Source organism: Gossypium raimondii, chromosome 7 (genome assembly GCF_025698545.1).
Source record: "Gossypium raimondii isolate GPD5lz chromosome 7, ASM2569854v1, whole genome shotgun sequence".
Lineage (NCBI taxonomy): Eukaryota > Viridiplantae > Streptophyta > Magnoliopsida > Malvales > Malvaceae > Gossypium > Gossypium raimondii.
The window spans coordinates 5,163,564-5,235,155 of record NC_068571.1 but is presented as its reverse complement, the minus strand read 5'-3'; the positions used below and the strand labels follow the sequence as shown (position 1 = coordinate 5,235,155).

General features: G+C 32.3%; 6 protein-coding genes and 1 pseudogene across 9 annotated transcripts; 3 read left to right on the top strand and 4 right to left on the bottom strand.

Annotated features, from left to right (window-relative positions):
- Nucleotides 1–12,529: 12,529 nt before the first annotated feature.
- Nucleotides 12,530–18,619, top strand: LOC105804451 (ethylene-responsive transcription factor-like protein At4g13040). Of its 2 annotated transcripts, none has more exons than XM_012637095.2 (7): nt 12,530–12,938; nt 13,985–14,091; nt 14,290–14,420; nt 15,697–15,781; nt 17,222–17,402; nt 17,977–18,098; nt 18,190–18,619. In XM_012637095.2, the coding sequence occupies exons 2-7, from the start codon at nt 14,049–14,051 to the stop codon at nt 18,255–18,257; spliced, it is 630 nt and encodes a 209-aa protein (XP_012492549.1). In that variant the 5' UTR covers nt 12,530–12,938; nt 13,985–14,048; the 3' UTR covers nt 18,258–18,619. The 2 variants fall into 2 exon arrangements, with proteins under 2 accessions (XP_012492549.1, XP_012492539.1); XM_012637085.2 differs by having other exon boundaries at nt 13,978–14,091.
- A 3,979-nt stretch (nt 18,620–22,598) lies between these two features.
- Nucleotides 22,599–24,618, bottom strand: LOC105804468 (NAC domain-containing protein 83). Its single transcript, XM_012637111.2, has 5 exons — nt 24,251–24,618; nt 23,873–24,159; nt 23,576–23,788; nt 23,266–23,499; nt 22,599–23,182 (listed from the first exon to the last, which is right to left on the bottom strand). Exons 1-5 carry the CDS (start codon nt 24,402–24,404, stop codon nt 22,862–22,864), a joined length of 1,209 nt encoding a protein of 402 aa, XP_012492565.1. The 5' UTR covers nt 24,405–24,618; the 3' UTR covers nt 22,599–22,861.
- Nucleotides 24,619–26,088: 1,470 nt separating this feature from the next.
- LOC105804472 (FHA domain-containing protein FHA2) lies at nt 26,089–29,633 on the bottom strand. Its single transcript, XM_012637112.2, has 3 exons — nt 28,863–29,633; nt 27,275–27,441; nt 26,089–26,518 (listed from the first exon to the last, which is right to left on the bottom strand). The coding sequence occupies exons 1-3, from the start codon at nt 29,524–29,526 to the stop codon at nt 26,309–26,311; spliced, it is 1,041 nt and encodes a 346-aa protein (XP_012492566.1). The 5' UTR covers nt 29,527–29,633; the 3' UTR covers nt 26,089–26,308.
- A 7,029-nt stretch (nt 29,634–36,662) lies between these two features.
- Nucleotides 36,663–38,808, top strand: LOC105804478 (dolichol-phosphate mannose synthase subunit 3). Of its 2 annotated transcripts, none has more exons than XM_012637118.2 (4): nt 36,663–36,812; nt 37,774–37,906; nt 37,998–38,105; nt 38,395–38,808. In XM_012637118.2, exons 2-4 carry the CDS (start codon nt 37,805–37,807, stop codon nt 38,452–38,454), a joined length of 270 nt encoding a protein of 89 aa, XP_012492572.1. In that variant the 5' UTR covers nt 36,663–36,812; nt 37,774–37,804; the 3' UTR covers nt 38,455–38,808. The 2 variants fall into 2 exon arrangements, with proteins under 2 accessions (XP_012492572.1, XP_012492585.1); XM_012637131.2 differs by having other exon boundaries at nt 37,771–37,906.
- Nucleotides 38,809–44,514: 5,706 nt separating this feature from the next.
- Nucleotides 44,515–48,418, top strand: LOC105804498 (uncharacterized). The gene is made up of 2 exons (XM_012637141.2): nt 44,515–45,133; nt 46,839–48,418. The coding sequence occupies exons 1-2, from the start codon at nt 44,874–44,876 to the stop codon at nt 48,235–48,237; spliced, it is 1,659 nt and encodes a 552-aa protein (XP_012492595.1). The 5' UTR covers nt 44,515–44,873; the 3' UTR covers nt 48,238–48,418.
- Nucleotides 48,419–48,818: 400 nt separating this feature from the next.
- On the bottom strand, nt 48,819–52,149 carry LOC105804512 (uncharacterized). Of its 2 annotated transcripts, none has more exons than XM_012637168.2 (6): nt 51,976–52,149; nt 51,011–51,304; nt 50,846–50,900; nt 49,804–49,919; nt 49,358–49,590; nt 48,819–49,056 (listed from the first exon to the last, which is right to left on the bottom strand). In XM_012637168.2, the coding sequence occupies exons 2-5, from the start codon at nt 51,239–51,241 to the stop codon at nt 49,378–49,380; spliced, it is 615 nt and encodes a 204-aa protein (XP_012492622.1). In that variant the 5' UTR covers nt 51,242–51,304; nt 51,976–52,149; the 3' UTR covers nt 48,819–49,056; nt 49,358–49,377. The 2 variants fall into 2 exon arrangements, with proteins under 2 accessions (XP_012492622.1, XP_012492614.1); XM_012637160.2 differs by having other exon boundaries at nt 51,011–51,293.
- Nucleotides 52,150–69,135: 16,986 nt separating this feature from the next.
- LOC105804533 (uncharacterized) lies at nt 69,136–71,371 on the bottom strand (annotated as a pseudogene).
- Nucleotides 71,372–71,592: the final 221 nt, after the last annotated feature.

Sequence of the window (71,592 nt, the reverse complement as noted above, 5' to 3'; positions counted from 1 at the left end):
GCCATTTATGGGTCAAGCCAAGGTGAAGCAAAAATAAGCTCAAAGTTTAAAGAAAATTTAAGTCTAAAAGGTCGATTTGTCTAATTGTCAATTAAGAAATCAAGTACTTAAATATATCATAAGTCTTAATACTATTCAAAATTTGGAATTTAGTTCAGATACTTACATTTCCAATAATTTATCTATCTGCTTTTTGATTAAAAATTTGAGTCCAACTATTAACAATGTTAAATATTTTTGTTAAATTCAAGCTCATAACAACGCCATTTTTAATTACATGACTATCAAGTGAGTGTTTTTTTATTTCAAAATGTCACACAAAAAATTTAATAATATTAACAGTTTGACTGAATTTTGAAATTTGAAAATAGAGACTAAATCTCGAAAATGAAAATATAAGGACTAGATTTTAAATTTTAAAAAGTACAAAGACTTATGACATATTTTAACTTATATTTTTTCTTATATCCAAGATTACATATTTTCCAAAACTAATAAGATAATATGGTAGCACTCTCATTACAAAACCATCTACCCCATAATAAAATTCTTATGATCGTCCCAACTTCAAATTACTTTTACCTCACTCTCATAACGTAAGTATTATTTTTAGAGTTAAAAGAAAAAGAAAAAAAGTGTGAAATATGAATAGTTATGTTTGGTTTGCAAAAAAGAAAAAGAAGAAGGAGATTAATATACATGTTTAATAATATAAAATAATAAACGAATAATTGATATATTGTTACTACTTAATTTTCATGTACCGTTAGTAAATAATAGCACGATATTTCATCATTGTTGAAATAAGAAATAGTAGAAGACATCAAAATAAATACTAAAACTTTATTTAAACATAAACCCGAAACTCAAATCTAAAATTTGAAACCTAAAGCATGATATAAACCTTAAATCTTAAATCATAAACTCTAAATTATAACCCAAGAAAAATATAATAATTATAAGTAATATTAATTTTATTTAAATAAAGTTATTAGTATTTATTTATAAGTCGTCTACTATTTTTAATTTTATCTAATGATGAGATTCACTGACGGTCCATTAAATTCATACACCGACATTACATTAAATATTATTACTAAATTTAATACATATATATTGAATATAGTGTTTCATGTTTATATATTGTTACGGTAAATATATTAAATATATTGTTTCATAGTACAAAAAACTCACACTTGGTACAATTTACATGCGCACTCAAATTTTAAATATTTAAGGGACTAAGAATATTGTTGGATACAAATCTCTCAATCATCATTCTAATGTCACAGACCGCAGTTCAAAGTCTGTAACCATCGCACAAAATGTACTTCATGGAGGTCTATTATTTAGATGGAGATCATTTGACTCACGAGAATTGACCTGATTCAAAGAACTGTTAGAGAAGCATGTCCATTTGAAGCATGGGTGGCCCAATGATGCGGATATGGAAAGTTAGACTACCTTGGTAAATAGAAAAAATGAATCTTAGAAGATTGAGGGGAATCATAGCTGATAAGCTTATATTTAATTCGATATTGTAAATCTTGTAGATCCCTTGATTGTAGGGATAGACTTTATCTCGTTCGTCAATGTAACTTGATTTAAATCGTCGGTTTTGGAGGAGCTCAACTATAAATAGAAAGCCCCCCCTCACTTGTAAACTATATGTTGTATCTTAAATTCTTAAGAGTAATAGAATTCTTTGAGAGCATTTACTCAAACACTTCTCGTGCATTATTTTTTGCGGCTATTTTTTGTTTCCGCTACATAAATTGGTGCATTGGATGAATTCTTTATGAATCCTCAACTGTTTGGTCATGTTTGAAATGAAAGTATCGCCTAATACTGCACGAATTGCGAGATTAAAGTTCTGGCCCCATGACAGTTGGTATTAGAGCTTAGGTTGTGAAGGATGTTGGGAAATGTGTCTATATTGTATTAAACATGTAATTGTTTTCTATGTATTTGAACAATGAATAGATAAGTTTCACATTTCATTGGTATGTCTATTGTATTTTTGTCTTTCATTTTTTGCATGCATAGCAAAATTGTGACAAACAAATATTAGCTCATTAATTGCCTAAGTTCAAACTGATGATAAGTGGCATTGTAAGAATGTTTACATTGCGAGAAAGACAACTTACTTTAGTAGATAATCTAAACGAGTTCATAATCCCGTAAAAGAATTAAAGTGAGCATTTGATTCAAATACTGAGAATGATTATTATGTTGTCTACAATTCCAATTGAAGAGATGACTAGTCTTGGCTATCGGAGTAGTTAACTCCACGGGTAAAGACATAGATGTATTCATTGGCAGAATGATACATTGGACTGGACCCAAGATGAATTGATTCTGAATCCATTTGTGAATTAATTTACTTGTGAAATTCATGGTGTGATTTCTATCGGTTTGGTCTGAGATAGTAACGGCTCAACTGGTCTGGTCCAGCCACCGATTGGATCGTTGGTCCGGTTTCACATACTAGGTCTGATTTGACCAGTTTTTGGGTCTTGATCTAGGTTTTGAGCTTTCAGACTCAATTTACGATCTTAGGTCCAATTTTCAAGTTCAATTATTCATTAGGCTAATTGTCTAACTTAAAAATTAATTTCTAAAAATATCATTTTAATTTTAATTAATTTGATTAATTTAATTTAAACGGCCCGCCCGAAATATGGGAGGGTTTGGGTAAAAATATAGGCCCGAAATATGGGCTTGGGTAAAAATTTAGGCCCGTTTAAATTTGGCCCGGGCCCGGCCCAAAAAAATTAAATATATATATTTTTTATTTTTAAAATATAATAGTTTTTTATTTTAAGTTTATTTACTTTCATTTCCTTGACTAGTGTTACAAAATAATAATAATAATAAAACATCAAGTTTGTTTTACTAATCAAATGTTAGATTTTGTTACAACAATTAATACAATTAATAATTTGATAAATTTACTAATCAAATGTTAGATTTTATTACAACAATTATTACAATTAACAATTAATAATTTGATAATTTTACTAACAATTAATTTTAATAACAATTAGTTTTAATTTTATTAAAAAAATAATTTTAATTTTAATTAAAAATGGGTAGGGCCGGGCTGGGCTCGGGCCCCATATTTTTTCTCCGGGCCGGGCCTGGGTAAAATATTAGGCCCATATTTCGGGCCGGGCCGGGCCCGGGCCTAGTAAACGGGCTGAAATTTTTTTGTGGGCCCGGCCCGAACCCGGTCCGGCCCATGGACAGGTCTAATTTTACATGATCAAAATTAATTTTTTCAAAAACCAATCAGACTTTCCAAATTCATTTTTCAAGAAATTTTTTAATCAAATTTCCTAGTTGAATAATTATTACGGCTGCTCAATTTAATTCCACATCGAATAAATCGACTCAACTAAATTATTTCTAAAGTCATAGAATTTTCTTCTAATTCAAATGCAGTCTGATTGAGCTTTTGTTGAGCTAGCGGAGGGACCAATTGGACATATGCAATTAGGCTTTAGTAATTTCAATTATGTCTAGAAGCATTGTTCTGATACTTCGCAATTACTTAATCATGGATCAGTCCACAAGAAGTACCAAGATTGAAAACTCCTTATTTTATACTCTTTACAAAAGCAATTCATCCATCTGCTTTGTCCAATGACCTCGTGATGTGTGTGTTACCCTCATATGATATCCTTGATTCATTTGAGTTAAATTCTTTAACTCAATATAATCCTATTTTATCTCATTGTCACCATTGTGTCTTCTTAATGATTAATATGATCACTATCAACAAATGACTTTGATAAATTGCTCGTTCAAGAATAAGCAACCCGTGGCCACGTTCCATATGTATTAATCCACACAATGCTAATGAGAAGATACCATTAACTCTTTAGTTAAGCTATGAATTCCATTATTGCTAGTAAAGACATGCCATACATAAGTTATGTATCCAACATACTAGCTATTGGCTCGATCATCTTTAGAGTATAAGCCTCCACTTATACCAAAGTACATGAGTTACATACGCATGGTTAGTGACTAAATCAAGATTTAGGTAAATCACACCATGAATGTCATAAGTGAATTAATTCACAAACGGATTCAGAATTAATTCATCTTGGGCCCAGTCCAATATATCATTCTACCAATGAATACATCTATATCTCTACCCATGGAGTCAACTACTCCGATAGCCAAGACTAACCATCTCATCATGGAATTGTAGACGACATAATAATTCTTCTCAGTATTTGAATCAAATGCTCACTTTGATTCTTTTACGGGACTACGGACTCGTTTAGATTATCTATTGAAGTAAGTTATCTTTCTCGTAATTTAAACTTTCTTACAATGCCACTTATCATCAGTTTGAACTTAGACAATCAATGAGCTAATATTTGCTTGTCACAATTTCGCCATGCATGCAAAATATGAAAGACAGAAATAAAAAAGACATTACATGAAATGTGAAATTTATTTATTCATTATTCAAATATATAGAAAATAATTACATGTTTACTACAATATGAGCATATTTCCTAACACAAATGAGAAATTTAAGGGTTGGTTAGAGGCATCCAAAAATATGATTTTTAGGGTTGGAAAAATAAGTTTCATTGGCTATAAATACAACCTCAAAATCAACACCAAAAAGAGAAGGAAAAAAGGAAAAAAAAAAGAGTACTTACCATTACCACCACGAGTGGAGGAGAGGGGGCGGCAATGAGTGATAAAGATGGCTAATATAAATGGTAATAATGAGGGTTTACGAGTAGAAACAAGGATCGTTTAAGAGGTTAAAATACTCAGGAAGGTGGGTGGAAATCAATTGCAAAGTATTAGGCACAAAAATGGTGAAGATCACCATAGTTTAGACAACACAAGAAAGAAAAAGAAGAAAATTTTTGAGAAAGGAGGAAGAGTGGAATGACTAAGGTTGAGAAAAGATTAATAAAGGCTAAAAAATGAATAAAAATGTATTTTTACCTAGGTTAACTAGGCTTGGGCTGTAAAAATAGGATAGGGGAAAATTTAGCAAAAATTAAGCCAATTTGCATGGGAAGGGAATTGAACTCGGGCTCATAAGCAAATTGCATTGTCTAATTGTTTTTTTTTAACCACTAAGCCAATCATTCAACCTTGAAAAAATTTTACAAACATTAAACCAAAAATTTGGGATGTTACAGCTTGCTAATTTCCGATTAGACTAAGGACATGTTTAGGTTCATCTACTAATATAAGTTGTCTTTTTTGTTTTACGATCCAACCACATAATACCGCTTAGTATTAGTTAAACGTTAGATAACCAATGAGCCAATATTTTTTTTTCATTTTGCTTTGCGTACTAAAACCATTGAGGATAATTTACAAAGAGCATTAATGTAATTTATGGGTAGTTTTATTAAATCAATCTGTTCGGAAAAAAATACAAGTGTATATAGATGAAAATACTACACTTAGGGCATCGGATCCAACACAAATGACCCATGGCCACCTTTGCTTTTCATATCATGTAATGCCGATGAGAGGATACCATTTACCTATTAGTTGAGTTATGAATTCCACTATTGTGAATGATGCTACATACTACAGAAGCGTATACCCGACACACCAACTTTCGGTTCCTTATTTATTGAACTCGAGCTTTTACTTACATCAAAGTATACTTGTTAGGCATGCATAATCTATCACCCACTCAGAATTAAAGTATGTCACACTATGGACATTACAAGTGAATACATCTATAAACGAATCTAGGATCTATTCTACTTAGGTCATGTCCGATGTACTGTCAGTCTAGTCAATTACATCCATGTATCTATCTTCTAAGAGTTATCCGCTCCGATACTCAAGACAAAACATCATAAACAACATATTAGTCTTTCAACCAGTTTACTCATTTTCGATTTGTTTTGATTCATTTACCAATACAAGCTATCTTTCTGTATTACGATGTAACCACGTAATATCATTTAGTATTAGTTAAACGTTAGATAATTAGTGAGTTAATATTTGCTTTCGTTTTGTTTTGTGTACAAAAACGTTGAAGACAATATACAAAGGATATTAATATAATTAATAGACAGTTTTATTAAACCAATTTGTTCAAAAAATACATGTATACTTAGACGAAAATATTACACTAAGGGCACTAAATCCCAACACTCCTTCCATGATTTGAAGTGAAAGTGATTTATCATAGGAATTAAGTTAATTCTAGTAGTGATATTGGTAGGAGTAACAATAGCTATGCGAAGCCAAACAAAACAAACTCGCATACGATTTCAAATAGAAGCAAAAGAATAATAAATTTGAATAATGGTAAATATTATCTTAAAATATTGGACATTTCATTAAATATTTTATTTTTATACAAAATATTAATTTATAATCAAATATAAAAATATGACGAATAATAAATATTCTTTTTACACAATTCATGTAAAACTAAAATATTAAAGCATGTTAGGTGCTAGAAAAATGCTCATCTAGATTTTCTTTCTCTCAAGTATACTTTCTTTCACTCTTTGAATTTCTTTTCTAAATTATACTTTTCAAATTTTGTGTCATATATTTACCATTTAAACCACAAAATAGCTTGAAAAAAAAGTTAAATGGTCCATAGGCCCCGCACAGACCTATCCATGGCCAAGCTTTGGATAGAATAACTGTTTTTTTCCATTGGTTGGATGTAAATTCAAATTAAAAATAAAAATAATTTTTCAATTTTTTAATTTTTTTTGTAAAATTATATAATATTTTGGGGTTAAAATCATAAAAAATAAAATATATATTAAAAATACATAAAATTGAAAATAAAAAAGAAATGAAAATTTTAAAAATAGAAAGAAAAATAAGGTTCTGAAGACGTTGTCATCGTTGATTAATCCAAAAACTAGAGAAAAAAATATGTAATGTATTATGAAATACATTTATTTATTTTTATATATTTTAAACACAAATTATTGATTTTGTAGGGTAAATTATCAAAATAGTCACTTTTTTTTGTTTCAGGTTACATTTTAGTCGCTTATGTTTGAATTGTTACATTTTAGTCACTTTTGTTATCGTGTTGTAACATTTTAGTTACTGAGCTGTTAATTGTTGTTAACGGTGTAACGGTAAGCTGACATGACACATTAAACCATCATTTCAAACAAAAATTTTAGGTTAAATTATACAATTGGTCCCCATATTTTTTTCATATCTAGCAATTTATTTTTTTCTTTTATGTTCTTTTAACTTTTTTTTCTTTATTTTTCATTCTCTTCTGCTTCTCCCTCTGTTTTTCGCCCTTCTCCATCCCTTTTATGTTCTTTTAGTTTTTTTTTATATATATATATGTTCCCTTCTCCCTTCCCCATATTCCAATGGCAATTTCAAGAGCTGACTCAAATGATTTTCATGCAACCAAGCCCTTAATCCATTATATGGTTAAATGCTAGACATTAACAAGTAACATTTAGTTGTCTGTTTGACATAATTTGCAGATGCCTCATGTTTGAAATCTCATTTCTTTGAATTAATTATGTGGAAAATAGAGATGGAGAAGGGAGGAAAACAAAGGGAGAAGCAAAAGAAAATGAAAAATAAAGAGGAAAAAAATAAAGTTAAAAGAATATAAAAGAAAAAATTAAATTGCTCAAAACGAAAAAAATATGGGGACCGAATATATAATTTAACCTAAATTTTTTGTTTGAAACGATGATTTAGCGTGTCACGTCAACTTACCGTTGTACTATTTGTGATAGCCCGAAATAGGGCCTAATAAGAATAGTGGTTTCGTAACCACAAATCCGAAGTAAAATAATTTAATTTTATAAATTTTTATTAATTACTGATTGATTGAAATATTGTGTGAAGATAGGGATAGGAAATTTTAATGATTTAGTGCCTAATTGAATTTTTAGGACTAAATTGAGAAAAATGCAAAGTGTGTCTAATTAGTGATTAAATGACTTAATTGAATTATTGCATGAAATTGGAAGTGTTTATGTGGCAATTAGACCATAAATTAGTGTTATGGACACAAAAGGGTAATTCTAGAAAAATATCTAAGTAATGGGTCAAGGGCATTTTTGTCAAAAGTGAATAAAAGACAAAATAAAGTGAAAATAAGTGTCCATCTTCTTCAAAATCAGACGTTTGCTGCCAAAAAAAATTCATGTCACCATAGCTAGGGTTCTTGATCTTCCTAAGCTCAATTGTAAGTGATTTCTTGCCTCGTTTTTAATTATTTTCGTATTTTTATGCTTATTGATGCTTGAATTTCATGTTTCTACTATTTAATTTAAATGAAATTAAAGTTTAAAAATTGACCCATTCATGATATAATTGTAAATTGATCAGTGGTAGCTTCGGCTACGTTTCAGTGGTAGCTTCGGCTACATAACAGTGGTAGCTTCGGTTACATAACAGTGGTAGCTTCGGCTACATATGAGTGTTGCACTTATGTGCTAAATCTCTACGTATCTGTGTATATTCCGAGTGTTCAACGGGATTAATGATGGGTTAAAGTGAATATGAAATGAAGTGTGTATGCAGGTACAATTGAAAGAATTGAGCATATGTGATAAATGTTAAGTGTGAAAATGTATATGCAAGTGAATTGGTAAGATTGTGCATGTGTAAGTGATTGAAATTGCTAAGAAATGTTTTGATTAGTTATATGTTAAAAGTGTTAATTATTAAATGAGTAATTATTGTTTACATGTAACTTACTAAGCTATTTACAGCTTACACCTTTCTTTCTTTCCATTGTTTTATAGTGTTTTGAGCTTGCTCAAATTGGGGATCGTCGGAGCTCGTATCACACTATCACAGCCATCTCGGTATTATGTGTTTTCAAAATGTTTAAAGTTATGGCATGTATAGAGTCTTAATCATTTTGAGTATCTTCATATGATATGACTAAGATTAGCTATGGAAATGGTTAGTAAAAATTATGTTTTGAGTGTTATGTATGTGTAAATGGTAGCTAATACAAAGAAGCAGTTTCTTTGACGACAGCAGTGACGTGAATGTGAAAAATCACCATAAATAGTATAAATGGAATTAGAGAGTGAATTATATATGGAATTAAATCTTATCAAGCCTATTTTTACATGAAAGAAACGGTGTAGGGAAAGGAATTCTATATTTTGAGATATTTGAATTTTAGTGAGACAGGGTCAGAATGGTTTTTGAAGTCCCCTGTTCTAACTTTAGAAAATCATTATAAATTGTACAGAAATAATTATAGGTCATAATTTATATGTCTAGATTCCTAGTGAGTCTATTTTCAAAAGAAATAAACGGTAACCATATATGAATTCTGTACAATTAGATAATTGATTTTTAGTGCCAAGAGGTCAGTTCTGTCGAGCTGTGAAACAGGGGATACTTTAATGAATAAACTGTACTAATTGGAATTAGTCAAAAATTCTGAAAATTTTATGGTAAGTAGGAATATGAGTCTAGTTTCAGGGAAAATTTACGGATTTAAATTTTGAGTTTCGTAACTCAAGTTATAATTAAATTAGTGACAGTTGCGCAGGTGGACAGTTTTGTTGTGAACAGTGAATTTAATTTTAAAAGCAAATTTTTATGCTCCGAATCGGTAAGTTAAATTGGATGACATCTCGTACTCGATTCCGGCGACGGTCTTGGGTAAGGGGTGTTACACTATTAACGCCAATTAACGGCTCAGTGACTAAAATATTACAACAAGTTAACGTAAGTGACTAAAACGTAACATTTTAAACATAAATAACTAAAATATAACCTGAGATAAACAAAAGTGACATTGTTAGCACTTTACCCTTTTTTTTATTTTGTTTAAGAAATTGGTAATTTTAAAGTTGCAATTAATTTTAGATATATCTCTGGAATAAAAACAATACATTGAATTCACATTAAAATCCAATCTACAAATACCATTATTAAGAATAAAAATATATTGCGCAAAAAATATAAAAATAATATATATAATTGTTAAATGAAAATTTACTGTTTTTTTTGCGTTAAGATAATCGGATGACTCAAAAAGATAAATTTAAATTGTTGAGTGACCATTTAGTAATTTTTCATAGTTGAATAATTAAAAAATTATTAATAATTGAATGATCATTTTATAATTTTTCAAATAATAAAAAACTCGTAACTACTTTTTCAATAACAGAAAAAGGGATTTAACTAATAAAAATAATGGTTTGCAGCTTTAAGAACCAAATTAAACTAAAAAAATCCTTCTAAATATGGGGTTTAACTAATAAAAATAATGATTTGCAACTTTAAAAACCAAATTAAACTAAAAAATCCTTCAAATTTCAATATTTAGACTTTGGGTCCAATAGGGGTGTGCCTGCCCTCAGATAATAAGTAAAAAAGAGGTATAGGTTGAGGTTGGCGGGACATTATCCACACAACACCAGCTGCTTATATGGCGTGGCATTGACAGACCGCCCCACCAATCACCGCATCGTTGGTGGGCTTCGATCACTACCAACCAGCCCACTTTTAATTATTTCTCTATCCCTTTTCTTTCCTTCTAGTTTGTTTTTTTACCCACCCTTAGCTTATAGATTTATAATAGTCACTACTTTTAGTACTTTGAATGTACTTATCATGCTTAACAAATAATTGCGTGACATGTGTAATTTGTTCAAATTTATCCATATAATAATATCTTGTTTTATATAAAAAATATTTAATAAAATTAATAATAATTTGATTAATCTATTGTGTTTTGAAGAATGCTCGTCTTTGAATTTCACATAGACTAATAAAGAAGTTTTGTCGATTGAGTCTTAACTCGATTGACATTGATATTGTTGTCAATGTAGAAGGACGTAGATTCAAGTGCGTTGAACGCATTGCCCTCCTATGTATGGGTTGAGGAGGGATTCAACGTTTGATACCCATGTAGTTGTGTTCTCTCCATTATTTAAAAAAAATCGATTAATATCAATTTTGAACTTGATTTTTAAATAATTTTTATTATTTTAAAAAATAATGATAAAATTAGCTTTTTAGCGTTTATCTATTTTGTTAATTTGATTTTTTTCCTTTTTAAGTTAAATTTGACTTTTATTTTAAAAAAAAATAAATTTGATCATTAATAGAGGTGCCAGCCCCGGAATTGTTGTTTTTATCCTTTAGAAAATTTTAAAATTTTAAATTAATAAATTTAAAATTGCACTTTGGCCCCTAAAATTATAAAAATTAATTTAATCCTTTAAAATTATAAAGATATAGACTATTAAAATTAAAATTTCATTTTGACCCTCTCTAAAAAATTTTTTGGCTTCACCCCTGATCATCATTCTTTCAAAAAAAATTGAATTGTTGTTTTTAATAGCAATATTAACTAAAACATTAAATGTTTAAACATAATAGCTTGTATGGTAATTCACGTGTACTTTGTGTTATTTTTTTTTAATTTTATGAACTTTTTATATTTTCTAACCTTTGACTTTTTTATAATTTGTAAATTATTTATTGATGTGATAGATAAGACAAATAATTTCATGTCAGCATGAAGTGCACGCGGACCGCTATGTCGGTTGTCAAGCTAGTATTGTTGAAAAAAAAATATTTTAGTCAAACTTTCCATTAAACAAAACGATTTAACTCTTTTCAAAAAGTTAATGAGTAAATTTAACTCTAAAAAAATAATGGTCAAATTGACAAAAAATATCAATATTAAGAACTTTAAAAATGTTGATAAAATATTATCACAAATCTTGTGTGGAGTCGGGAACCTTTAAAATTTTTAAAATTTTAAATTAGTAAAGGTAAAATTACACTTTACCCTAAAATGATAAAATTTTAATTTAATCATTTAAAAATTATACTATTACTATCATAAAATTATAATTTAATTTCAACCCCTAAAAGAATTTTCTGATTTTACCCTCTGTGTGGCGTGATTGCATTTTTGAGTTTTTTTTCCAATGAAATAACAAGAAAAATAGAATTATATTTGAATATTATAAAATTAAGTATTATAAATAATAAAATCAATTAATGAGATCAAAATATTCAAACAATGAACGAGCGAATTTCCAAATTTAAAAGATAATTGGTAGTATAAAAAAGTTTAAATAATGAAAAACCCTATAAATTTTATCATTTTATTTAGATAAATATTATACTTCAAAATAAAATTTAACATCATAATTTGAACCCCAAAATATTATCCTTTAATTTATATTTAAAATTTTTAAAAAATTATTTGAATGTAAATAAAAGATAAAACTTTACTTGAAAATTAATTAATGTTTATATTAATATTTTTTATTATGTTGGTATTATAAATTAACTCGAAAAATATAATTTTTAAAAATAAATAATTTAAATTAAATCCAATAATAAAAATTTATATAATTAAAATTTTTATATACATGTTGGGTCTTTTTATATATATAAAATATTAATATAATCTAGTAATAAGGCTAAAGTGTAATAAGGGAAATCTAAGGCAAAGGCTAAAGAAAAGAGGGGCAAAATAGGAAAGATAAAGTTTCACAAAATACAAGTAAACGTTCCCCTTCGCAAGTTCTTGTTCATATTCTACATTCTCTCTTTATTTTCCCACAAAGACTTGGCCTTTGCCTTGGCTGTTGGCTTTGTTTGATTTTGATTTTGATTTTTATCTTTAATTTATCTCAGCAGCCTCACGACCCTTTCATAAATATGGGTTTTCACTGAAAACTCGGAAAGATTTAACAAAAACAAACAAACAAAAGGTGGTAGATGCATGCGCCACTACCACAATACCAACTTCTTCAAATCACTCTTCTACTTCTTTCACCATCTTTCCCTTCATTCCCTTTTAGCAACAATCAATCCTGAATTTTCTTTTACCTGATTTTGGTTTTTAATCCCTTTTTTCTTCTCTCTTTATCTGTTTCTCCTCGGTTTCTACGCTGTCTCAACCACCACCTTTGCTTTCCCTTTCTCAGGTACCAAACGATTGATACGAACAATGACTTTTTCTTTCTTTCTTTCTTTCTTTTTCTTTTTGTTTATTCATGTTCTTCGCTGTAATGGGCTGTTTTTGCTTTTCCTGGTTATGGAGTCGTGACAAGTTTTTTTTTTTTAGGCATAAAGGCTTTGGCTTTGTATGGGTTTCTTTTTTGAACTTTGATTTTTGTGTGTTTTGGGGGTTGGGTTTTTTGTGTTTTTCTTGTTTTTCAACTGCCTTCACTTCCATGAAAGGTGGTAGGTTGGTGGGTTTGACTTGTTTTCCAGGGAGAGATAATTGGGATTTTTATTGGGCAGGCTCATTGGACATCTTTGTTAGCTGCACATGATGAAAGTTTTGGCTTTACTTTATGCAAATTATGATGAATTTATCTCTTTTTTTCTTGATTAAAAAAAGAAAGTAAAACTATGGTTGAGCTTCATGTCATCCTGCCCCCTTATCCGAAGCCTGGTTAACTTTTAGAACTGAATACCATTCCATCTTAATAAGAGTTGACTGGAAACATTTCGTGCGATTTGCATTGGTTTGTTCATATTTTTCTCTGATTCAACCTTGTTGTTTTTTCTTAGATGACTAATCCGTGCATGGGATTTAGATTTAACCCCCTGCTTTTCTATGTAGCATTACTGAAATCAAAATTTAACGTACGTGTAATGACAAACTAGTTGGTTTTCAGCCAAACGATTTCCGTAAGGAGTATGAGGGGTTGATATTAGTATTTTATAACAAAAGAGGATCAACATTTGGGAGTTTCACCAGGCACTTCTATTTTGCTTAGGTTCATTATCAGATTACTTGCTTTGACTCATAGTTCTGATGGCGTTCCTTGCATCTCTTGACCTTTTTTTTCTTATTTTGCTATATAAGTAACTTGAATAGGTGATATCTTAGATCCACTTATCTTACGAAGCTGTTTCCTATAGCCTTTTGTTTTTACCTGCCATCTTGTTTATTTTCTAACAGGTTCTTTCTTCTTTAATGCTCATGATTTTCTAATTGTTTAATCCACTTATAAGGCCACAGGCACAAGGACAGATGCAAAGGACGATCAATTAAGCCATCGCTTACTGAGTAAAAGGTTGCCAACATGGTGAGCTTACGCAGACGCAAGCTCTTGGGACTCTGCTCTGGTAAACTTTAGTTGATATGTACTTTATCGTGTATAACTAATTGCATCCATTGATAGCAATGAGTAGGAAAATTACTATATTGTGTTACATAAAGTGTGTCCTTCAATCTGCCTTTTTGTTTAACCATGATTGAATTGTAATCAAGTTCTAAATTATGATTGAATAATTTCATTCACCAAGTTTAGTGACCTTTTGTAGGGAAGAATTCTGTTTTGACTCCACTTCCTAGATTTTTTGGTAATGGAAATGCCCTTGAAACTTCAAGCCAGAATGCAAAATCAGTTAGTGTGCATCCTATGCCCTTAGATTCCATCAACCGTATGCATGGGGTAAGAGTGCATTATGAATCAATTGATCAAGTTTAGTATTAAATGGTTTCACTGTTTTAATTTCTCTTCTTACTTCTTAGTTGTGTTTGCATGTATTGTTTGTATTCCTGTTTCTTTTACCATATTGTATGAACTTGGCAGCTTGCTGATCCCTCCCTCCCCACTACTTCTGGGGCTAGGGATGCTTCCCTAAATAATGTCTCACTAGTATTCTTGAAAAATGAAAAGAAAAAAAGAGAGGAAAGAGAATATATTGGTATGGATCATGAATCATTGTTCATTTCTCCAATATTTTAAAGCTCTACTAATCTTAAACTGGTGTTGTAACTTAGCCTTGTCCACAATTATATATTTGCTTTTTTTTTTTCCCACTATAATAATTCTAGGAATGATTCATTTCATCAGTCATCATCTAAATTAAGAGAAGAAAAGAAAGACCATCCATCATTGTGGAAGAATTTTTCTTCCCCGTGATGAACCTTCTTTATTTCCATATTTTAGGAAGGCTTGGTAATATGCAATTTAGCTGTGTTCGTAGTTGATGATTACTGACAGAGATTACATTTTACCTTCACCATTGCATTTCTATCTATACTTGCATTGTAGGTGGTCACAACTTTATCTTTTCATGTGATCGGTTGATATCCACGGTAGGGGTAGTAAATTTTAGTTATATGAACATCCAAGCCATTTATTTGGTGGCATGTGTGGTCATGTCTTACAGTAGTGAGCTAAAGGTTTTTCTATGAGAAAACATAGGACATGGTATGTGGCTATGTGCTACTTGTTTTGACTTCTTTAACAGAGCTTTATGAGAACCACTGAATAGAATGAATTATTTCTTTACTCATAATTGATAGGAAATATGCAATTGGTTGTATAGTATCTTTTCCTGTGTGTTTGCAGCTTTTCCGTATATGTGATCCTAAGGATTCCGGGGTTCCTCTGCCATTTTGGAGAAATAAAAAGAATATGATGAATCCATTAACTGATAATGCCTGATCAGTTGAATGCATCTTGGGGAAATATTCTTACTAAATAGTCATTTAATGCCTCATGTTTCCTTGTTGATCTAGACTCACAGGATAAAATACTTGGCTGTCAATTAAAATGATATTTAAGTGCCCCCATATTTATTTAATTGGCATGCATTAAATGCAACTTCATAATAAATATACAAGTGATATAGATTCTTAATTTCATGATAGATAAATACTAAGTGACGTGTACTGTCCAATTCTTACACTTAAAATGCAACTATTTGATGCTCTCTCAGAAAAGCATTCCTATGGTTAGCTGTGGATCCCCAAATGTTTCTGGCTCTGGATCATCAAAAGAGCATCATAATCAACCTTTTCCAGGTTTGTCTCTCAGGAAACACGTTCCACATGTTTAGTTAATATTGTTAAGACTAGAAAATTTTACTTGTTTACGGCTTGGTCTTGGTCTTCCCTTCCTTTCTCCACCCTCTCCTCTCATTCTTTTTCTCAACTCTTTTCTCTTTCATAGAGAATGAACAATAAAATAGTGCCTCTCACTTTCTGTTTAATATACATGTACAAGCACATATAAATTAGATAATAAAATGATGGGATATTGTATTCTACAAGGAACTCAGGCATATGTGGAAGTACTAACATAAAAAGATGCTATTACAACATAAAGAACGGGGAATCAATTGATGTTAAACCAATCACATTTTGCATGATCTTTGTTTGGGACCTTTTCTTTGCCCACTCCGATCCTATGGGAAAAGCTATTTTTGCTGGCTGTGTTGTATTCAAGTTTTGGGTTGTGAAGTGCAACTAATAGTTCTGTTGGAAGTTTCTCTCTGGTGTTTACCTATAAACTGAAGTTTCCTTGTTCTTATTCCACAAGAAAGCATATCTTGGAATTTATTCAATGAGGATTACAGTGAAAAATTCATGTGTTTTAAAATGATATTGGTGGGTTTACAGCCAAGTCCATATGCAGCTGTTTAAAAAGATAGTTTGTCTGGCTAGACGTGCTCTTTGGGATTAATGGAACCAAAGCATTTTGAGATACTAGCTTCTAATCACTTATGTCAGACTTGTTTACTGTTCCTCCATGTCAGATTTAAGTGGCTAGAAAGAAGTACCTTCAGATTTAAATGGCTTGAAATATTTACATCCTTGCTGTATTTGCATTTATGATGGAAGTCTAAATTAACCTTGCAATGGTCCATGTTCCACTGATTAGGCTGAAACTCTCCCAAGATCAAAAGCTTCCTTCTCTCATTCCCCTTTACTCCTGCAAACCGTTCTTGCCTCTCACTTGTTGTGAACCCCAGATTTGACACCAGCATAGAAGCTTCTTTATGCCAAAGAAGAAAAATAAGATTATTTCACAATTCATTCTTCAAAGTTTGGTAGTATGGACAACCATTTCCAGTATTGCAGTATCGGAAATTACTGTATAGTGAATTCGCATTGTGAAATGATGTTATAAAATGCTTTGCCCTGCCAATGTTTAATGTCCGAAATTGGTACTGTTCTGTATTATGTAGTAGAATCCTTGTGACAAGCAAGTTTTGGACTTTTATCTCCCTTTAGGCTCGCTCAGGGTGCTGCTTCTGATAAATTGCATGTTTGTTATAAATAGAGAAGTATTTTGAGGAAGTGTCGGTGTTTTAACTTTTACCCCTTTCATTAGTTAGAATAAAGAAGAAATTACATATCTCAGAACTGAGTCCATTCCATGCTGCTTCCATATTAAACATGTAATTACTTCTTAGCATCTACGTTACGACTAATGTCTGTGGACAATGTTATCGTCTGTAGGGCAACTGATCAAACGGAGGAAGCGGCACCGAAGGAAGCATGTTCAAAACCAAGAACCTTGTCTGATGAGGGGTGTATACTTCAAAAATATGAAATGGCAAGCTGCAATAAAAGTCGACAAGAAACAGATTCACTTAGGCACTGTTGGTTCGCAAGAAGAAGCTGCCCGCTTATATGACAGGTAATAAGTTGACTTTTATCTTGCTTGTAATGACTACTACTAGAATTACTTCAGAAATTCTTCTCACTACCTATACAAATATTGTTTTTCAGTAGCACAAAGTAAGAAGGTTGGATAGTTTGATATGGATGCAAAATAACCTTTAAGCTTTATATATCAATGTCTGATATGAAGAAGCCCTTATATTCATTTGTTTTCACTCTTAACTTGGTGGTATGAGGGATAATTGTACGTTCTCATTGGTATTAATGAATTTCTTTGAAAGTATTCATGTATAGTGATGATAAATACAAAGAAGCGCTATTCATATGCAAGTTCCACAAGAATATGGGATGGTATGTATGAAAAAGCGTTGAAGTCATATGCAATTCCTAGCGTCTTTATAAAGGATTAGTAAAGTGTTCTCATTTGTTTGTTTTTTCTTTTTTATTTCTTCATCGACTATAAGTAAACAATGCCTGGTTTCTACCATTTCGTATTTTGCTAAGACGGTTTCCTAGTGTTGATTTTTAGGTGATATAACTTACTGTCTTACTGAGTAGTTATGTTGATAGATAATATTTTTTATATGTAGAGCTGCTTTCATGTGTGGAAGGGAGCCTAACTTCGAGCTTTCAAAGGAGGAAAAACAAGAGCTTAGGAATTTCAAGTGGGATGAGTTTTTGGCATATACTCGCCATTCAATTACCAATAAAAGTAAACCCTTAGTGTATTGCTTTTCTATTCTTATTATCTCAGCTGCTATAACTTAAATATTCAATGTGTTTATTTTGAATGTTGATTACAGAATCCAAGCGAAGGCTCGGCATCAGACCACAGAAAAGCTCTGAACCAGCAATAGAGAATGGTCAGTGACAGGGCAAAGCAGACAAAGAGTCAATAGCTTCTTAGCTTCAAAATAGGCGGCACTAGACTCTTGAGCCTCGTGAAAAGATGATGGTTCCAGAGGAAGGCTGAATAATCTGGTTTTAGTTATTGAACTCTAGTTGCTGAGTCTCCATTTTTGGGTGTATAAAGGGCCCCTGTTAGGGCAAGAAGCAATGATAAATCCCATTATTATCATTTTCTGGTAAGCAGATATCAATAGTGTTTAAACTTAAACCGAACTAAGTGGTAAATATTAGTTGCATCATCAGCCTGACAACGAATCACCATTGTTATTAAGACAGATGAAAGGCATGCATAAAGATAATTGCAGAACTCTGAACTTGTTTTCATGTCATTTGTTCTGCCCATGTAGAGGAAAAAATGCAGAATTTGCTCAAAATGCCTTTACTAGCATTGATCCTTAGTCACATACAGTTAAGCCAATTGTATATCCTTGGGGATGCCAAAAAAGCCTGAAACCTATGGGTTCCGAGCTGATCCAACCCGATAAGGTCAGTTTTTTCTCTTCAAATCGGGTTTCAGGGCGGGGCGGGTTAGCTTTAGAGAATGGTCAGGTTGGGGTTAGGTTTAGTATGAGCCCGCCCTGCCCCAAGATATTTATGAAATTACCCTTGTATGTTTTATTAAATATTAATTAGGTTAAAAAATCCTTAAACTTTATCACTTCAATATCATTTTGCTAATTTTACTCATTTCACGCTAGTTTCTTTCCTCCTCTCATTTTAATTTATTTTTTCAAGTCTCCCTTCTCATTTCCCTTCCTTTTTTTTTATGATGTAATATATATTTTTTTACTTAGTCATCTCAAGCATGATTTTTTAAAATATTTTTAATTTAAGTAATCACAATTTCAAATAAAAAGTTTGAACTCGGGTTGTGTTGGATTGAAGTCTAGTATACAATTAATTTTTGGGTTTGGGGCAAGTTAAATTTTTTTAAGTCAAAGTTGGGTTGGTGTCGAGGCATGACAGTAGAATATTGGGTCAGAGGCAGAGCGGGCAAAAATCTGACCCGCCCTGTCCCGTTGCCATCACTATATCTGCTATATTTTTGGGGAGAACTAACAGGTCCCTTGGCTTATATGGCCCTGTGTTCCATCTTAGCCGCTATTCGGGGTGAGTATAGGATACAAGTATTTGTTGTACATAGATGTTTTCAATTGTCTATGCATATGTACTTTTGGAGAAAATTTATTTTCCTTTTTCTCCCAAGTTTTCTCCTGCCTTACTATCAGTTGAATTAGTTCTTGTCCAGTTCAAGTAACACCAACTCTATGTATAGCACTGGATTAGAAAGGACTACGATTTTTGGCTGAACAAACCTAACTTGATGAAGACTGGGTTTTCATCTATAAGCATCAGTCTTTACCATATCAACTTGATGAACACTGTCTCCAACAGATCTTGCTTGCAATAGTCTGGTTTTTTATTGCATGTGTTTTACATTTTAAGGCTTTGGTAATTGGCATCAACATCACCGTATTTCTTGTGAACTGATTACTTGAACTGGGAACTGTAAATAATGCCTTTGATAATCTGGCAGGGAGTGGCACTGCAATCTGCATTGCCACTCCAGGTGTTGTTTAAGCACTTAAAAGTGCATAACTTGCTTGATTGTCTCCTTTATTATCCCTCATGCTAATTTGGTGCTTATCACCATTCACTCATTTGCTGTTACTGGGACTACAGTTGATTTTGCTGCACTTAAAGTGAGACCAAAATTTGGTGCTTTATCACTATTCACTCATAGTTGCTCTTGGAATCAAGAGGATTGAATATTGCTATACTTATATCTTGCAAATCCACTTTCCGTGCCTATAATCTGGTAGGTCAACACCTTTGACTAAGGAGCATCATCTTGCGGCTTGAAGCACTAGCGGGCCCATTCATTGAGACCACATACCTAACTTAAATAAGAAATCTATTACTTACACGTAGTATATATTCATTCCTTAGACATGACAGCCCAGACATTAAAACATGTCTAAGATAACCTGATGATAAGATATTAGTAGACTAAATAATTCGGAGGGAGTCTAGAAGTAATATGAGGACCACACGTGGCATCTTGGGAGCTATCAAAGAGAATCCATTTAAAAGCCTTTGGACCTTGAGAAAAGGGGGCAAGACACCTCTCCTAACTAAACTTTCAACTCACTCCTATTCTTATCTTCTCTCTAATATTCTATTGATACTCACGTTCTAGTCGTTCTAATTTATCTATGGTTTTCCGCTCTCTTGGTGACCAATCACAAACTGTCACAAATTAATTCTTATATCAACAATTAGTATCATGAGTATGGGCTCATTCTCGACCTTCAGATTTAGTCGAAAGATGACTTCTCCCAACATCAACTTTCCCAATAACAAACTTCCTAAACAACCTCAACAACCAAAATTTTTCAAGCTTCCCTAGCAACCAAAACTTTCCCAACTTTCAAAACCAAGCCGACCAGAAAGGTCAAGTCCCCTAGGGAAACAACAATCTTAGCCATCAATACCATTATCCCTATAGTATGTTCAATCAACAACAGTATTACCCTCAGTACAACCATTCCCTGGGATATTATGGTCTTGCCCTAAGTACTCTCTAGCTTCGGGACACTGAGTCCCAAACTAGAACTCTATCCCACCACAATTCTAAGAACTATACATCCATTTTTGTTCGGGGAAAAGGGCGTACAACACCAAGAATCTAGCCGACTCTTCATTTGTCCCATCAAAATCCTCTTCACCGTATCATCTTTGTCAAGATAGTTTGGCCACATGCTATTGTGTGTAGGCTCCAAGTCTCCTCTCCAAGTTCTTATCTGTATAATCATCGGGACTCTTTCACCACAAGCAATGCATATAAGCATTCCTTAAGCTAATCACCTTCTCCATCTCCAAATGGCTACCTTAGCGCAGCTTGTAAAATTGCCTCATCACAAATTCATCAGTCAAAGGCAGTATGTGACTGTAGGTATCATTGTCGGGGAGTTTCTATCTCATAGGAAAAGGGAACTCTTTGGAAAATTGGTGGCGAATTAAAATAAACTTCTTCTTGTCTAAGCAAAGATTGGATGTATGGGTATTTAGGATCTGATTGATCACCATCCCATCCTTACCCTACTTTGTGAAATGTAACATCTCTTGCATACTTCGATCTTTCCTTTGATTTGTCAATGTAAATTTAAAAATGTTTAGAAAAGTGGACAAGCATAAAGACGTCTTATGAGAATGTGGTAAACGCTATCAAATAAGTCACCACTCAGACTAGTAAAAGAGTGACATGTAGCCTACCACTTAGTACAATCTCCTCTCATATCAATTATGTCAACTGTAGTGCACATCTCACCTTAAATCACTCTTATCAAAATAGCATTTATTTCAAATATTTTTAAAACTTTAAAGCTCCTAAAATGTCCTTCAAATATTTCTATCTCCAAATATCCACAATCCTTATGAGCATGTGGCCTCTCAATAGAAAATACACCTCACACCAAGAAGTACCAAGTCACCATACAATACCCAAAGAAATACTCAACATCCAAATAGCAGGTTGTAAAAGTTTAATGTCTCAGGGAATGCGAATTTATAACCTCCCTGTCGGCTATAGACAATTGTTATACGTATACCTCATGAGCTCACTTCGAGTCCCTATGATCTAGTGGGTCAACGTCTTTAACCAAAGAGGACCATCTTGCAAGTCTAAAACCTCACAAGCCTATCCATTAGGACTACATACCTGAATGACATGGACAAGACACTTGTCATTCATATATCACGTATATTCATTCTGCAAACCTAACAACCTAAACATTAACATGCTCAAGACAACCTATAATAATGAGACAATAAACCAACTAATTTGCAAGGAATCAGGAACCAATATGAGGGTAACAAGTGACACCTCAGGAATTATAAGAGAAAACACCCTTTAACGCCTTGGACCCTAGGAAAAGAGGTCAAGACCCCTCTAATAACTAAACCTTCAACTATCCATCCTCTCATCCTCTCTTATCTTCTTTTGATACCCATATTTAGGTCGTTTTAACTTACCTACAACTTTTCACACTCCGAATGATCTGTCTCAAACCACTACAACCTAATCCTTGTATATATATATATATGTTGTGTGTGATTCATTTCGCTTAATTCTTGTATCAACAAATATATATATGTATGTATTTACATATATGGCTCATTTAGCTTAATCTTTAGTGCTTGTGTAATTATCAAACATGGTAAAGCTTTTGGATAATGTTAATTCAGCTTCTGGGCAGCTAATATTTCATCCGCTAAGTCTAAAGAACAGACAGCAGCAACATAGTTTGAATTCAAGCTGTAATATTTCAGACAACTTTCTCTGTTAAGTTAAGCTGTAATTTGGAATGGCATCATTCAAGTAGATGATGGTCAACCCTTAATACACTCTCTTACATTAGGTTACATATAACATCAATTGTAATTCTTATTTTACAGTCCAAAAACCTTTCAAACATCAAAAGAGCAAAAAAAAAAAAAAAGGGAACATTCTTTACTTTCTGCTATGTATGCTAATAACATTTGAGCATCTCTTGCTCTTTGCTACTACTGGTAGGTGATACTTCCTCCAGCTCGAGCCTCTGTGGTCTCTACATGATCATCATGTGAAAGACGCAGCCTTTTACTAGGTTTCTCCATCAAATCAGATGATCCCACTGCACCTAAGACTTCATTATCAGCAGCAGACGGATGCGGTCTGTTTTCTTCTAGGAGGTAGGCTTCATCATTGTCAACAATAATTGAATTCAAGAACTCAACATCTTCTGTGTTGTTGATAGATTGATCTTGAATCCAATTAGAGTTATTAGTTGCCTCTGGTACTTCTAATAACTCATCATACCATAACCCGTCATTGTAGAAAAATTCCTGAAACATATACAAAAACAGCTTTACTTTTTATCTTCATCATAATCTGCAGGAATAAATAACTAAGAGAAACAGATTTTTACCGCCGGAATTAAAACCTCATAATCAAAATACTCGAAACTAGAAGGTATTCCGAATCCCTCAGCTGCAACAACTACATTATGTTGATCGCTTCTTTCGACGGTGATGGTTTCATCACCATCAGTAAGAACCGAACTACAGGACTTATCATCCTTTTCAATGATGCTATTAAGTTTTTGAACCCCACTGTTGCCTTCGGGTTCATTGCATTCTTTTGACCTCTCATGTAAATTTTCCTGAATCAAAGAAATGAGCATTCAGTCATCATCTTAACAGATAAATGATTAAGAAATTCTGCATTAAGCATCTTACCTTCGGAATCGCATCATCCAGATCATGAGACGATAAATTAGAGACTACACCATCATTGGCTATATTATGTTGATTGCTTCTATCTCCGGCATAACTCTTAATGCCGGATTGATTATGTACAACATCATCACAGTCCTTATGCTGACTTGATTGCCCAGCATCAGTGCAGGAAATATCAACCCTTTTCTTCAATTTACAAAGGTTGAATGTTTTCTACAACAAATCAAAGCAAATAAACAAAAACATCGAACATAATAAAAGCTAAAATATATTCATTGAAATGACATATTGACTTACCTGATCAATGTCAATTGAGTTAGGGGCAGCCACGAGTTCATACTCATGCATAACCCAGCAAGTCTTGATTTTGTATTTATCATTACATTGGCCTTTATAGAAAACCAAAGTCTTCTTGGTGCCAATCACCTCCCCTGTTTGAGGGTCTATTATTTTCCGAGCATTGCCCGTAGGTTTCCAATAACCTTCCCGGGTGGTCCGGCTAATTCGTTTACTATTCCGGTACTTATATGTCGGTGCATATATGAAGTACCATAATCGATCCCCGGTTTGCAATTGGGAACTCTCTGAAGAACCAAAACATACATACATATATTTCACCAAAATCGGTATAAAAAAAAGTCACAACAAGTTCACCATACATATATAAAAGATTACCAGCTAGTTGCCAAGGCTCCCACTGGCAGATGTCCGGTACTTGATCAATAACTTGGACGAGAGAATCACGGTCGACGCCGAAGGTCTCGAGGAGCAGATACTCGATGAGTTCTTCATCGGTTGGGTGAAATCTAAAACCTTTAACTGTGTTCATTTTGTTTCAAAGAGATTGCTTAAGGAAACTAGAAGTACAAAAAAAAAAATTGGCTGAAGGAGTTGAAATGAACCAAGGGAGCATAGGGAAGTTTGTGCCAAAATGTAAACATCCTTTCCATGTATATAAATATAAAGAGTGGAGGAGTGAGGCAGTAATTACACTCTCCTTGCTTGCTAAGTTGTAGTACAAATACTTCAAGTGGATCCCACTATACGTGTCTGTTCCTCTTCGGATCACAATTATTCTTTTTCTTTGCTACAGAATAACTATAATTCTTGGCCTTCCTGGCTAAGTTTGTAATTTCACTAACCTTATATATTTTTCTATTTTTAATTTTTAATTTTCTTCTTAACCCAATTCATGGCCTATATTATTTTATTCTGCTAATCTGATAATTATCAATATTATTTTCCTTATTTCATTATAGTAGTTTTAATTTATATAGATTTTTGTCATATACCTATTTGACACGGATTCAAATTGTGCGACTCTCATCCCCACTTTCAATATCGTGTAAAAAATCAGTGCTTAATATCAATAATTGCTTTGAAATAATACTATTTGACACGAATTCATTATACTATTTGAAATAATACTATCTGATAATTATCAATATTATTTTCCTTATTTCATTATAGTAGTTTTAATTTATATAAACTTTTGTCATATACCTATTTGACACGGATTCAAATTGTGCGACTCTCATCTCCACTTTCAATATCGTGTAAAAAATCAGTACTTAATATCAATAATTGCTTTGAAATAATACAAATCCAAACCCTGTTATCCACTTCCCTGTTGATAAAAAGAAAATCGAAAAATATTTTCCTTGCATTTGGTAGGAACTTGACGTTGACCCCTTCCCAAAGTGCTTGACTCAGAGCTCCCTTTGTTTGCATGGAATCAAGGCAAGGAATCATCAATTCACTTGATCACCAAGGAAACATCCTCTCCATGTATATAAATATACAGTGGAGAAGTGAGGCAGTATTTACAAATTACACTCTCCTTGCTTGCTAAGTTGTAGCACAAATACTTTCAAGTGGATACACGTGTCAGTTCCTCTTCGGATGCTACAAGGATTACTATAATTCTTCACCTTCCTGACTAAGTTTGTAATTTCACTACCTTATATATATTTTTTCTATTTTTAATTTTTAATTTTCATTCTTAACCCAATTATATTATTTTATTCTGCTAACCTAATAATTATCAATATTAGTAGTTTTAATTTATATAGACTTTTGTCATATACCTATTTGATACGGATTTAAATTGTGCAACCCTCATCCCCACTTTTAATATCGTGTAAAAAAATCAGTGCTTAATATCAATAATTGCTTTGAAATAATACAGATCCAAACCCTGTCATCCACTTCCCTGTTGATAAAAAGAAAATCGATCAATATTATCCTTGCATTTGCTAGGAACTTGACGTTGACCCCTTCCCAAAGTGCTTGACTCAGAGATCAAGCCAAGGAATTATCAATACACTTGGTCACCAAGGAAACACTTTTGGTCAACTTTGTACTAGTTGAATTTTATTATAGGTTTAATCATCAGCTTCTCCATCTCATCGCAGGACCTTAAAACTTGTAAAAACTGTAGATTTCCTGGAAAGGGAAGTTTCATTCCCAGCATAAAATGTGCAGAGCAATTCATCTAAAGAAAAGCAAAATAATAAATGAAAATTGATGTCAATATATCTTAAAATCCATAAAATCCAGGTACATTTAGCCAGCAAAGCCAGTTCAGAGCTCAAAGTGGGTAGATCTAAAAGATAAGAACAACATTAGTATCATGATATTCTACACTTTGCAACTTCTTTGTCCTCCCAAACATGGCATATGTAAGATGACCATGCAAGGGGAAGTGCCGTTTGGTGCTTCATTAGCATTCTTCTACGAAAGCAAAGATACAAGAGAGACGAACTCCAATGTTATCCGACCCTTGGATCTTGTGTTGATGACAAAGTGTTCAGGATATTTTCTCAACAACATAAGCAGACCGTACCATGGTTTCCCCTTGGATTCAGGACCAGGCCAGTCCTCGGATGTAAGGTATCTTCTAACTCGGCTGTGATGCCAGACGTTACTAAACTGTTCAACTAACTGTAACAAGAAAGGCAAGGAAAGTAAGCAATCTTGTAAAATATTAAGGTTCAAGAATCAAAGAATGGGATAAACCAAAAGAGAGGAGAAAAAATGCAGGCAAGAGTAATCAGAACTCTTTAAGCAAACATTAGCCAATGGACTATTTGTTCTTTTCTAAATTTCTGTAAAATTTACAGACATCAAATACAAATATGCTAAGGAGATCCTACAACCACTAATTCATTGAATTTGTAGCCACTTTGAACAAAGGAAAGTTAGGCGTGGAAATAATCTGTGAAATTTGAAATCAATAAATCAGAATTACAAACTGACTAGATCTTGTTCACCCCCCTAAATTGCAGGAGTTAAAAAGAAAGGCATGCAAGGAGAAGAAAAATAAGTAGCACTATTAGTGTAGGTTGTTGTCATTATCATTCGCTTACAAGGACTCTTCCTTTTCCTTTCTCCAATACATGTACATTGATTTTGTGGCTCTTTGAAAGTGTGACATCAATCGAGCAAGAAAAGTCTTAGCTCCTAAGTACACTCCTACTCTATCAAAATTTCGGAGCAAAATATAGAAGAACCATTTCCATGCCAAAATCTAGAAAGCATGGTAAAGCACATTAATAAAGGAAGAATCAAAATAAAGCATCAGTGCTACTGTCAACTGGTCAGGGATGTCATCAGCAAAAAATAATTATATCTATGCAAATGTCAAAAGCCCAAAACGGAACTAACATAAGATTTAGATCACTATAAGCTTAAACTAACCTCAGCGTGGAGTTTCTCCATGGCCATCCATTCTCCAGGACCACAAAGATCTGAAAGCACAGTAGCTACAGAAGAAACCACATCCTTCTCTTCCAACTGCATAAGTTGTTGATTATCAGATTCTCGGTCAACTCTAGATCTTCCCTCTCCCTTCTTCTCTACAGGAACTGTAGATGATACCATGGCAATGAAACAGAATTTATTGTCCATTAAGTAAATAAAGGAGGAACTTTTAGTTCCTGTTCAGGTAAAATATTGAAAAAAAATATTGATGAATTGAATGAGAACAGCATTAGGGAACGAAAGTTCATGCTCAAGGGTGAAAAACTGGTTGATGAAATCCTAAATATCATTTTGGTGCCATAAAAATCAAAAGTAACTTTTTGAAATGATAGAGACAGTAATACGTAGCTGACTTATCATAAATTATATACCTAAAACCTCATAGATAACATGGAAACTGAAAAATATACTTTGGCTACTAGAGGATTGCTTATTTTCAGGTTGAGAGGGCAGGACATGTTACCTAGACATAATCTGATGGATACCAAGTAATAGGCTTAATAACAAAGAGTCAGACGAAAAGGAAGAAGAAACGGCCAATAGTAGTCTGAGACAGGGAAATGAACGATGAGCATGCAAGTCCTGGTTGAGCAAATGCAGAAAAGAATAACAAGTGCCACAAAACCAAAATTACGCCCATCCATGACTAACCAAGTATGGCAAATTTTAACATCTATAAAGTATTAAACCAGTGTCAGTTAGTACTTCCAAACATCATCCTTCATCTTCTCTCTTCAACAAGGCTTTGTCACTAGTTTCATTAAAGGCTTCAAGATGACTACATTGGATGTTCTTCAGAAAGCAGAGGGGTATCCTCAACAACTACCAAAGAAATAAAGGTAACTCAAAGCCAGGATAATCAAATGTATTAGGGTGGTTCTCCAAAACCAGATCAAATTCGCTAGGTGAGGCAGAATGAGGAAAAATGGTAAGGACCGGTGATGAATTATGGAATGCAATGGGAAACTCCTTGACCAGGAAAACGACAAGAACAAAGCTAGGCAAGCAAAATACCACCAGGAAAAAAGGATCCAGGTTCAATTTAGCAAAGTATTTTGAATGCTGCATGCGTGCAACCACAATTAATTAACAAAGCAAGTTTCTAATAGCCAGAAAAACCACGACAAATAGCATTGGAAAGAATGAACCAAGGAGCTAAATAGTTCAGGCAAGTGTAGCAAACTCAAACATAGCTATTCTCAGAAAACAAGATCTATCATTCTTCTCAACTAAAAAGATAAATGTCGTTTGCCATCTAACAAATGTCACAATATTCTAAATACAAAAAGGGTAGAAATAATCCCAAAACATCAGTATCCTAAAACATCAAGCAAATTCAATTCTACATCATCAAAAACTAAATATTTACAAAACAATAAACTTTAAAAAGCAATGGTTGAAGAATGGCAAATTTTCCTCCTACAATTCCATAATAACTAGGAGCAAATAACAACAGACAAAATTTGATCAAACGATCGAATAAATGATAAATTTTAATAAAAAACCAATAGTCAATTATACTAACCTAATGCTCCGGCCAACCCCACCTTTCCTCCGGAACCGGCCTCGGTTCCACTATACCAATCTTCCCTTCTAACCTTCTTCCCACCACTCCCAACATCCTCTTCCTCCCCGTACTCATCCTCATAATACTCTCTTCCTCTCCCTTTCTTTGCTCCCGCAGCCACCACAGCAGAACCCGCCACGGACCCCACCGTCCTCCCCATCTCCGCCCCGCCATGGTGACCATAGTGCGGTACACCTCCAGCCGCTGAGCCAGCACCCGCCGTCTGGTAAATCGAAACATGGTGCCTAGGCGCAAGGGCTCCCCCGAGAATACTCCTCACGGGGAGAAGAAAGTAAAATTGTTTATCTCCAATTTGGAGGAGGTCTTGTGAATCCAGCTTGACGGGAGGGTTACCAGGAAGGTGGAGAACGCCTTCGACGAGGCAGCCGTTTTTTCCGAGGACTTCAAGCGCGAAACGTCGTCGGGTGAAGTCGTAGAAGATGCGAGCATGGTGGCGGGAAATGTTCATACCGCCCCCGAGGCTGGCTAAGTCGACGTCGACGGTGGATTTCTTGGAGTTGCGGCCGAGCATTATGGAGTAGGTTTGCATGTAGTATTCGAAGTCTTCGCCTTGTAGCTTGGCGAATCCCGCCTCCACGTCGCTCCCACCCGTCGTCCCCATTGCCGATTTCGGTTTCGATTGAATTATTGATTGATCCAATGCCTTGTTCCAATAATCAAAAGGGTGTCGGAGTTTCCAGGATGGTTTCCCCTTCCGGCTTTAGCCCCTTCCTTTTTTTTTCCCTGATACCCTTTTCTAATTTTGGTCTAAATCTGCTTTTAGTCCCTTTACTGTTCTAAAATTCATATATAGATCCTTCTACTTTAATATGATTAAATTTGGTCCTTTGCTTTTATAGTGTAATTAGTAGGATCGTTAATTGTTGTAGATAAAGTGATTAGATTGATTTTTCTTTAAACATTATTTGATCATATAAGTAGGGATACCTACAAAAATAAGTAATCATGTTAAACTAATAATATTTTTATATATCAATAAATGTATAAAATGATTTTTTTAATAAGTTTTACATTATCATTTTAAAGACAACGACTAAAAGAGTCATCAAAAGACATGCTAATAAAATTATAAAAATAAATCATCAAATTATGTCAAATTTAAAATAAAAGATTAAATCTTTAATTCTAACACAATTAAAAGACTAAAACCTAATTTAGACTTTTGATTTTCTAAAACAGCTGAAATGGCAAGATTGAAGTTGAAATCTTGATGTTCCAAGTTTTGAGTGTTATCGTATGTATCGTCTCTAGGTTCTCTCTCAGCTTTATTCTGGTTTTAAGTCATGTTAAATATAACTTTTATCCAAATTTATTTTAATAAAAATTCGGATATATTTTAATTTTTAGTTTGATTATGCTTTTTACACTACTTGATTCTAATGTCACCATCAGTAGATCAAAACTTGTGACGAATGCACACAAAACGTTCCATGAATGTCAATTAATTAAATGGAGCTCATTTGATCCATTTGAACTGGCCCATTTCGTGGAATATATGGAGAAGCTCATCTACGTAAAGCTTTAGTGGTCTAATGGAGCACTCCATTCATAGTTATTAAATATACTTTGAGAGCATTTACTCAAACACTTGACTTGCTATTGTTTTCTTATGACTTTTTTGTTCAATTCGAGTTCTTTTGTCTTGAGTTGCTTCCGCTTTATCGCGGTGCCTTAGAGAATTAAGCAAAGAAAACTCCTAAGGTCGCACTGTTTGCCAAACTAAAGTTTTAGCCCCGTGACAGTTGATATTAGAGTTAGTGTTTGAAAGCGGCAGTTGAGATGACGAAAATAGTAGACAAGCAAAATGTCTCGATAGAGACCCGTGGGAGGGGTAGGAAAAATAGTAGATTAAGGGATATTGTGTCAGCTTTGGAAAGTCAAGTGGTAAATCTGGAGGAATCCATGGGTGGTGTGAAAGAAACACTCAAGGTAGTTGAGGGATGCATCGATGAGTAGGACTCGATGAAAGAGCAGCTCAAAAACTATGTGTTGGAGGTTCTCAATTCCAATTTGGATACAACGAAAAAGGCACTCAATGCCGCCATGGATGATTAGATGTAAAAGAATAATGCTCAAAGTCATGGTAACAACTTTGAAGGATCAAGTTGTGGAGCTCACTATCTATAAAGTTATTTTGGATAATAGGATGTTGGCTTCAGTTCATAAACAATGTAAAATGAATGTTCACAAATTGAAATAGTTTAAAAGGACGAGGTCCACGAGGGATGTGGACAATTTTCTATGGGGGATGGAACGGTACTTTTGTGCGATAGGAACTGAGGATAATGCCACTAAGGTAAACATTGGTCCAATTTATTTTACTGATGTCATTCTTTTATGGTGGCGTCGTAAATTCACGGATGAGAGACAACGTGGTACCACTATTGGGACTTGGATGGAGTTTCAAAATGAATTTAGGAAACAAATTTACCAGCAATATGCCAATAAGGAGGCTTGAGCTAAGTTCAGTCGGCTTACACAATAAGGCATAGTTCAGGAGTATTGTTGTAAAAAATTCGGTTCGTAAGTGATTTTCTTGTACAGCGGAAAAATAAAAATTTTGAAAACCAAGCCAGCTTGTTATATTTATAGCAACAAACCTTTTCCCAAAATAATATATGTGCTTTGAGCAAGACAGATCCTAAACGTCCCCGGCTTTCAACAGAACGACCTTCTTCGCTATTCTCGTACCACAAACTGCTTCGAGTGTGGGCTCGAACAATTTTGAATCAAACATAGAACCAAAAATAATTTTATTACTTTCAGTAAGAAAGTAAATCTCTCTCTTATAAAAACTGATAGAATTGTTATTCCCCAAAAAATAGAATTTATACCTAGAAATAAATGCTCACTATTTTTGAGTAGAATAATAATATCTCAAAGTTGTGTATTAAACACATATTCAATAGAAAACAATTTCCTAATTGAAATAGGAGAGAGAGACCACTAATAGGACGTGTCTCCCCATGTATGTATTATAATAAGGCTTCGGGTCTTCTTGAATTTGATCCAATTATATGAATATAGACAAATAAGGGCCATGCATTGAAATTGCCCCTCCAAATTACCCATATATAGACATATGAATTAATAAGGTTTTTCTAGAGGTGCTCATGGGCCGGGCCCATAAAAAAATTTCGGCCCGGCCCGAAATATGGGCCTAAGATTTTGCCCAGGCCCGGCCCGGCTCGGGAAAAAATCATAAGCCGAGTCTGCCCGCCCGCCCATTTTTATTTTAAAAATTTTAAAAAATTAAAAAAAGTATTTTAAAAATATTTTAAAATTAAAAAATTAAAAAAGTATTTTAAAAATATTTTAAAATTAAAAAAATTAAAAAATATTTTAAAATTAAAAAAATTAAAAAAGTATGTAAAAAATATTTTAAAATTTTAAAAAATAAATATATTTATTATATCCCGGCCGGGCCGGGCCCGGGCCAAAAAAGTGGTGCCCGAGGCCCGGCCCGTTTTCTAAACGGGCCTCATTTTTTTGCCCAAGCCCATATTTCGGGCCTATATTTTTACCCAAACCCTCCCATATTTCGGGCGGACCGTCGGGCCGGGCCGAGCCGCTCGGCCCATGAGCACCTCTAGGTTTTTCTTACCATCGGTATTATTAAAAGTGAATTAACAAATGCCATGCCCAAGCTCGCCCGAGCCGAATGAATTAACTATTTTTTAATAAAAAATTATTTTTTTCCTGGTGTTTTGATGTTGTTTTTCTATTATTTTTGCTGGTGTTTTTGCTGTTATTTTTACTGCCGTTTTTGTTGTTTGGGTGTTTTTTTTTGTGCGCTTTTACTATTGTTTTACTGTCATTTTTAATGTTGTTTCGTTATCATTTTAATATTATTTAGATATTGTAAAACTTACATTTTATTATTAATTTTACTACTATTTTAGTTTCAACTATACGAGTATAAAGAATTTTTAATGTATCTTCAATTTGTTTATTGTTTTAATGTTTTTAAGTGTATTTGATATATTATATATTTTTTAAATTTGTTGTCTATAATAAAATAATCTAAAAAAATTAATACGGGCCGAGCTTAGATTTGGCTTTTATAATTTAAGTTGGGTTTGGGCAAAATTTTAGACCTATTTTTTAAACCGAACCAGGCTCAGACTTAAAATTTTATTGAAGTCCAACCGAACCCACAACATAACTCTAATGCAAATCATAATATTTAATTTATTGCTTAATATATAAACATATTTGTTAATTAATTATTTAGGTTAATCTTTTGTAATTTCTTTCGGACCGTTACAATTTTTAAAAATAAAATAATAAATATAATCAACTCATATATCACACAGAACAAAAATTAATATAAATTATAATTTCATTTCAACAAAAGATAATAATGCTAAAAATTGTGTCATTCATAATATATTATGCAATATTAATGATATATTAAGCTGATAACTTTTGATTTTAGCGTAATAGGTTGATTGAATATCAATTTATTAAAAATAAATAAAATTTAGAATTTAAAATATATATTACCATGTTAATTAATAGTTAACTAATACTACTTTGCTACTGTGACATGATTATTCATTAATATATTAATAAATTATTTTAATGTCAATTTAATAATATGGTGAAATATAAAATGTAGGTTATTTATTTCAAAAGTTTTTTAAACTCGTGTTTTATATAGGAGAGTATTTAATAAACTAGCAGACTATTTTTTATTTCACAAGCAACTTTAAAAATTGACATGCATCTCTTTTAAAAAATATATTTTATTATACTCCTATAGGACACTTGTCAACCTCCTAACCATGTTCGTAGAGTTTAAAAACTCTATTGGCAATGTATCAAATAATTTTCCTTTTATATATATGTTATAAATATAAACTTATTATACATTTATTTTTCACACATCTTAAGGTTACCATAATTTAAATTTAAATTATTTGTTTTAAGTCGTGTAGTGATTGTGCAAATTAAGAAAACAGAGAAGTTTGGTCTTGAGATCTAGTCTCGAGGAATAAGGGGTTGTGCCTTAAGACACAACTTATAGTGTCTCAAGACATATTAACTTCGAAGCAAAATTTTTCTAAATTAAAATGAGGCCTATCTTCAGACATGAAGTTCTCTGTCTCAAGACATAACATTGAAAATTGATAATTGAGTTTGGATTCGGATTCTAACTCTGAATTTAACTTTGCATAACCATGTAACTTGATGAATTAGAACCATTGACAATATGAATGTATGTGTGTGATTATGATGGATGATTAATTGTATCTTAATGATAATGAGGAAACTAAATTTATGAATATGTATCAAGTTAGTCTGAGTTGTTTCGGCAACGTAATGTGACATCACATGTTTGAATCCAACGACCAAAACAAATGTGAAATGTTACAGAAAAAGCGTTGACATCACAATTGTTGGAAAATATGGACATCACATATATTATAATAGTAATTACATATTATTATTTACTATCATAAAAGATTAACCCAATTGAAAGTTAAATAAAGTATGAGCTAAATATATGTAAATACTCTAATAATTAAATTTTAATTGATGATGGCCTGATTAGAAATTATAGGTAATATGCAAAAGTTATATATTAGTATTATAGTCTTCAAATTATACATATATAATTTTTTTTCTAATATCCCATTTTTAGAAAAAAGAGAGTCACTTTCTCTGAATTACTTGTGTCCTAATTTGAAAGATCAAAATCATAAGAGCCGAAGATTTAAAGAAATCGATAAATTCATGTACGCTTTCGCATCTAATTTTGTTCTTAACTTATTCTAGATAATTTGACACGACATATCTTGATTTATGGTTTGTTAAGTTTTATATCAAATATTGTTTTACAATTCTTACAACAATAACGTTTGGTCAAGCCAAAATTCGAGTTTAGAATAGAGGGAAAATTAATTTCTAAAGTGAAGGGAGAGAAAATTAATGAGGCTACCATGTTTATATGAACAATGTATTTATACTTGTGATAATAGTTGTAAACTCCTAAAAGGAAGTATGGCCTCATGCTTGGCTATATATTTTCTAAGATTTATCAATTAACCATTGCCTTTTTAGATAAACTCATAATTGAATATTGTGGATAAAGGAAAACCCAATTTTCATTCTTTAAACTAAAATTAGAGCTCATAAAATTTGACTCTTAAAATATATTCGATTTTTATTTTGATACTTAAATTTTTTGACCTAATTTGGTACATAAAGTACATTTCTTTCTCTGAATTTTTAGTTATTTTTTGTTGACGTTAAAAAAGTTTGATGGCCAATCATATAGAGCCATGTGGCGTTCTTTTGTAAAAAATAAATATTATTTTTATCAAGTGTATATAAACATTTAAAAATATATAAAACATTAAATATATGAAAATATGTATGAAATCTAGAAAATCTTAAAAAATATAAAAATATATATTAAAAAGCATTTTCTTTTATCAAATGTATATAAATATTAAATATATATATGGAAATAAATATATAAAAATTTAAAAATATATAATTTAGAAAAAAATCTAAATTACAAAAAAATTATAAAATTAAAATTAAAAATATGATAAATCAAAAGAAATTAGTTGAAATTAGTAATATTACTGTAAAATGTAAAAAAAACTTGTAAAATTATAAAATTTGCAAACAAGTATTTAAAATTTATAAATAATTAAAATTATAGAAATCATATTTAAACTCTCAATATATATATGAAATAATTAAATAAAACAGAAAAAATCTAAAAGTTATAAAATCTAAATTTTTCTATCTCCTTGCTGATTCTAAATGTCTTCTTGGATCAAGCTGAAATTATTTTATCAATCAGTCAATAATTTATATTTTCATAAAAAATGTTTAAAAAAACATATTATTAATATTATATTTTCTTAATTAATTGTGTGATTATCTGCTTTTTATTAATTGTTTAGAAATTATTTTAGACTAATACATTATTGAAATACGATTACTTTGAGCTGATATTTATCTATGATTTATTTGTAAGCAAGTATAATTTATCATTATGTCACTTGAAATGGAACGACCATTTTGAAATCAAGAATTATAGCTTGTTGTTGATCAGGTTATTTATGAAATTTATTTTAATGTTACGTTAATCATTTCTCTCGTCATAATCCGTTTATGTAGGTTATCTTGGCATAATAATTTAGTAGTTTATTGCTATTTTAGCATCTTCTAATTTCTCTCTTTAAGAAAAAACTGTGAAGAAGTATTATATTTAAAAAAAATTCTGATATTTCACATTTTCTAAACATTTTTTTACAATTTTAATATTTTTAAAAATTAATGATTTTCACAATTTTTAATATTTTAAATAGTTTTATTTTTTTCAAATTTTATAAGTTTTTTTACATTTTTATAATGATATTATTAATTTCAACTTTTTTTACATTTATCTTATTTTTAATTTATATATATATTTTATAATTTATATGTTTTTTCTAGATTATATATATTTTCACGAATTTTATATATATATATATATATATTTATTTTTAATGTTTACATTTGATAAAAATACTTATTTTTATAAAAATATGCCACATGGCGCTATGTGATTGGTAATCAGTTTTTTAAACTTCAACTTTAGATGTCAAATTGGACAAAAAAGTTAAAAGTACCAAAATGAAAAAACAGGTATACTTTAGTGGGCAAATCGTAAATTAAGCGTTCTTTATTTGACAAAAGCCCAACTTTGTTCATTTGCCTTCTTCAAAATCTGGAAGCAGCCCAATTGACCCAAGTTTCGTGGCTGAACATACGAGGTAACCAGACCAGTCGAAACCACCCCTCTCTCTCTCTCTCTGCCTTTTGTTCTTGCTTTCCTGTTTGATTTTCTTCGGCTGCCGTCCCGTCTTGACTCTTCCCCTCAAGGTATATATATATATTATTTCTTCACTCGATTTACTCGTTATTTTATCTGATTGTTCAATTCCTTGCGGATAAAAGGAATCTTAAATTGAAACTGCGAAGTGATTTTTTTGATTGGGACAATTTTCGCTAGGCTTTCAGTTCATCTGATGCGAAAATCAGATTTTGACTTTGAAATTAACGAAGGATTTTTCAATTAGGTATTCTATCTAATGAAAGTTTATAGTTGGTGATCTGTTTGAGTTCCTTTTTCTTTTCTTCTCTTTTGTCTGTGTTTATTTTTTTCATCAATTGAATTGTTTTTAGGCGTTTAGCTAAGTAACTTATATCTGAGAAATGGCTGATTCCTTAACTTATTTTTTGGACAAGGGCTTTGAGTTCCTTGATCTTGGAATAATAATTAGCATATAATATCAGCACCATCTCTTTCAATGGCAATAAAACTTCATTTGTTTTTCTTTATATGTCTGTGTTTCTAGTTTTCCTGGATTTGCCATGTCAAACAGTTTTTTTTTTTTTTTTTGTGTGTGTGTGTATGTATGTGTTCTCTTCAGCTTTGAAGGATGGACCAAATAATTGTACAAAGGGACAATCTAAACTCTAGTACTGCTGATTTTTGGTTGGTAGTAGTATATAACTTACCATTTCCAATGCATTGTATGAATGTCAGTAGGGCACTTGTTAGCACAATCTGTTAAAGATTTCAGTAAGACCTTCTTTGTTTATTTCTTAAGCATGTTAGTTGTTGCTTCTGTACTAGTGTTTTTCGTTTTTTTTCCCTACTGATAGTGAAGAGTTGACAAATGGATTGTTGTTTCTGTTTATATCTAGAATCCCTTTCTTGGTGATTTTTTTCTACTTCATTTTGCAGTTTAAGATTCTCATTGCTATTACATTTCGTTTTTCAGCTATACGCCATTTTCCTTATTTGTTTAAAGATTTAAGTTGTTTGATATAAAAGCAGGACTTCTGAGCTAATTAGCATTGCCAATCCGATGAAGCATGTTTTAAAGCTTTTCTCTCTGTTGGTGGTCATCTCTGCACTTTGGATTGGCCTTTTGCAGGCATCCGTAATACCACAAAGCCATACTTGGTTGGTGAGTTTCTTTCTTTGCTTTGATGTTCTGTTATTCATGTCCAATTATTCCAATGCATTGTCACTAAATGTCGCGCTATAAAAATTTTCAGCTGCCAATCTATTTTATTGTGTCACTTGGATGCTATGGCTTATTAATGGTTGGAGTTGGACTAATGCGATTCCCTACTTGCCCTCAAGAAGCATTGCTGCTGCAGAAGGTATTTTATTTCTCTCTCTCTCTCCCCTTTTTCTCATGTACGTTTTAAATTGTTCATTAGTATAAGCATTGAAATCATATATGACTAATTAGTGATGAATCTCTTCCCCTTTTCCTTTCCTTTTGTTTTTCCACCATGTGCTTAAGCAGTGCGGTAATATCTACTGTGGTTGGGACATGAGTTTTCTTCTTAACATCTTTTGAAAAGTTTGAACAAGTTCGATTGTGACACTCATTATAATTTACTGGTCTGATTTGTTTTTTCGACTCCATATGCTGTATGTTTATAGGACATTGCTGAAGCCAAGGATTTTCTGAAACAAAAGGGGGTTGATGTTGGTTCCGATTGATGGTTGCTCCATAACATCTCTTCGTGGACCCTAGTGAGAACAAATTTCTGCAAGCTTTACCAATGGACCTGTCTTGGAGAGAAAAAGGTACAGATTGGGAACTAACTTCCAAGTCCGGAAAACTTTCATAGAAGAATCATATTGCCTTTGTGTCTAACATTGAGGAGTACTTTTGGTAAAAGAATTGAGTTACCAATTTTTTCAGCTCTCATAGATTGTCTGCATACGACATTTTTTTTACCATACTTGTTGATTAAAATTTTCCCTCACTATAACACATTGAAAGTCTGGAACAAAGCTTCAGTGTCCATCATACTTCGGCATATATCTTATTTCAAGGGTTTAGTTTCATGATCTCAGAAGTGCTTAATGTCTCAATGGATTGGGGTTTTGGGTCTTCATCAGTGTTGTCTTTATGATTACGGGTTACACTAGATTTCAGGTACAAAAATGGTGGGATTAAAGCAGTGAATTTGTAGAGGCACTGAACTTTAAGTTACATTTTGATACATTGATAACTTCATTTTCTCTTGAACTCATATTTGTTGATTTAGAAACCGAAACCCATCTTGAAGTACCAACTTCGATAGTCTGCTTTTCCTCACAAATTTCTAACTTCTCGTTTCACCATCAAGAATATCCTTCCTCGTCAACTAGCCACTAGTGTAGCGACAAATGACTTGGAATGCTTAAGTTCTTATTAAGTCTCGGGTTCAAACCTAGACAACCCCTTCGCTATCCATGATAAGAGAAGGAATATCCTTCCTCATTGTTTATTTTATTACAATCTTTGTTTTGGTTCTTTGACCCTCAATGCTCAAAGAAATGATTTGATTTTAGCCATTTCCTTGCCCATCATGAGGTGGAAAATTTCTTGCTTTGAGGTGCATAAGTTTTGAACAAAGGTCATTGTCTTTAGTTGCAAGTCAAAATTTCAAGGTTTTTATGGCCCATTTCCATGTTACTTGCCATTGGCTTTGTTGAATTTGTGATGAATCCCATTTGTTTATGGGGGAAAAAAAAAAGGAAAATAAATTGTTTTCATGGTTTATTTTTCTTAATGCATAAATATTAAAAAATGGATATTCAAACATCTTTGTTCTTTGGTACAGCAATTGTATATAAACCCCAACATATTTCCATGCAATTATTACATATCACATGTTTTGTTCCACTGACAGCTTATTCGTGCCTGAGAAAATAATATATATATATATATAAATAAGAAAGGAAAATCTCTTTCATGGTACATGTTCTTTCATGTGCTTAATAAAATAGAATTAAATATCTTCAGCAAGCCGATCGATTCCGTGAAGATATTTCATTTTTCTGGCAACAAAGTAATCATACTCATAGCTACCATTTTCTCTTTAGAATTTATACATTCATGAGGCATTCATATAATAAAAATTTGAAATATTTCATATATTTGTTTTATTTTTACATTAACATTTAAGCGGAATGTTACTTTAGTGAAATAATATTTATTTAAAATAAAAATATTCATAACATTAAAACTGATATTAATGTCGTACAAAAAAATTAAATTTTAAAAACATTTTATGTTGAGGAATAAATAACATAATATTACTAAGATTATTTAAATGTTAAACTAGATTCGGTTTCTTTATATATATAAATAATTAAATTTATGTTTATAATTTTTTTAAAATATATAAACAGATAATGAAATATTTTAGTAATAAATTATAAGAAATATCATTAAAAGTTAAAATTAATATTATGAAAATTTATATGCAATATCATTAAAAATTACCATATATTATCACAATATATATATATCAAGTAGCAAGACAATAGGTTATTCATGTCAATTGAATATACAGATTACCATGCGTTAACTTTTATTTTACTTTTACTGTTACTAACTAATATAAAACTTTTTAATGACGAGTATTGAATATATTAAGCATATATCAATAACTATATTTTTTTCACTTGCTACTCATAAATGTGTTTATTTAATTTGTAATTTTGACCAAACTGCTTTATAATAAATATGTATACTTGTATGTCTATACTTATACTTATTGACTATTTTAATCTCTTTTTTTAAATATTAGTATACTTCATAAATTTGCATTCTAAGAATGTACACTTTAAAAGTGAAATAAATATTGTCGATTAGTTTTAAATTGATTGGTATTGACATTGTTGTTAGTGCAGGAGGACGTGAGTTTTAGTGCGTTGAAGTGCGTTATCTTCCTATTTAAAGATTGGGGAAGGACTAAGTATTATAAAAAAAACCCAGATATGATAAAAAACTATAATGAGATTAATATTAAAAAAATGTAATAAATATTAATTCATTTTATTAACGATGGAGTGCCGAACCAAAAGAAAGAAAGAAAAGATTAATAATGATGCCATTTTTGAAGATAAAATTTATATAGTCTAAGAATTACTTCACCATGTCGAAGTATTTGATAAAAATAAAAGAAAATTTGGTTGAATTACAATGTTCAAATGAATGTTATACTGATAAATAATGATTATATATATATATATATATCTTATGCATGTCTGTTTTACAATCCATATTCTGGATTTGCAGTTGTCCCTCTCAACAATATTGTTTTCAAGATTCAAACATATTTGCTCTATTTAGGAGTGCAATGTGCCTTAAAAATTAATGTACCCATATTCATGGAACACGATTCACTTTCAAGATGCCTTGGTGGTGAAATGGTAGACATGCGAGACTCAAAATCTCGTGCTAAAGAGCGTGGAGGTTTGAGTCCTCTTCAAGGCATAATATTGAGAATGCTCATTGAATTGGAATAAGTTCTGCAGTGGATCATGGGATCTTGGTGATCTTCTCTACCTAATGAATGGGGAGTCCACTTTGAAATCGTTCGCCCTGCACCAACCCTCGAGTATATGCTTCAACAGGAATCACGCACACAAGGGTAGATTGATACAATATAAACCTCTGGTAAAATGCCCCCTCCCCCATCGGTAATCCAGCGGATAAAGTACATTACATAGTCCATTTTAGGAATTGTTGACTTACCCATTCCATGACTTTGGCCCTAGGATCCTCTAATATTTTTTTGTTAAAAAGCAACATATATTTAAAGTTTTGTTTATCTAATTGATTAAATCTTTAGAATTTAATGGATAATAAAATTATAGAAAATTTATTTTATAAAACTGAAAAATTCATAATTTTTATAAAATTATAATATGGAAAAGATATTTTAAAAATATCTAAAATTTTAAGAAAAGAGCAAACTGAATAAAAGAAAAAATGAAAAAGTTGAAAATATTGGTGGAGATTAAGTTCTAATTACCATTAGCATCTTTTATTATGATAATTAAAAGTTAGTATTATTAGATAAAAAAGTCCAAATTGCAATTTTATTATTCCTATCTATATATATTAGATAAAAATAAAAAGCGAGATACCGTCACTTGACGCAAATATAAAATATGTACTGTTATATTAAATTTATATATATATATATGGTTTTAAACACAATAAATAAACACGAAAATAATATAATAAATTGGATAAAATATAGGTAAACTACCAAAATAATCACTTTTATTTACCTCAAGTTACATTTTAGTCACTTATGTTTGAAATATTACGTTGTAGTCACTTACATTATCATGTTGTAACATTTTAGTCACTGAGCAATTTCATTTTTTTCTTTTATATTCTTTTAAGTTTCTTTCTTTCTTTCTTTTCCATTCTCTTCTGCTTCTCCCTCTGTTTTCCTCCCTTCTCCATTTCTTTTAACGTAGTTTTTCTATATTTTTCATTTGTTAAAACTAGTCCACAAGCTCGCCTCACTCGAAAAAAATAAAAGTATAGAGATTAGTTTTAACAAATAGAAAACATAGAAAAACTAGGTTAAAAGAAATGGAGAATGGACGAAAATAGAGAGAGAAGCAGAAGAGAATGGAAAATAAAGAAGAAAAAAGAAAGTTAAAAGAACATAGAAGAAAAAAAATTAAATTGCTCAAAACGAAAAAATATGGGGATTGATTGTATAAATTAACCTAAAATTTTTGTTTGAAATGATGATTTAACATGCCATGTCAACTTACCGTTACACCATTAACGACAATTAACGGCTCAGCGATTAAAATGTTACAACGTGATAACGTAAGTGACTAAAACGTAACATTTCAAACATAAGTGACTAAAATGTAACTTAAGGTAAACAAAAGTCACTATTTTAATAGTTTACCCTACAATATATTTGAATATGATGAAACCATAAAATTAATGTAAAAGAATATGAGAGTGAACAAATGCGCGGATGCACTAGTACGGTTAAAGAGTAATTTTCAATCTAGTTCTCTATCGAATGGTTTTTCTTTTTCTATTTTATTTAATGTTTGTAGCACTTACTTTTAGGGTTGTTGAAACGAATAACCGAATTGAATTAGCATTAATTAATTTAATCGACCTGTATAATCTTTTAACTGTCAATCAAATTAAAATTTTTTCAAGAAACATTAATCGAACCGAAATATTTATATGTTTTTGTCTTTTGGTTAAAACAAGTATAAAACATATAAAAAATACATTGATAATGTTTATTTGTCTTGAAAGTTAACAGATTTAACTGAAAATTTAAGTCTTGAAACACTATATAATTATTAAGTTTGGTTAATTCGGTTAATTATCCTATTTCGAACTGAATTAATCGATAATTGAAATTTCAAAAAACCATTAATCGACCTCTGATCGAACTAAGTTCGACCATCGACGGATTAACCAAATTAGATTGATTCGGTCAATCAATTCAGTTTTAACCGAAATTTAAACATCCTTAACTCATTCTTGTAGCTTAGAGCTTTTATTATTAACTAATAAATAATGATGTATTATGTATCGAACTTAACTCGTTTGAAGTGATTTGAATTTAAATCCCTTTTCGGCAAAAAAAAATGTGAAATTAAATGAGCCTTTCAACTCTTTTTAAAAAAAATCTATTTTAAATTTAACATTGAGTTATATAAATCAATAAATATATATTAGATTTTGTCACACCTATAATGTGGGTGAAAACGTATGAAACAAAAATTTTAAAAATAACATAATAAGAAAAAATTGTTTTGGTTGAAATGGTAAAATTAAAAGATATATCACAATGTTTCGGGTTCAAGCTTAATTATGTACAAATTTTTTATGAAAAGACAAAATTATCCTCAAAATAATATCTATCGTTTAGTAAAAGTGAGGGGCATTTAGTAAATTCATTATTGAATCGATTAAAGGTGACACCAACCTATTAAAATACTTAAATATTGTAATAATATTTTGAAATCACAAGGCATGTCGTGATAGTTGCTTACCACATCCCTTAATCAAACAGATTCGATTCTACTTATAAGAATGGATCATATTCTGTCACTGATTTTTTTTCGTTCGAGAAAAATTAAAAATATTCAAATAAAATGTTTTTCTCGTTAAATTTTGTTAAATTTATGAAACAACTTACAATTAGAAATAGGAAGCAAACATCAATTTCCTTTACAATTCCCCCCCAAAGAAAAACAAAACAAAGAAACTAGTAATAAAATGAATTGTCCGAAAAAGACTGAATGGTCCCCTAGCAAGCAGCTGTCATTTGCATGATCTTAATTGTCTTTTTCATATTTTTTTCTTTGGAAAAATTACACTAGCGATCACTCAATTTTAGTTAAAATAACATTTCAGTCACTAAATTTTCGAAAATGACAACTCAGTGACTAAACTTTACGAAAATTCAAGGTTTAAGTTGTAACAATAAATTGTTTAGGATTGTAAGTTTAGTGATCGAGTTATCAGTTTTGAAAGTTTAATGACTGAAATATTATTTTAACCAAAGTTAAGTGACTATCGCTGTAATTTTCCCTTTTCTTTTTTATCATTGCAACATAAACCTTGAATCGTAGCTTTGTTACGGCGACATTTGTCTCTACATATTTGATTTAAGTAATAACAAATTAGCCTGTGATTAAAATTGATAATAATAATGTTTAAGCTTTAAACACAAGTCATTAATATTTAAGTAAAATATTAAGCTCGAATTTTGTGAACCATCGGCGTTAATGCAAAAACTTACAGCACAAGTCAAATAATTCAACATTCCGGCTCTCCATTTTCCTTCAAATTTTCATTTTCTTTAGCCCGACAGTAGAGAGATTCCAGCTAAAAGAAGAGAGCCCCCTTTTCCCTTTACTCATTTCACGACCATCTCGTCTCTCCCTTCACTTCCTCCCGCTCTATTTTTATCTTTTATTTTATGTTTCTCAGTGAAGCATACTTTCAAACAGTTTACATTCTTCAATAGTTTCAATGTCACTCATTCTAGATCCAGCCCTTTGATAAAAAAGAAGAAGAACCCAAATCCAATTTCTCTGGACTCGTGAGAATTTAAAACACGAACAAAAGAAAAATGGGTGGTTTGAGGGAGTCATGGTGTTTTTGCAAAGGAGTAAGCAAGACGGAAAGAATGAAGGGCACCATTTTCTCAAGTAAAGCTCCGGCAATGGCCAGAATCACTGGCGCCGCCGCTGATGGAATCTCTGTTACCGGATTCCTCATCCACCGGAATCTTCTCTTAACTACTCACGTTAACCTCCCTTCCGTAGCTGCTGCTGAGAGCTCCGAGATCCGGCTCCAAAACGGCGTTGCTGCCACTCTCGTACCTCAAAGGTATGTTTTTTTGGTTTATAATAAGGGAAAAAACGAGGGATTATAATGCCATTTACTTTATGTTGCTATGAATTACTATTATGGAAATGGTATTGAATTATGATAAATTGATTAAAGGAACTTGGGTCAAGATTGATAGCTCTAGAATTGGTAGAATTCTCAACTTTGAGATTTGATTGAGGAAATTAATTTGGCTTTACCTTTTCTGCTTATATTTCATGACATGTCAAAACTTCTTAGTTGTAAAGTTTACATTATTAAAAGAACATTCTTTGTTGATCTTTGTTATCATTTTCAAGCTTTTTCTTTATTTATTTCTTTCTTTTTTTGACATTTCACCGTCATAACTTTACTTTGATTCTCTTCACAGTGCTATTTATGCTTCATTTCACCTAGTAGTTAAATTTTTAGCTCTTTAAAGTGTCATAATACTTCACCTTAACTAGAAGATATGCAGCCTAGGCTTCATTATTGGATTTTGATGGATTAGTATAAGGTGCTGATGGTTTTGTTTAATTTATTTAATTTTGAAATTTTTATCCCTGTGGGTACAAATGTGCGATAACTCTTGAGTATCTCGATCCCACAACGTGGGTATGGGGTGAACGCCCTTGGCCAATAGACAATGGGGTTTCAATGCTGTAGCGCATCTGCGTCATTAGGTGTCACTCCCAAGCTAGTCCGAAAGCCTTACTCTTTCTTTTCCATATGTGTCACACATGACACGACATTATCCTTTGATTTGTTCACCTATATGTTAGATAATATATAAAAAGGTATTACAAGTATTCAGTGATAACATGTTTTTCTACAGAGGAAATATAAATGGATGTGTATATATGTATATATAGTCATCTGTGCGTCTTGATACTGTGATCAATAACATACTTTTAACTAGCATTTTCATTGTCTCAATGCAGTGGTGATGTTTCTTAATTTATCAATCCTATCTAAAATGGAAGTTTATTTATTTTTTGATAAATAAAATGGAAGTTTATTGATTATGGTCTGTGGGACTATTCTCTCCTTTGACTTTTAACACGTACTGATGAAACAATAATCTTGGATTGGGTGTAGTATTGATAATTTCTATCTCTTGATTATAGAATTATTAGTTTTATTTCTTAGATTGTACGTAGTTGTTTTTGGTGCTTGCTCTAATGGTACTTTTTGGAAAACTTATATGATAATTTGGATTTCTTCTACATAGTTACTTCCTTTAGGGGTTTTGACCCTTTTGTATGGATTGGAGCGGGAAGTTCTCTTTCTATCTCTAAACCTAACCATTGATGCACCTGGACATTTTAATATTTCCTTCGCATATGGTGTCTTGCCTTTGAACTCCATGTTTCGATATTGAAGGCAAGTTCTTTCCCTTTGGAAGTCATCGGGTAGTGGTGACTATAGGTGATATGCTCATTAGTTCACTCAGTTGCAGAGACGTTGGAAACTCTTTAAAATTGATTAGAAATTGGAAAGATAGTCTAATGCCTTCGGTCTAATTGGCTTGTCCTAGTTAAGTTGATGTTATGATTGTTCTCTAGGCTGACCCGTTTTGTGGTTTAAGAGTTTCATGATTGAGATTCCTCTTGTAATTTACTGATTTTATGTATGGTCTAAGGACAAGGTGGCAGAACTCCTGAAATATTTCTTTCTTTTATTTAGCATGCTTCGAGTTTAATTCCCGTCTTTAATCTGGTTGCAGGTTTTTCATTACCAGTTCTGTTTTAGATCTAACAATAGTGGGCTTAGATGCCGTGGATGGAGAATCAAATACCCAGGGGCACCAACCTCATTACTTGAAGACGTGTTCTAAACCGAATTTATATCTAGGAAGTGCCGTTTACCTTCTAGGTTACACCGAGAAACAAGAAGTGACAGTAGGTGAAGGAAAGGTGGTGATTGCCACGGACAATCTCATAAAACTGTCAACCGACGGAATAACATGGAACCCTGGCTCAGCCGGATTTGATTCACATGGGAACCTTGCATTCATGATCTGTGATCCTATGAAGCTAGCTACCTCTCCTAATACCAAGTCATCTGGGACTTCTTCTTCATCCTCATCGTCATGGAAGAAAGATACACCTATGCAGTTCGGTATTCCCATACCCGTCATTTGCGATTGGTTAAACCAACATTGGGAAGGAAGTCTTGATGAAGTTACCAAACCCAAGCTACCAATTATTAGATTGATGTCTTCAGGCCAGAAGAGTGAGCATTCTTCTGCATCCTTTACAATGCGCCAGGTTTTCAAGTCAACAGGAGACGATAATGACATAACACCATCTTCATCAAATGTAATCACGAAAACTAGGGATCAACCAGGACCCAGCTCTTCTGCTGCAGTGAACACTATTGAAGAAGAGACGCCATGTTCTGATCCACATGCTGCGCATGTGCAAGGAATTCCAACTCCTGAAATATATGAATCCCCAAAGCTGACATCAGTCCCTCTTAGGAAGAAAGAGACCACCCCAGTCCAGCTTTTGAATATAAATTTTCCTCCGAGGGTTGTGAAAACTGCTATCGTTTTGGAGCCTGCCAAACAACAGCTTCTGAATTCAGATGAGAATGCTTTGAAGGAGCTTCCACCAGAAAGCCCATTGATTGAAGAAGATCAAATCAAGAATAGAGTACAGATAAGTCCTAGTGAGGATGCTGATGTTGCCTCGATGGCATCTGTAAATGGGGCTCAGAGTGAGGTCCAGTCTAGTTCATCTCCAGTTGAACAACGTCTGGAGATGTATCATGGGTACAGCAGTGAGGGGGAGACCATGTACTCTGCCGAAACTGCTGAGAGTCGAAACTACACAAGTCCTAGAGAAGGGAAGTTACAGCAAGTGGGAAGGAGCCAGAGCTGTGTGGGTTACACAAGATGGGGAGCAGTTCAAAGAAATCCAGTGGCTCGCAGGGCATTGCTAGAAAAGCAGAGGAGCTTTATACATGGAAAGAAGACTTACTCACAAGGGGCAACTTCTCAAAGAAGTAACGACTACTTCAGCCCAACAGTTTCCTCAATCATGAAGAAAAGAAACAACCCAGAGCAGCCACCAAGCAAACCACGCCAAAGCATCGTTCATTCATCCCCAAGATGGCATTGATGAGTATGATACGGAAATGAGGCCACCAAGCTAACAACAAATATATAGATGTTTACACTCCTCTATAAAAGAAAATGCCTTTTATTATTTGCATATAGTGCAAACTAATTTGTCATGACACTGTGCAGACTGATTCAAGATGAAAAAGAAAAGATTCAGCTACCGTACCATGTAGTTCTTATCATTGATCCAAGTAACCACATTGCTTATACAATTGCATTTTCAGGGTAAGTAGCTTTGACAACTATTTTAAGCATAAATAGAGACTGCATTATCCCTGCAGTTATTGCCTCATAAATCAATGATAAGTTGGATGGGTTATGCGGTTATAGGATTCATTATAGAACTTCATTGAGTGTAAATTAGGGGGATCGATCTCTAGTTAAGTGAATTTGGACTTGAATGTTCCACCTTTCCCTTATATCCATCTCCAGGATTTCAAATGGTCAAAGCAGGTCTCTTTAAGTAGCATCCTTACAATTTGAAGTCCTGTTGTTAAACCTGGAGTAGTTTCATGTCATGTTAGATTATAATTAAGGATTAGGGCTTAGGGGTAAAAACCAAAAAGGCCTGCTGAGGTATCTAATCAAAAAAATTATCCACTCAAATATACTATAAAACTACACATGTCAAGTTCCAATATTCAGAAAAGGATTTGCTTAACCCGTGCCTCTAGGCATTAATCAAGCTGTTTTTTAATCTTTTTTTGGTTAGGCCATGTGCAAATTAAGCACTAGTAAACATTCCCTTGAAGAAATTGTTCCATTGACATGCAAACTCCATTGATTCTGCTTCTTTTCAAGGCAGTTTGTACTGTCCCTGAAATAAAACAACAATCATATAATCAGAACATAATTTAAAAGAACAAATAATAGCATTCACAAAGCTGCCGTATATCAACAGAATACAAGGAATACCATCAAGGTCCATACCACTACAGTGAGTCAAATACTTTAGGAAAATAGCAGAGCAACATATCAGACATTGATTTGGAAACAACCCTCATTCAAGAAAATACAGCATCCAATTCCAAGCACATGAGAAAGAACAAAAATGCACATATTTCTTGTACAAACAACATTAAGTTTAAAAACCTACGATTATGTAATAGTGAACTTACAGTTTGAGCAGAGCTCATATTTAACAGGCAGATGGAAGGAAGACCCTAAATAGTTCCTTCACAGTGACTTTTTTCCTGCAAGTTGGGCATTTTCTCTGGACAGCTATTGCAGCTTTAATGCATGCCTTGCAGAATATGTGTCCACACCTTGTCGACATCTCCTCGGTTAATGGACCCATACAAATTGGACAATTGAAGGTTGGAGGTGGTTGCGGCTTTAGAATTTCCTTGACCTTCCAATAGAATAGTTAATGAGACTTAAAACATTCATAGATATAACAAAACACAGAGATGCACCTGCGTGAAAACACTGTATGGACAAAATAACAAGAGATGTCCAATCACAATGTCTTAGATCTGATGACCAGCCAAACATGTCTTTCCCGAAAAATATTTTAAATTACATCTTCTGAATTTGACTAATGAACTAATGCAAGAGCTCTTACAGTAAATTGCGGCGTGCTTTCCAAATTAATGTAATGATCACAATTGATAACTGTTTGGCTTGGAGGAGGTCTTCTATGTTTGTTCTGATTATTATTAGTTGACCTAGTCAGCCATCCTGGAAGGAAAGAGATGTGAGATACACCAACTTCAGACAAAGAGTAATCTAGGGTTTGAAAGATAAATGAAGTAAACAAAGAACCACCATTTCCTAAACTGGTTGACCTGGGCAATCACATAAGTAGCATAAGATTGGACCAGACCCCAAGCAATAGCATCTACTTCAGTTAAGGTCATATTTGTTTTATTCTACTGCTTGAGCCATCGACTATCAGTAAACCCCGCTTTAGAAGCCCCGCATAAGGGCAAGCAGCTAGCTGCAAAAACCAGAAAAATGCGTATATCTACTATAGTCCCCTCAATAAACTAGTACAGACCACAGAGTTATCAACTACATCAGTAGACTGCAAGAGTTTAAAGCTCAGTGCTCACTAGTTCTTAGTACAAACCATCAGTTCCAAACAGAGGATGTCATAACACAAAATAAATTCAACAGCGCTTGAAGTTTATTTGCATTTTTTTAGTGCAATTCACAGAAGTACATAATTTTGATCCATCAGCTTCTTCTAATCACTTACACGGCAGATGATGTCACCTAGATTTTCACCTGGATTAAGTGTGTTTGGTTAATTGATTATTCTGTTTCTAATTTGTACCCTTCCGGAAATTCATTTGCAGAAAGTGCACACAGGTTCCTTTCCTACTCTTGTAAGTCATTTGATAACTAAACAATACAAAGTACCTGAACTAAGCCACGGATTGAAATTAACAGGACATATACCTCCATATTCTCAAGTTAACAAACAAGGGGCCTCAACAATGTAATTAACAAGGAATATTTTGACTTCATGCAGATAAATGGAATGAATTTACAAGGTGGTGCATCAAAATAAGCTTTGTTATGCAACAAGCATACAGCAATCTCGGTAGCACGACATAGAAAAGGAAATATTATAAATGTCTTTCGCTAATAAATAAAACTACCTGAATCTAGATCAACAACAGTCCTTCCACTGCTCCTCCTTGAGTTGTTTTTAGCCTGACATAAAATCTCAAGAAAATTAGTGACACTCGTGATTGAAATGAATCTACAAAACAGATAGCTGTAAAAGTGAAGAAAGACAAAAATTATTAACAAGAGAAGCATACCTCTGCAAATGCTGTAGCAGAACTTTCAGTTACATCATCATCAATAACTTCAACATCAATTGTAGCAGGTGATGCAGGATGTACGGGTTGGCAGGCCACTTCCTTGAGGCCAACCTGTTCTGAAGTACCCTCCTGTTCTATGATTTCACAGGGAGGAGCATTTAGATCCAGCACTACCTTCCTCCATTGATATCCTCTAAGAGAAGGACCCCTCGATTCAATAGTGTTCATGTCTGTTTATGGTTTTCTATGCACTACTTAAATATCACAGCCTCAGTAAAACCTAAAAGACAGCTAAAAAACAACTTTCTCAGATATGTTTCACCATATATATAAAATAAAATTTTCACTAAACACATAAATTCTTTTTCTCGGTTGTTTCACGAGAAAAATAACAATGGACGGTCTAAGAATCTTGCTAGCATTTACACATAAAGAGTTCAATCTGAATAATAACACCTCCAAAGTAAACAAAAGAAAAAAAACCAGAAAATGCACAGGCCGACACTTCATTCTTCAATTAAGAAAAAAAAATTTAAAAAGGGACTGAGATATTTTAGCCCCAAAAGAATCACAAACTTTGCTACCCTCAAAGTCTAAATAGCAACAAATGAGTTGAACTATTGATTGACATGTTTCCAGTTGAATTTTGTTTATTAAAAGAAATATGAAAAACTACAGGATATAATGAAAAAACACTTGACATGAAAACCATTATTCTAGAACGGGGATAAATCTAATCAAAATTCAAACTCGAACCACTGGCAAGAAAGAAAAAAAAAACAGCAACATTAAAAAACAGATAGAACACACATCAATCGAATAGGCAAAATGCAAGCTTTAAGAAACCCTAAAAACAATGGAGCATGAATCGATAGTAATTCCGATCCTTAAATCAAAGCTAATAGGAATAAGAAAACAAATTGATAAGAGAAAGAAAAAGAGTTGAGAGGTCAAAATCTTACCTTGAAATCCAGGGCGAAATACAATCGCTTTCAAAATTTTCCAGTCAACACAAAAAAAAATGAAAATCTCAGAAAACGAGTTAATCTCAGAAAGCTTCGGAAGGTCTCCCTGTTGAAGTTGTTAATCTCAAGTAAATTTGAGAGAAACCGCAACGCACGAATAGAGGTGACATCATGTTTGTATTCCAGGGATACACTACACAGTTAATTATTTAAATAAAAGGGTAAACTAGACGGTTAGTCACTCAACTTTCATAATTTTTCATTTTGGGTACCAAAAATAAAAAAATTCGCAAATTAAGCATTACCATTAACAACTGTTTTCATTTTAGTCACCCAACTTCAATAAGTTTTCATTTTGGTCACCTGTCGTTAATTCAATGTTATTGTGCACTCATTTTAGTTACCCAACTTTAATAAATTTTTATTTTGGTTTCTCATTTTATCTTTTTAAAAATTAATTTTATTATTATTTTTAAAATTAATTTTAGGCTATTCGTAAAAGAGAAAAACTTGAGATTTTATAGGAATTACTTGAGTTTTATATGGATTTTTTATCTTTTAATTTTCTTTATTTTTCCTTTTTCAAAATTAACTTTCAGAGTTTTATAGGAAAAATAATTTATTTTTAATTTTGTACTTTTTAGAATTAATTTTAGTTTTTCCAATAAAAGAGCAAATCTAGAGTTTTACATAAAATTACTTGGGGTTTTTTATATGGAAACACTATTTTATATTTTTAAAATTTATTAAAGTTGGATGACCAATTGTGTAGTTTACCTTAAATAAAAAATTATTTTTTGTGTCTATAAAAAATATAAATCAATTTTCAAAAGTAATAAAAAACTAAATATGGCAAAAATAATTATATAATAAATTTATAAAATATTAATAAAACCATAAAAATAAACTTGGATGAGATGGTGAGGAGGTAGGAGTAAAAAATAATAACGTTTTACGTTCAAATCCATTCATTTATATGTGTTTTATATAAAAAGAAAAAGGTTTGATCTCCAAGAAAAAAATGAGCTATGAGGGTGTTGGAGTTGACACTTCAATTACTTTCTAATGCTTAAGTGAGTGAAGGATTCAAAGTCATGGAGAGAATAATAATGTGTGCAAGATTGGTCAAGAAGATGGAGATAAGAGATGAATAATAACCCATGCCCCTATATTTGGCCTCCAAGCTTGCTTGTTATTGGTTGTTGGTATAAGGAGTGGTCTCATATTGTACCAAGTAGAGTTGGTAGTACTTAGACAAGTGAAAACTAGCCTATTTTGTCCTTATTCATATAATAGATTAACAACAATTTCCCCTCAGGTTTGAAGTTGGTTATTAATTGACTAGGTGAATGTAACACCTGATACGATCCGCCTCGGTGTTGATTCGAGTCGTATTTGAGTTGCCCAATCGTCGACGAGGAAGTTTCGTTCGGTTTCGAAAATGGATGAATTTTGGTTAAGTATGGAATTGTATGTTGGAATAAGTTCAAGGTGGCTAAAAGATAGATGGATTTTAGATGGAATAACTTTGGATGGGCTCGGTTTAACAAAGAAGTAGGATAGAAAAAGTAAGTGATGGAGATGAATAATAGAACTTAAACATCAAGAAAGATTCGATACTATAACGAGTATCGCCCTAAATCTTATATGGTTTAAGGTGACAGTTGGGAATAGGTTGATGGACCTCGACCCGTTACTTAGCAAAGTAGGAACCGAAGGTATATTTAGATGGATGAACGATACACCAGGGTTGGTGATAAGTTCAAAAACAAGTTCAGGATGACGCCACTAGCTCGCTAGATAAGTCACTTGAGACTCGTACGAAATTGTAGAGGAAGTTAACCTCACAGAAACAAAGTTTCATTAAACAAATTGGCAAAAGTTTTGCAAAAGTCCCTTTACAAAGGTCGATTTCATCTATTTATAATGCTAAAATAGGCTAGCCAAATGGTTACAAATATTCAACTTAATGTGCCATTTAAAAAACTAAAATAAAACTCAAGTCTTTTCACATTCTTGAGCCAAATAACTTCATTCTTGAATTCACTTCAATTCAGCTGAATGAATGACTTTAATTGCTTGAAAAATGACTCTTGAGGTAGCCATTGGCCAGCCGAATAGACACCAACTTATTAACCAACTCCTTAATGGTATCTGAATGCTTGAATTAATCTTTAAAATGGCAAAAATGGGCTGGTAGCTTAAAAGGTTGCTGCCAAAATTAAATAGATGATATAATGCTCCTTAAAACCTCCTTAAATGTAAACCTCTTTTGTAACAACCCTTTTACTTTGTAACCGAAAATGACTTGAACAGCCACTTTATTTAATTTGTAACAGCCTTGAATTGTAACGGTTATGACTTGAAAAGACTCCTGCAATAAACACATTAAAATGAGCTTATTAAACACATGTAAGCACTTATTAAACATAACACACATTAATACTTAAGTAAATGAACTAAAACATATGCATCAATTATTCCAGCAACTAGATAATTAAAGAAGCATAATTAAATGAACTTAACTCATGCATCAATAAATAATCCTAGTAACTAGATTAATTAAGAGCAACACTTATTAAATAAAGTTCAACAAAAACACTTATTAATTAAATTAAGATAAGTTGAATAAATATCCAGCAACTCATTTATTAAACTAAGATGCTTAAATGCATGATTTGAAATGCAAACTAAATGAACAAATGAGTTACTTAATGCAAGACTTAATTTAATGATGCAGACTTAAACTAACATGAGAGTTACATAATGCATGTCATTATTTATGATGCATACTTAACTAGCATGGAAGTTACATAATGCATAACTTTATTAAATGCAGAACACACAAAAACAAGTCTAAAATTAAAAATATGCAAACTTTTTAATTTAAATAAAACTATATTGAATTAAAAAAAAAGTCCTTAAAAACATTGGCCCAATAATCAATCAGGCCTAAGAGATGTTTCATCTTACACTTGGGCTCTTCAAGTTTAGGCAAATCCCGATGTCGTCGAGACAAATAATATAAACAGTTAAGTTTTAAATCTTCTAAAAACTATTATTTATTCAAATTCGGGTCATAAGTAGGCTTACGAAAGCTTTTATGAAACTCTAATAACAAATTAGAATGACATCAAAGAATGACAATTGCGACATTGAGAACAATAGCTTGATGTCGCGACTTCAATTGGGATAAGTGCGACCATGAAGACAATAACTCAATGTCACGACTTCAACAGGGGAACGTCGCGACATTACAGGTAGTTCCCTAAATTTTTGCATCTTTTTCCGCAACCCTACCATGTAACCATTCCATTTTATCCAAATGACCCAAAAATTCAACTTACTACATTGTAGGCATTAACAAAAATGCAAAATTGCCACCCTTGACATATCACCACCTAACAATACATGATCAGAATACTTATACATTTTCATTTACTTAGCAAGCAAGAAACAACTCAATCACAAGCATAACATGACCAATTAGGCAAGCAAACCAGTAACTCACTAGATGATTATATACACATATCACCAAACATATATGGTTATGTTCAAAATGTAAACATTTCCTATCTTATGTACCAAAATGACAATTTGAACCTAATGACCAACTTATACATTAGGTGCATGCCACTTGCTATAAACATAACAAAAACTATACAAACTTTACTAAGTCAAGAGTTGAATCCTAGATGTTGTCACACTCCTTGAGACCTCGAGATCTAACGGTACTTGTGTACGAAAATAAACAAAAATCATACACTGAGCAATAGAGCTCAATGGTGCTAACATGATTAAAACATTAATCACATAAAAGCAAGATATCAAATGCAACCAATATGTGATCCAACTATCAACTAAATCAAGTTTGCATTTATTTTCTCATGTGCATAATCTCATACTATGTCATTTAACAATTCATACATGAACATCTAATCCTTTATACCATTATATCTCTATTACATATAAGTCATAGCATATCATAAAATTCATTCTATTTTCTCATTACTATCTCAAATCTCTGATTTCTTTTACAACCTGAATCGGTCCTCAAGGCTTGTAATAACTAAGTCATATGATCTTTCACATAACGTTATTTGCTTACTTTAAACATTAGTATTCATGATACACATTTCATTGAGAAATGTGTCATATTGTAGTAAACATGTAACTATTTTATATATATTTGAACGATGAATAAATAAAGTTAATTTCACATTTCACTATTATGTCTTTTGTGTTTTTGTATTTCATGTTTTGCATGCGTAGCGAAATTGTGACAAGCAAATATTAGCTCATTGATTATTTAAGTTCAAATAAATGATAAGTGGCACTATAAGAACGTTTACATTGCGAGAAAGACAACTTACTTCAGTAGATAATTTAAACGAGTCTGTAATCCTGTAAAAGAATCAAAGTGAACATTTGATTCAAATACTTAGAAGGATTATTATGCCGTCTACAATTCCAATTGGGGAGATGGCTAGTTTTGGCTATTATAGCAGTTGACTCCATGGGTAGAGACATAGATGTACTCATTGAAATAATGATACATTGGACTGGACCCAAGTTGAATTAATTCTAAACTCGTTTGTGAATTAATTCACTTATGATGTTCATGGTGTGATTTACCTAAATATTGAGTTAGTCACAGACCATACGTATGTAACTCATGTGTTTTGATAAAAGTGGAGGTTTATGCTCTAAAGATGATCGAGCCCATAACCGGTATGTTGGGTATATGACTTGTGTATGACATGGTTTTACTAGCAACAATGGAATTCATAGCTCGATTAAAGAGTTAACGATATTTTCTCGTAGGCATTGTGTGGATTGATAAATATGAAACGTGGCCACGGGTTGCTCATTCTCGAACGAGCAATTTATCACAATCATTTGTTGACGGTGTAATACCCCCTCAAAAAAATTTACTACAGTAAAAAAGTAAGATAATATTCTTGATATAGTAAAATAAGAAAATAAAGTGGTAAAAATGATAATTTTTAGTTATGTCAACATTGAGAAGTATATTATGACATATTAATTCAAGAAAGGATTAAATCGCAAAAGTGAGAAAAGTTTTGTGGCCCAAGAGTAAATACTCAAAATTTAAGGGGTTAAAGTGTAAATATGAAAAACTTGAAGGACCAATAGAGAAAATATTTTAAGGGTAGAATAATCTAGAAACCAAGAAAAATGGATGAATTAGGACCAAATTGAAAAGGTGAAGAATTTTGAGGGACTAGATCGTAATTTTACCAAATTAAGTGATGACTCAAGGATGAAATTTTAAAAGAACATAAAGGGAAAAATGGTCAATTAGAAGAGAGAGAAATCTAGAAGGCAATGATGATGTTGGTGATATTTTAGATTAATTAATTAAATAAATATTAGTTTATTAATATTTTAATTTGATTTTTAAATGATATTTTATTATTTTATTATTAATTTATTTAGTATATATATATGTGGAAAGAAATATGAAAAGCAACCAACCCATCATCTTCCATGCATCCAACGTGAGGAGAAGAGAGGAAGAAGGAAAGTTTTGCTTTTTTTACAATTTGGTCATTCCTCCAAAAACTTACCATTTTCACCTAGATTTCCATATCCATCAAGAGAGAAAGATAACAAGGAGACTATGGGGAGGTAGAATATCAAGTTGGATTCAAGAAATTGAAGCTGGAGGAGAGATAAAATCAAGTTAAAGATTGAAATCAATAGGACAAGGTAAGAACATTGAGATTTCAATAGATTTTTAAGTTTGATATTATTGAAATAGCATGGAAAAGATGTTATAGTAGAGTTTTATTATATAAAGTCTTAAGTTCTTGATATATTAGTGAAGAGAAATAAGTGAAAGTGATGTGAAATATTATAGAGAAAGGGAATAAGGAAGTTATAAACTTAGTAATTAACATTTTGCACTAAAACAGTTTGGACAATGAAGTAGGTTAACTTTGAAAATCACCATAAATTGTGGAAATGAAATTAGAGGATGAAAAAATATTGAATTAAATCTCATTGAGCCTAGTTTCTCATAGAAGAAACGTTGTAAGTAATGGAATTTTAAATCATGAGATATAATAGATTTTGTAAGTCTTAAGTTCTTGATATATTAGTGAAGAGAAATAAGTGAAAGTGATGTGAAATATTATAGAGAAAGGGAATAAGGAAGTTATAAACTTAGTAATTAACATTTTGCACTAAAACAGTTTTGGACAATGAAGTAGGTTAACTTTGAAAAATCACCATAAATTGTGGAAATGAAATTAGAGGATGAAAAAATATTTAATTAAATCTTACTGAGCCTAGTTTCTCATAGAAGAAACGTTGTAAGTAATGGAATTTTAAATCATGAGATATAATAGATTTTGTGATATAAGGTCAGAATGACTTCGGGTTCCCCTGTTCTGAATTTGGAAAATCATAAAAAAATTGTACAAAATAATTATGGGTTATAATCTATGTGTTTAAAATCCTTAAAGAGTCTATTTTCAATATAAATAAACAGAGATATCATCCAAATTTTTTACAAGGAGATAATAAAGTTTTAGTGAAGAAGGGTCGGAACTGTCAGACAACAGAACAGAGGAAACTTTAAAGAATAAACTGTACTTATTGGCTAAACGAAAAATTCTGAACATTTTATGGTAAGAAGATATATGAGTCTAGTTTCAGATAAAATTAACGGGACTCAATTTGGAGTTCTGTATCTCAAGATATAAATAATTTAGTGACTATGACTCAAGTGGACAGCTTTGAATGAATATATAAATAAATGGTGAAATTATAGATAATGTTACATATAAGCATGTTATATACATTAAGGATGTGGAATGGAGAGGAGGAGGAGGAAAATATATGATTATTCAACTAGCATGAGTTTTCATTAAAATGACCAATTTACATGTTTTAGGTTTAGGGACTAAATTGAACAAATGTGAAACTTTAAGGGTAAATTTGTAAAAATGTCAAAAAGTGACCAAATTGTATGAAATGAATTGTTTTATTATTTAAATTAGTAAATTGAAAGAAATATTAATTTAGATCAAAATTGGGTGGAAATTGAGAAAATAGAAATTTTCCAAAATGTCCTTGAATTTTGCTATTTCGCAATTTAGCTTGGTAAGTTCGTATGAACTATATTTTGTATAATTTTAATAGAAGTGAATGCTATTTGGTAATGAATATTATATATATGTGTGTTTTATTATTGGAATTGAATTATTATTTGTAATAGGTATAATTATTAGATGTTTTGAAATGATTATCTAAGCTCGATTAATGGAAGCTTGTTGGAGATATATCACATTATCCATTGGTTCTATTGGTAATTTTGGATGATTTGATTCTGGTTATAATGACTTGTATAATTTAAATTGGTTAATGTTAGCTCATAAATGTTTTGATTTTGATTGATTATAAATATGAATGCTTGATGAAATGAAATGTCTGAAAATTAATTTGTAAACTTTGATAATGCTCTATAACCCTATTCTGGAGAAGGATACGGGTTAGGGGTGTTACAGACGGTAATCATATTAATCATTAAGAATACACAATGGTAACAATAAGATAAAATATGATTGTATTGAGTGAATGAGTTTAACTCAAAAGAATAAAATATATTATATAAAGGTAAAACACATAACGAGGTTATTGGACAAAACAGTTGGATGAATTGCTTTTGTAAATAGTATACAATAAGGAGTTTTCAATCATGGTACTTCTTGTGGATTGACTCCATGATTAAGTAAATTACGAATTATTGGAACAATACTTCTGGACATAATTGCAATTACTAGAGCCTAATTATATATGTCTGATTGGTCCCTCTGCCGCAACAAAAGCTTGATCAGAATGCATTTGAATCAGAAGAAAATTCTACGACTTTGGAAATAATTTAATTGAGTCAATTTATTCGATGTGGAATTAAATTGGGCGGTTGTGAGAATAATTAGAGAATTTGATTAAAGAATTTTCTTAAAAATTTAATTTTGGAAAATCTCAATGATTTTTGGAAAAATTAATTTTGATCAAGCAAAATTAAATTAATCAAATTAATTAAAATAAATATGATATTTTAAAAATTCATTTTCAAGTCAAACAATTGACTCAATAGGTAATTGAACTTGAAATTTGGACCTGAGATCGAAAGTTGAAACCAAGAACCTAAAAATCGAGACCGAGACCCAAAATTGGTCGAATTGGGCCTGGTATGTGAAATTGGACCGACAGTCCAATTGATGGCTGGACCGAACCAGTTGGGTCATTACTGGCTCGGATCGAACTGGCAACAGTCGAACCAGCTCGGGGTGCCGTGAGGGTGTCGCACCTGCGATGGCACCATTGGACACAACGATGGCGACGACGACATTTCAGTGGTCGACGGTGGTTTTTCGGTGGTTGAGCAGTGGAAGAATTATACTGCTACTGAGACTCTTCCAGATAATTTGATTTCAGATTAACTATTTCAAAAATAATATTAATTTAATAATTTTAATATTAAATTTAATATAATAATTTTCTTAATTGTATTTTAGTAATTTAATATTAAAGTGATTATCTTAATGTTAAATTTAATTTAATATTTATCCCGTAGATAAATATCTATTAATTTAATAAATTTAATATTAAAGTGATTAAGTTTAATCATAGTTAAACTCTCTAAGCTCTCCTATATAAAGAGAGTTATGAATCATTATTTTTACACACTTGAATTCAAGATAAAGTTGTAGAGAAAAATTAAGCTAAGAAATTATTTCAATAGATTTCTAGAGATATTTTCTTATTCACAACTTGGCCCAAAAGTTTAAAGAAATTATGAAATTATTCCATTGGTAAGTAAAACTTTGTTTTTTTTACTTATTTTCTTATTTTCCGTAGCGTTTTTCAAACTTGATTTTCCAACAATTTCATCATTACATTCCATATCAATTATCAATAAGCAAAGTGTATGTTTTATAATCCCTATTAATTGGACACGGACTCAAGATGTATACACGGATCATCCATCCATCATATCTAACACTTAGTGTCTCATCGTACGTTTGAAGTATAATATGTGCTCCACACCTCATCAGTATAAACCGAAGTATATTATAAATATGCTTAGCACCTAGACCTGACCATGGATCAGGCCACCTACCCAGAACTAAAGGCTTGCCCAAAAAGTGGGAGGATTTGGGAAAAATTATAGGCCGAAAAATGGGCTTGGACAAAAAATAAGTCCCATTTTCTAAATGGGTCAAGCATCGAGCAAGATTTTTTTGGCCTAGGCCCAAATTTGACTTTTTTTTCTATTACCATTATGTTGTTTTGCTACCATTTCATTATTATATTGCTACTATTTTATTGTTATTGTATGGATATTGTATAACTCCTGTTTTATTGTTAATTTTACTACTATTTTAGAGGCATTTGCTTGCTAGGTTGCAGCTATATTAGTGTTATTTAAGTATAAAGACTTTTTTAATGTATTTTCAAATTGTTGGGAAACATTTATTTTTATGTTTTTAGTGTATTTGATGTCTTATATGTTGTTAATTTATTTTTATATAAAAAAATTAGTACTGGCGGGTCTTGTTGGACTCGGGTTTAGCATTTTTCTATCTAGGTCGAGATTGGGCAAAATTTTAGGCCCATTTTTGTGTCGGGCCCAAGCCTAGAAAATGGGCCTAAAACTTTGCATTAGCCCGACCCGAACTCGACCCGGCTCGACTCATGATCAAGTTTACTAGCACCTCATTAGTACGTCCAAAGTATAATATGCTCTCTACACCTCAACGATATAAACCGAAGTAAAATCCCATACACTAATCTTATGGTATACCAACTATACCCAACTCTATTTGAGACCGCTAATAAGGTATTCAATGTTTCAAAGCATATGAGATTCACATCTCATAAGCCATTACATAGTAAATTCATTTCATACTCAATCATTTGTTTAGCATTACATATCATTACTATATTTCTATTTCATGTACAATCTACTTGGTAATCTTACACATCAATGTTTTAGTTGATCTTCTATATGTCATTTACATATGAGCCCATACATTTAATTTCAATTACCTCATGCACCTCATTATCATATGTTGACATATTTATATCAAGTCATCATATTCATATCATCATTTATTTATCATAACATCTTTCATCAAGTAACAATTTCAATTAAATAACAAATCATAGGTAAAACTTATTTTTTATGAGACAAAGCACCAAGGTCATCTTACTCAATTTAATACTTAGTCAAACTATGAACTAAATAAGTCATGAAAGCACAAACTAGGATAGGCTACTTGTCTATGGCCTTTGCCTTTTCTTTATTCTGCAATGTCTCGACGTTATCTTTAACTACGTTTGATAATTCGATTATAGAAACAATATTAGTTTTCACACAATCACATGTAACTACATTAATTAAACATAGTTTTTATTTTATTCATTTTAGCCCATATATCCAAAATGTTCATATCATTCGATATTTAGTATCGAATCAAAATTCAATTTTTATTCTTTGACTAGAGACCTTCTATTTTTAAACTATAGTATAATATTTTAATAACTTTCAATTTATTCAATTTAGTCTCTAATGTCATAACATTAACTATTTAACTTAACTTTAAATTTAAGCTAAATTCACTACTTTCTAACATTCTTCTAACATGATCTAGGCTTATCACTCATAAACCCATCATTACCATGCTTGATTTCACCAACATCCATTAATGGTAACTTAACCTAATGGCTATGGTAGCTTCACCAAATTTCTTTCTTTCTTTTATAATGTTAGACCACAATGTGCGAAAGAAAGACGATGATCTTTCACTCCCCACTCTCTCTCTCTCTCTCTATATATATATATATTTATCTTTTTGTGATAAAAAAACTAAATAAGTTAAGTACAATTATCTAGTAATATCCAAAGGATTTTCTGTAAATAGATGTAAACCTTCATTTCTTACAAACGTCATCTTGGTAATGGAGTCAGCTTCTAAGTTCTCTTATCTGGGAATATAGTCAAGCTCCTAGTGTCCTACTTCCTGCAAAAACTTGTGTATACGTCTGATAAGAGCTAAAAAATATGCGAATGAGTGTGCTTCATGGATGGCCTGAAGAACCCTTGTACTGTCTGTCCGGATCAACACTTTATCACAATGCCTATTTTGTAATAGAAGCAGACTATCTAGAATACCCCATAATTCAGCATTGAAAACAGAGAATTGACTTAATCTTCTGTTAAATCCAAGAATTCACCTCCCTTGATCGTCCCTAATCACTCCTTCGGCAGCAACATCTCCTGAGTCAACCTTAACCACACCATCTAAATAAAGGTGAGTCCAATTTTCTGTCCTATGTAAAGACCTCTATGAACTAGGCATTCTGTTTATATTAATTAAATACTTAACATATTTCTTATGTGGTCAAGTATCAATATAGTCCTTGGTCAAATTGACAAGTAAACCTACCTGCATATTTTAAATTAAAACTCCATAATGATTGAACTTTTACAATTTAATCTCTTTACTATAATTAATTAATTTCAATTTAGTTACTAGATCAACTGCTAATATATTTTAAATTTAAACGCATAAATTCTTCTATTCATTATTTCAATAACTCGGTTTATGAAATTGGATCTCAAAATTGTATTTTTCAACAGTGGCTAAAATCGAGTCGTTACAGTGAAGACCAAAATAAACAAAACACACCTTTAAATGAGCAAATTGAGGATGTGGAAGATGTCATAAATTTAGTTGTATCCCATTGAGGTTTGGACTCAATTAATATATAGGACCAGAAGTTTGTGATCAAGTTTGTAGGCAACGTTAGAGACTTAATTGTATCCCTCAAGGGATTTATGCATAATACAAGTAGCCTTATGAAGACCTCACATAAATACTTATGGCTAACGAGATGTATCAATAACTTGAGGAAGACTTACAACTCCGTAAAAAACTTGCAATAATACTGAAGTTGAGTTGTGAGTCTAAAGGTAATGTATGGATCTGAAGATGAACTATGTCGAGACTTGTGTAATAACAAAAAGAAACTTACGGCCTAGAGTCTAAATTATTTTAAAATATAAGCCCAAAAGAGCCGGGGCAATGGGGTAGGCTGGGTTACATAGCCCATGAACACCTTTTTTAATCATTCAATGAGTAAATAACATATTTTTTTGAAAAATTGGAATGTTTTTGCATTTTAAATAATTTCAAATTTTTTTAAATGATTATTTTAGAAAGTATTTTTATTTTTTAAATTTGAATTTTAAAGATTTTTTTCATAATTTTTTATTCTTTTAAAAAAAATTTATATAAAATATGAAAATTTTGATTTTGATTTTTTCATGTTATTTAAAAGCATAGTACCAAATTAACAAAAATTGTAAACATTGAAGGCTAAAAAATTATTTTACCATTTGTAAATGTTAAATTAATAATTTTAACGGAAAATTTAGACTAGGGTCAATATTTTCAAATCAGAAAATGTACAGGAATCAATGTGTTGAAATTTAATTATAGGGACTAAATTTTAATTTTCAAAAGAGTAAAGGGGTCTCTAGCAAATTTAAACCAAAAGGGGGCGCCATTCCATTCTCTCTATGACTCTCTTCATCTATTATTAATTGAACTTTCTAAGTGACTTAGATCTCCACTACTCAAAATTGCTCTAGTTTTCTAATCAACCCCTAATACATGTTTACAAAAGTCTCCTCTCAATATGCACTTAAAAGTCTATAGTTAAATTTAGTATTATTCTCTCCTTCAAATATTCAATCTATCACATAGAAGTGAATAGAGCGTAATATGTATCGGCAACAAAATTGATATGCACTCCTGGGGATCTAGCAATCAGTAAAGCAGTCAGTAAACTCTAAAATAGTATTTAATCAGTAAAGCAATCAGTATTTAATCTATTAAATATTCAAATATTTAGTCTATATTTCTTATGTTTTCATCAACTAAAATAGTTTGGGCCTGCAGGTTTAACTCTAAACACTCCTGAGAATCTAGCAATTAGTAAAGCAAAGCAGAGCAAAGCAGCAGAGGCACAAAGTAGGGCAAAGCAGTAAAGCAAAAGAGGCACAACTAAGCCAGAATTTTCCTCTTTTTTTTTTTTTTCTTTTGGAAGAGTTACTTTTAATGATTCTAATCGCATGCATTACTGATAATAATATTTTGTTTTGTGTTTCTTTTGCTTCTTTGTTTCCTGTAATCTTCTGAAACTTTCTAAAATGATTTTAAGGAGATAGAATTTTTGTAAAATCAGTCAATTAATTTCTGTAAAATTTCTATAAAAATCAAACAATCAGAAAACAACTAAAAACAAAGCATAATGAATAATTAGAGAGAAGAAGAATAAAAGAAACTTACCGGCGGAAGAGGAACAAAGAACCAGAGGAAAGAACTTTGAAAGCGAAAATGTGAAAAAAAAAATGGGTATAGAGCTCCAAAGAACCAAAGGAAAGAATATTTTTTTTTTGAGAAGACAGATTAAAAATAAAAATTATCAGCCAAAAACACTTTTAGCTGAAGAAAAGTTAAAATTTTTAACTTCTCCATTTACCAAAAAGTACTTTTTAGATGGTGAAAATTATTCTGAAGTGATGGTCGTTCTTCATTACTTTTAAGAGAAAATAACTTTTTATTGCAAAAGTCCATCTAAAAAGTAAAGGAGAACGGGCCTAAGACGGTTTAACTAAAGAGCCGTTGGGGGGCGTTTATAAAAGCAGAAGAGTTCGTTCTTGAATTCCCTGTTTGAGTTTCACTTCCCTCGTTGAAATTGAGATCACCCCCACTCATACTTGCTTCCAAAGTTTTTCTTCAATGGCTTCACTCTACGTTAGATCCCATCCTGTTTATTTAGTCGACATCATATCCCAAGCCCGGTGCCGTTTAGTATCTCCCCGTTTGATGGAAATCATGTTAACCATCAACGTTGGCTACTGTTCCACTTGCACCCCCACTCAACCTTGCATCTTCAGTCTGTGATACTTGTGGGACCCAGGACGACCAACCAGGAGTCTTTGATGACCGCAGCTGCTTTGGCCATATCTGAGTCGGAGTTCGAAAGCAATAACTACGGCATGGTAGCCGCTACTGAGTCCTCTGTTAGAGAGATGCTGAAGAGGTTCAAAGTAGAAGATGGTGAGCAACAAGACTGCCTGGTGTGCTTGGAGGAACAAGGGGTTGGATTTGAAGCGTCTCGGATGCCTTGTTTTCATATTTTCCATGGCGATTGCATCGGAAAATGGTTGCAGCAAAGCCATTACTTCCCTATTTGTCGATTCGAGATGCCCACTCATTAAACAGATAGATGACGAGACTGTTTAGTGTCTAGCTTCTTTATTCATTCATTCATTTGTTTGTTTCTTGTGGAAACTCGTGTTTGGTCTGTAAATTGATATAGCAAATTCTTTTGTACCCACAAAAAGGGTTAGTAATATAAATAAAAATGGACAGAGAAATATTCATTCTCAATGTTGACAGTGTTAGTCAACATTTCCAACAAATTTTCATATCATTTGCATTTGCAGCAAGTTACTTCATCAAAGTAATGAAGAAATACCGTCACTCATAATCCTAAGCTTTTACATCATAACTTCAATCGGTCAAGCCAGAAAATTCTTTTTAAGGGATAGAAATTAAATTGTAACTTTTATGATAATAAAAATATAATTTTACCATTTTAATAGCCTATATCTCTATAACTTTAAAGGATTAAATTAATTTTTTATTATTTTTAAGGGGCCAAAGTGCAATTTTACCTTTACTAATTTAAAATTTTTAAAATTTCAAAGGGTCTAAATAGAAAATTTTCTATTTCAGGGGTCGGGGCTCCTGCCACCACTCCCCCCAATTTTGCCCCTCGTTAGTACTACACATTTATTAACAATTATCATTTATATTTCTTATTTTACAATTAGTCTTATCGATGCCAAAACATTTTATACTTATCATTACAAACTAAAAACAAAGTCGTATAATGTACACAAATTTAGAATTAAGAGATTAAGTCTCATACGAACTTACCTGTCAAAAACAGCAACCAATGAGAAGTTAAAGACTAATATATAATTTCTCCTATTTCTCGATTTTCATCCCATTGATCCAAATTTTGGTCTATAACAATTTATTTTAATTTATCAATTCTAAACATCGCTTATTACAATAATATATCAATTCTATTTTGATTTTACAAAAGTTCTCTAAAATTTTATATTTTATTCAATTTAGCCCTACAACCGAAATAGCTATATCTCTCAATTTTAGGCTTTATTTTTCAATCCGATTTCAATTTCATCCCTGTACGGCCCTCTAAATTCAATATTTACAGAAATTTCATGTAAATTTTGAAATATTTATAGTTTAGTCCCTAAACTCAAAATTAATAAATTTTACTCTATAATTTCGTCCCTATTTCATCTCCATGCTTATCAACTAACATAATAACATCAAAAACTCCAAAATTCATTAATGTTAACATTTAAGATCTTTTACAGTTTTGAAAATGAAGGTACGGTTTAGCTAAATCGAGTTACAACGACCTCAAAAATATATAATTTACAAAAAATCGACGTAGAAATCACTTACATGTATGGGATGAATACTTGAAGATCAATTTCGTCCCTTGGTTCTTTTCTGCAAACGGTGAAGAGAAAAATAAAAATGGAAGATGACGACTTTGGTTTGCTTATTTTAACATATAATTATAATAATTAAAATTTATAATTTAACATTTTGCATTTTTATTTTTATAATTTTTATTCTTTTCAAAATAATTTTTATATAAAATATGATTTTTTTATTTTAAACTTTTTATGTTGTTTTAAAGCATAGGATCAAATTAACAAAACATTATAAACATTGAAGGCTAAAAAATTATTATACCATTTGAAAAGGTTAAATTAATAATTTAACGGAAAATTTAGGCGAAGGCTTAATATTTTCAAATCAGAAAAAGTACAGGGAATCAATGTGTTGAAATTTAATTATAGGGACTAAATCTTAAATTGCAAAAGAATAGAGGGGTCTCTTGAAAATTTAAACCAAAAAAAGGGCGCCATTCGATTCTCTCCAAGTCGGTTTAACCAAAGAGCCGTTGGGGGGCGGGGGACGTTTATAAAAGCAGAAGAGTTCGTTCTTGAATTCCCTGTCTGAGTTTCACACTTCCCTAGTTGAAATTGAGATCACCCCCACTCATACTTGCTTCCAAAGTTTTTCTTCAATGGCTTCACTCTACGTTCGATCCCATCGTGTTGATTTAGTCGACATCATAACCCACGCCCGGTACCGTACAGTACCTCCCCGTTTGATGGAAATCGTGTTAACCATCAGCGTTGGCTACTGTTCCAATTTCACCCCCACTCATCCTTTCTTCTCACAACGAACCCTTTGTTTCCGTCTTACCCATCTGCAACACCGCGGCATGCTTCGCCAAGTTCTTGCTCCCACGCTCGCGGAGTTCGGAATCAATCCATCCTCTACAGCTTGTCAAAGGGTCCTTCAAGAAATCATGGAACGTGGACTCAGATTTGTGAATGGGACGTTGAGCAGGGGATATCACTGTAAAGCCTTGCATCTTCAGTCTGTGATACTTGTGGGACCCAGGACGACCAACCAGGAGTCTTTGATGACCGCAACTGCTTTGGCCATATCTGAGTCGGAGTTCGAAAGCAATAACTACGGCATGGTAGCCGCTACTGAGTCCTCTGTTAAAGAGATGCTGAAGAGGTTCAAAGTAGAAGATGGTGAGCAACAAGACTGCATGGTGTGTTTGGAGGAACTAGGGGTTGGATTTGAAGCGTCTCGGATGCCTTGTTCTCATATTTTCCATGGCGATTGCATCGGAAAATGGTTGCAGCAAAGCCATTACTGCCCTATTTGTCGATTTGAGATGCCGACTCATTAAACAGATAGATGACGACTCTGTTTGGTGCCTAACTTCTTTATTCATTCGTTCATTTGTTTCTTGTAGAAACCCGTATTTAGTTTGTAAGTTGATATACCAAATTCTTTTTACCCACAAAAGGGTTAGTAATATAAATGGACAGAGAAATATTCATTCTCAATGTTGACAGTCTTAGTCAACATTTCCAACAAATTTGCATTTGCAGCAAATTAGATTTTTATTTATTGAATCATTTTAAACAAGCTAAAATATATTACTTCAAAGTAATCAACAAATGTTTTCATTTAAAAAGAAAAAACAAAGTTACAATTACCGTCACTCATAATCCAAAGCTTTACATCAAAGCCTTTCAGTTAGTTTGATCATGAAGGAATTAACAACGCCAGCATCCAACACAATCCATGAAGTTTCAAAAAGCTCATGGAAGAATTGAGCCCCCGGTTTCCTCGGCAGCTTTCCTGAATGCAAGACCGAACGCATTCCCTTGAAGTGCTCCAAGACGAGGCTTTCCGCAGACCCCAACAATCAACACCTTAGATGGCTCTTGCAACATGCAAGCACAAAGCAAAGGATTCAACCCAGCTCCTTTCTCCATCAAGGCATCCATTAGAAAGTAACAGAACTTGGTGCGGGCCTTGGGGTGACCCAACAGCTTTGTATCTACTGAATCTTCAAGCTTCACCCACCTAAACTTTCACCCACTTTTTGTTATTGCAGCACTCCCTTGTCTAAGAATAGCCCTTTGTATCTTGATCGCCTGTTGCATTCCGGATTTCAGCTTATCAAGATTGCTTAGGGACAGCGCATCATATGCCACCCCACACTGCTTCACTGCACACGAGCCATCTGATTGCACGAATGATTCATGCAGTGCAGTGACCCCATATACCATGTCTGCAGCTGAAACCCTCGAAGTATAACCATGAAGACGCAAATAACTTTTGTAGTAGAAATCATTAAGTCCATATTCAGGCAAAATTTGTTCGAATTGATTTTTCATCTTCTGTGTTACTTCATGATTCATGTACTCAAACTTCTGCTGGCAATCCACAAGTGCAAATCCCATCCTTGCAAGGAGAAGCTTAAGCTTTTTCATGCCATTATCACTCCAGGTCTTCAACTTTGGGGCAATGTGTGAGGAACACAGCATTGAATCAAATAAATTCCACTCTCTTAACAGCATTAGTCTTGGTTCTTCTTCATAGGCAATTCTTGAGGAATCAGGTGCTCGAACCTTGGTACCGTCTTTAAGTGTCACCGAAGTAACGCATCCAGATTCCCTAAACTGTTGCTGAGGCTCCATAACCCCTGCTTCATACTTCACATCTGTTAGCCTCTCATGAACAAACTGATCCGTAAGTGAAACACAAGCCAGCCACAGCAACTCATTTGTGTTTTTCCTCAAAACAACGCGACAAATCATACATCAAACACCCTGATGGCTTCCCATGGAATGTTCCCATCCGATAATACTCCCTTTTCAGTTTCTTAAAATGCCGGGGCGGTGGCTCTTCTTCACCTTCTGAAGACAGTCTTCTTCTTTTCCAAAAACCATCCCTGGCTCTTCCTTCCACCTCTTCATCCTCATCATCACTTTCACTACCTTCATCTTCTTCGCCATCCAACTCTGAATTCTGCAAACAATAGCTAGCATTTGCCAACTCCATAACTTCAAAATCATAGGCGAGATCAGCCAACCGCTCATCATCGTTAGTATAAAGAACAACCACCTGATCGTTCTGATCACTCAAATTATGCAAATGAATCGGCCTATGACTATCAACAACAAAAACCCTGGCAGCTGACCCTAACTTAATCCTCCTGGAGGTCACGGTGGCACCCCCAGTTTATCAAAAGCATAGAAACGGGCTCCTCAGATGAAGAGCTCAATTCAGAAGCAGCATATTCTCTGATTTCTTGAAAAGAAGACACCGGATAACACGAGTACCGGACTGAATCAGATTCAAGAATGTGGAAAATGATTTTGAGAGCACATAGAGAGTCAACATCAGACGTTGACGGGAATATGAGTAAAGGCGAGAGAGACGATGCCCTAAGCCTTGCGCAAAATGACTCCACTCTTTCCTCCCTCACCATTTTCTTTCGTTCCCCTCAATTTCGGTACTGAGATTGGATGAAAATATTGAAACTTTTCTCTGGAAAGTAACAAAAACTGAGGCTTTGTTGGGGAAAAAAACCCCTTAAGAACCAGAAAGAAAATTCCCTCTATTTTTTCACGTAATTTCGCTAGATTGCATCCTAAATCCATGATCTAAAACAAACAACTCGCAGTATAATTTGATACATATTAAGCTTAATTGAGTACCAAAATTTCATAAAATAGACGCCATTCCAAACAAACAATACAATGAATATTGTTTTTGAAGTACCTGAGATCGAAGAAGAAAAGGAAATGGTGAAAATGAATATTGTTTTTGACAGTGTTAGCCAACATTTCCAACAAATTTTCATATCATTTGAATTTGCAGCAAATTAGATTTTTGTTTATGAATCATTTTAAACAAACTAAATTATATCAAAGCTTAGGGAATCGGCTAGGGTATCGTCATAGGCAGTAAAGTATTACCTTCACTCATAATCAAAGCTTTACATCGAAAGTTCAAATTATATCATGTCATATCATAATTTATATTTCTTATTTTACAATTAGTCTAAGCGAAAACA

Excerpts from the sequence above, each read along its gene's own strand:
- LOC105804451 (XM_012637095.2), top strand. The coding sequence starts at position 14,049 with ATGGTGAGCTTACGCAGACGCAAGCTCTTGGGACTCTGCTCTG. Across the intron at positions 14,092-14,289 it reads GCTCTTGGGACTCTGCTCTG|GGAAGAATTCTGTTTTGACT; the intron begins GTAAACTTTAGT and ends GACCTTTTGTAG. Across the intron at positions 14,421-15,696 it reads CCATCAACCGTATGCATGGG|AAAAGCATTCCTATGGTTAG; the intron begins GTAAGAGTGCAT and ends ATGCTCTCTCAG.
- LOC105804468 (XM_012637111.2), bottom strand. The coding sequence starts at position 24,404 with ATGAACACAGTTAAAGGTTTTAGATTTCACCCAACCGATGAAGAACTC. Across the intron at positions 23,789-23,872 it reads ACTCAATTGACATTGATCAG|AAAACATTCAACCTTTGTAA; the intron begins GTAAGTCAATAT and ends GATTTGTTGTAG. Across the intron at positions 23,500-23,575 it reads TGGATGATGCGATTCCGAAG|GAAAATTTACATGAGAGGTC; the intron begins GTAAGATGCTTA and ends TCTTTGATTCAG.
- LOC105804472 (XM_012637112.2), bottom strand. The coding sequence starts at position 29,526 with ATGGGGACGACGGGTGGGAGCGACGTGGAGGCGGGATTCGCCAAGCTA. Across the intron at positions 27,442-28,862 it reads GGGGTTGGCCGGAGCATTAG|TTCCTGTAGAGAAGAAGGGA; the intron begins GTTAGTATAATT and ends TATCATCTACAG. Across the intron at positions 26,519-27,274 it reads TGGAGAAACTCCACGCTGAG|TTAGTTGAACAGTTTAGTAA; the intron begins GTTAGTTTAAGC and ends TTCTTGTTACAG.
- LOC105804478 (XM_012637118.2), top strand. The coding sequence starts at position 37,805 with ATGAAGCATGTTTTAAAGCTTTTCTCTCTGTTGGTGGTCATCTCTGCA. Across the intron at positions 37,907-37,997 it reads CACAAAGCCATACTTGGTTG|CTGCCAATCTATTTTATTGT; the intron begins GTGAGTTTCTTT and ends AAAAATTTTCAG. Across the intron at positions 38,106-38,394 it reads AAGCATTGCTGCTGCAGAAG|GACATTGCTGAAGCCAAGGA; the intron begins GTATTTTATTTC and ends GTATGTTTATAG.
- LOC105804498 (XM_012637141.2), top strand. The coding sequence starts at position 44,874 with ATGGGTGGTTTGAGGGAGTCATGGTGTTTTTGCAAAGGAGTAAGCAAG. Across the intron at positions 45,134-46,838 it reads GCCACTCTCGTACCTCAAAG|GTTTTTCATTACCAGTTCTG; the intron begins GTATGTTTTTTT and ends ATCTGGTTGCAG.
- LOC105804512 (XM_012637168.2), bottom strand. The coding sequence starts at position 51,241 with ATGAACACTATTGAATCGAGGGGTCCTTCTCTTAGAGGATATCAATGG. Across the intron at positions 50,901-51,010 it reads CTGCTACAGCATTTGCAGAG|GCTAAAAACAACTCAAGGAG; the intron begins GTATGCTTCTCT and ends ATTTTATGTCAG. Across the intron at positions 49,591-49,803 it reads AAAGCACGCCGCAATTTACT|GTCAAGGAAATTCTAAAGCC; the intron begins GTAAGAGCTCTT and ends TTCTATTGGAAG.